Below are 72089 nucleotides of genomic sequence, written 5' to 3'. Positions count from 1 at the left end.
ATACCTTATGGCGAGATGCTCCGCATCAGGCGGATTTGTAGTACTGAACAAAGCTGTCTGATCGCACAGCAAGCGTGTGCGGTCAGATTTAAAGAAAGAGGGTACAGCAACAAAATAATAATGAGGGCCATGAATCGTGCTAACTCACAGCCTAGAGCCTCACTATTAAACATCCCTGTTAATGACCCTAATACAACCACTGTGATAAGTTCCACTGCTGTGCAGAAAGCTAAACAGCAGGATGACAATACAACCAGACTGATTTTAACTTACAGTAACCAGCACCGCACCATCAGAAATATTATCAAACGTAACTGGTCCCTAATTACTAGTGATCCAGTTATAGGTGATCATTTTAAGGGGGCTCCCTTGATTGCCTATAAACGTGCTAGATCTATGGGCAGCTATCTGGTTTCAAGCAGTCCTGAAACCCGTGCAGTGACTCCTTGGATAGACAAGAGCAAAGGGTTCTTGCGCTGTCCTACTTGCAAGGCATGCAAGAATGGAGTCAGTAAGAAGGAATACACTACGCCTTTCAACCAAATACCGACCACCATCAGGTATAAGTTGACTTGTCGTACTGAATACGCTGTGTACGTGTTGGAGTGCCCTTGTGGCCTACGATATGTGGGAAGTACAAGGCCACAAGTTTTCAAACAGATACTCCAACACCTCAGGGCCATCATTAATGGCGATACAGCGTCTCCAGTAGCCAGACACTTTGAGTCCATGCACAATAAGAAGGCTGCTGATCTGTGCTATTTCGTAATAGACACAGTCCCTCCCCAGAGGAGAGGTGGAGACCGTGACCTTTTACTGCGCAGATTAGAAACACGACATATTATCTTACTCGGCACCAAGAGCCCTAATGGTCTTAATGCAGGGGAGGACTGCCACACATATCTGTAAGGAATAAAATCTGTCTCTAGTCCATTTTGCATACTAATATTTTAAAACAATAGTAGCTGCCTCAGACCATATATCACATTTTAATATCACTATTTTCTTCACAATTTATCACAGGGTAGCACATTTGCCTTGGAGTAGGTAATCGATAAAATATATTTTTTGCATTGTATATGTTAGCAGGCAATAATGTGTACATAATAGGATCAGTAATTGCACTATGCAATGAATATTACTATATCATGCACTTCTCACAGGCAGTATAGAATTCTTCAAAGGAAGGGTTTTAAGTAAGCATGGGCGGAAAATCCGTTTCGCTCGCGGATTTTGCGGATTTTCGGTAAATTCGCAATCCGCGAGATTCGCGAATCTCCCGCAAAATCCGCAAATCCGCGAGCAGCGGATTTTGCTCGCAATGCTCGCACTGTTCGCGTGAGTTCGCGGCTTCCCAGTACAACTTCGCGCCCCGCGAATAAGTGCAAAATTGCAGAAATACGATTTTAGCAAAACTGAAACTACTTACCAGGTTCAAAAGTTCAGGCTCATCATTAGTAGCCATTTCCTGTAGTGCTTCCTGAGGGGCCCCTCCAGAGTTCAGTTGCCAGTTGCAACTATTATGTGACCCTGCTCTGAACCTCAGAATAGTTACACATATGCCACAAAGGTCCTGAATTACAGCTAAGGGAGACAAGCAGGAGCCAGGCTGGAAGTTCAAATCCATTAATCAGCCCCTAATTCATTATTGTCAGTTGGGGCAGGGCAGGTGTTGTAACTAATTTTGCAACAATGAAAGCACTTAGCAAGTACAAAAGATCACTAATCAGGAAGCACTAAGGAAGCAGGTGCCAGCTAAAAAAATATTCTGTGACACATTAATCAGCCCCAAATTAATTCAGGTCACTTGAGGCAGGGAAGGTGTGCTTGCGTTGCCACAATAATGTACACTGACTGGACAACCAGAGGGTGCTGTGATGAAACAGAGGGTGGCATGGGTGGGCCAGAGGGTGGCATGAGTAGTCAGAGAGTGGCAGTGGTGACAGAGAGTGGCAGTGATGAAGAAGAGTGTCCCAAACAGGCTGGACACGTAGAAACAACAAGTTCGCGAAACTTGCGACCCGACAGGTAAGTTCGCAATTTGCGAAAGTGTACAAAACCCTCGCGAACTGGCAGAAACCCGCGCAAACACAAAAAAAAAAAAAAATCCGCAAATTCGCGAGAATTCGCGGATTTTGCGGATTGCGAGTTCGCAAATCCGCAAAATTCGCAAACGCGAGATTCGCAAAATTCGCCCATGCTTAGTTTTAAGCTTTTAGCGCAGTGGTTATTTATATTTATTTATTTTAACCGTCTTCTGCCTGTGAGAAACTATAAATTACGTTTACATGTGTGTATATATATATATATATATATATATATATATATGAATTTTGAGATTTTAGTAGTATATATTTAAATGTATTTATTTATTGGATTTTATATTCAAATTTAAATTTGCACAGCATGATTTTGCACATTACTCAGAAATTTTACTAATTGTATTACATTGTGTAAATATATATGAGGTTTTGCCGCACATATGTATACATATACAGCAATGCATTTATGCAGTAATTGTTTGTAATATACGTCTTCTATGTTTATGACGTTATTCTGATTGGCTCCAGGCAATTTATAATGAGCACGCCCGCCTTGCAGCGATTGTCATGTGATCAAGGTGCTGTGTGCACCGAAACGCGTCATGGCGGAGTGGTGATGAGGGATTTACTTAAATAAAACTTACCACATCCACAAAAATCGGGTTTGCCTCGTCTACTTTGCTGCTGCTGCATGCTGCTGCTACGGACGCCCTATGCCGAAAATATATATATATATATATATATATATATATATTCACTGAAAAAACCATAGGTTATAGACCATATATAGTTAGGAATTCGCATTTACAAAACCTTATTTTACTCACACAAAACCATTGAAATTCCATATATAGTTAGTTGCACTAACTATATATCGCGCACCCGCTATCCGCTGCTGATGATGTCACATATTACATCATTCATGACATGGTCAGTGACATAACTGATGACATCACTGATGACATCTCAAATGACATCACTGATGACATCTCAAATGACATCACTGATGACATCACTGATGACATCTCATTTGACATTACTGATCACATCACTGATGATATCATTCATGTGATAATACGATGAACCTCTTCAGACTCTAATATAACCTTAGATACAATCAGTGTAAACAGACACTCACAGACTGTCACTCATCCATGGAGTTACTCACACACCTAGTCAGTCATGCAAAGAATCAATCACACCTCCATTTCCTCAACTATACAGTTATACAAACTTTACTTATTCAAACATATACTAACACATATTTACTCTCTTATACAATCCCTGATACAAGTTCACAATGATCCATACAGCCACTCACACATTCACTGGCTCTTATGCACAGTTATTTATATATGTCAACTCACACATGTACTGTGTTTTACATATGTACTTACTTTGACATGTAGCACTGAGATATCCATTCACTCACCAATACACTCATGCACACAGTCAACCGCCCATACAGCTGTTTCCACATGCACTTTTGAAACCATACATCTAGTGAATCAACTGCTCACACATCTATGCACAGTCATACACCTCCCAGCCACCCACACACACACTCAGTCTCCAATACAAATACTTGGGCAACCAATCAATAACCCATATAGTTACTCATATAGCTACTTATCAACACATGCAACAGTTTACAGAACAACAGACATAATGATGCACAAATTAAGACAGTTTAGTCACTAACCCATGCACTCAGTGAGACACATTTAATCACTCACTCATACAGTCAGTCATGCACCTACTAAATCCTTCATCCAGACACTTATACATCCACTCATTCTTCAATATGTAAGACATATTTTAACTTTACAGAAACATACAGTCACTGGATGTTGTCATCAGTGATGTCATCAGTGATGTCATTTGAGATGTCATCAGTGATGTCATCAGTGATGTCACTGACCATGTCATGAATGATGTAATATGTGACATCATCAGCAGTGGATTGGGGGTGCGCGATATATAGTTAGTGCAACTAACTATATATGGAATTTCAATGGTTTTGTGTGAGTAAAATAAGGTTTTGTAAATGCGAATTCCTAACTATATATGGTCTATAACCTATGGTTTTTTCAGTGAATTTTCAAGGTTTTGTAAATGCTAATTCCTAACTATATATGGTCTATAACCTATGGTTTTTTCAGTGAATTTTCAAGGTTTTGTAAATGCTAATTCCTAACTATATATGGTCTATAACCTATGGTTTTTTCAGTGAATATATATATATACATACATATATAAACATATATCATCTGTATATCTATATAAATACAAACATAAATGCATGCATACATATACTTATATGCATACATAACTATAACCTGTCTGTAACCTATGGTTTTTTCAGTGAATTTCAAAGATTTTTAAAATGCTAATTTGTAAATATATTTTCAATATTTTTTCTAACTACATTTTTTTAATCTTTTTATTTTTAGATGTTATTTTTTAAATTACATTACACATTTTTTTATTGATTTTTTTACATAAAAGTATTTTTTTCATTATAATATATTGTTCATATTATACTTAAATTATTTTTATTTATTTTTTCTTTTTTTATGGAGTTGCGCACTGTTATCCTATGGGTAGAAATTCACTTAGCAGGTAAATAGTGTTATCGTTACCTTTTCTTACTCAGTGGTGAATCCTGGATACATCACTGCTGCATCTCCTCTAAATGATTGAAAGAATGCAAATTAACAAAGATGCGCGGAAGGCCATGTTTAAAAAAAATATATATATCGCTAGAATGCGTGGATCATACGCGCACCCCGCAATTTTTCCCCAAAAAAGACAAAAAAAGTAGGGGCCCTGGGAGACCTTGTGGGATCCCCTGAGGAGACCAAGAGGATCAGGGTGTGTCTACCCCCCCCTTTTCACGTTTTAAACACACATTTCACACGCTTCTTCAGCCTCCCTTGTACCGAGACATAAAATGGCTGCCAACAGTTTCTAGTTTCGAATGTTGACAACCACTTGACAGCCAATTAGCCTTCAGCGTGTGATCGGAAGGTTGTGCTTATGGTACGATGACAATAAGTGGAGTATACGTATTCACTTCTTTTATGGGTAGTGGGCCACGTGGCACCCCTCCCGTGCCCATTCAGGGGCATGGCTAATTATATATTAATATTTTATGGAGGAGGGCTGCAAAGCCCCCCTCCTGAAGCCACTACAAGACCACGGGGACATCCGAACTCCATCTATCTATGTACCCCGTAGGAGTTGCCACATGCATGTTTGTGGTAGCGCATACGTGTTAATGTTACGCATGTGCACAATACGTCCGACCGTCTGGCTATGTACCCCTAACGTATTTAATTTTATTTGCGCATGCTCAATTCCAACATGCCCAATCACAGCTCTCACACCCAGTGACATCATGCTCGACCAATCATCCTTCTGCAAAGCATTTATAAGCTACCAACCTTCTTGAGCTTTTCCTATTCCGCAGCCACAGCCATTGAGTGTTCATATCCACTTCTTCGCAGGTGAGCACTTTTTTAGGAGTAATTAAATTCATTAATCTGAACAATCTTTAACCCGTTCTGCGCTGATGACGGAAGCGCTCCGTCATCAGCCTCGGTAGCGCTGTGCTGATGACGGAGCAGTTCCGTCAGGGCCCGCTTGCCGCGCCTGCGCGGCGCGGATTCCGCTTGCCGCGCCTGCGCGGCGCGGATTCCGCGCCTGCGCTGGCCGTTCTATTGAGCGGGCGGGGCCATGACGGAACCGCTCCATCATAAGCACAGCGCTACCGAGGCTGATGACGGAGCGGTTCTGTCACCAGCAGGAGAGCGCCGCACGGCCCCCCCTACCCCCTAGCGCTGCAGGGGAATTGCCGCCGCAGCAAAGGGGTTAAATACCCCGTAAATGCAAATTTATGTTTGATTTGGAAATGCTGTTTTTAAGCATGTTTTCCTGCTTTTTTATATTGTTAAAGTTGACTTTGTAACTTTTGTATCTGTGCAAATCACTTAATCCTGGTGCGTTTGTTTAATTTGCCAAGCGCCACGTGGCCGCTCCTACAGCAGTGTGCTACGTGCTGTTCAAGTGAATGCGATGTAGGTTTTCTCATGCAAGTAGTGCGTCACGTGCTCCATGCATTGCAAAAGTAATGTTTTCGGCAAAGGTGTATTTTAGCACAGTTTCCAGCTCTTATAACTCAAATATTTTGCCTTGGTAGGAGATGTTTCTGGGCAAATAACTTAATCCTGCCGCATACAATTTTTTAGGTAGTGCGTCACGTGCTACTTCCTCCCCATGCACTGCACATGTAATTGATTGGTCAATGTTGTATTTTAGCACACTCTCCATGTTTTTAAATAACCTTAAACTTCATTTGCCCCCTGTTCTATCTCATTATACAGATATCTCAACCATGAGAAGTACTGGTCGCCACAAGCTGTCCTGCCCGTACACTATACCACGTGGTGGTGAACAACTCGACACACCAGATCCACTGACTGCTCTCCATATGTTATCAGACGAAAATTGCAATATAAATAAAGTGAGTGACCAATCTCGTCCTAACATTTGTATAATGCAATGCTATTTCCTATTTTGCTTGCCAAATATAACCTCTGATAATTGCTTTTCATCCCCAGTCCTATTGAGAACAAATGTTTTGATGTACATTTAAATTAATCTTGGACATATGTACAACATATACATTTTTAACTCTTTTTTCAGTTTGCAGAATGTTTGTTGCCGAGGTTGAAGAAAACTATATCCTCTTGTTCCAGCTTATTACACCGATGTCTCAAATATGGCATTTACTAGTTGTCCGAAGCCATGCACATTCACAAATTTTTAATGGAGAACGTTAAGGTAAATACTCACAATACGACTACTCGACGAAGTTAAAAAGTAACGGCTATAAGTACTTGAGGGGTTTTCGGTGGCAGATAATCTCAAATTCACACTTCTACGAATGAGTCTGATACGGGTGGATCTCTGTATGACTAATGGATGATTAGGTTTTAGGATGGCATACAGAGCTCCCAACCTTCTTACTTTTTTTCTTAAAGGGTTCCAAATTGGCGACGAATATTAGGCTGTGCAGTAGAGGCTGACGATGTTGCTCCACTGGTACTTGGGGCTCCTCATGAAGCAGGAGGAACCTCTTTCAATCTCCTTAACTCTTCCCTTGCAAAGTTGACCGGATTCTTAGTCTGCACGTGCTTCCGCATACTTGCAGTTCCACACCAGTCCTCTTTATTGAGGTCTCCTCTTGAAAGCAGAAACTCTGATAATTGCTTTTCATCCCCAATCCTAATGAGAGAAAATGTTTTGATGCACATTTACAATTAATCTTGGACATATGTACAACATATACATTTTTAACTCTTTTTTCAGTTTGCAGAATGTTTGTTGCGGAGGTTGAAGAAAACGATATTCTCCTGTTCCAGCTGATTAAACCGACGTCTCAAATATGGCATTTACTAGTTGTCTGAAGCCATGCAGATTCACAAATTTTTAACTGACAACGTTATGTAAATACTCTCAATATGAGTAGTCAACGAAGTTAAAAAGTAACAGATATAAGTACTTGAGGGGTTTTTCGTGTCAGATAATGTCCAATTCACACTTCTACGAATGAGTCTGATACAGGGTGGATCTGTGTATAACTAATGGATGATTAGGTATTAGGATGGCATACAAGGCTCCAAACTCTTACTTTTTCTCTTAAAGGGTTCCAAATTGGGGACGGATATTAGGCTGTGCAGTAGAGGTTGACGATGTTGCTCGACTGGTACTTGGGCCTCCTCATGAAGCAGGAGGAGCCTCTCTCAATCTCCTTAACTCTTCCCTTGCAAAGTTGACCGTATTCTTAGTCTGCAAGTGCTTCCGCATACTTGCAGTTCCACACCAGTCCTCTTTATTGGGGTCTCCTCTTGAAAGCATTCTTGGATATGCAGCAAGTAACTTTTCTTGCATTCACCTTTTTAAGACTTGTGAAAATTAATTTCAAAACATGCATAAAATTCAGTGTCACTATGCATTGTGTCAAATGCTTTATTAAAAATATGCAGGAAATATTCCATTTAATTGTTGTTAACGTCTTCACAAAAGAATTTGAAAGGAGAAAGTAGGAGATGAATAACAGAGGTAGGACGTAATATCTAAAACTGCAAAAATTTATAAAAATGGAGGACCAAAGTCTGCATGTACAATGCCAGTGGAAACGTTTCAGGCACACTGGAAACATTAAAAAATATATATATATCGTCAAGTGTTACTTTAACTTGAAATGTTTGACCTCATTTAGTCACATCAATCTAATTTTAAACACTAATTTTCTTTTTTGTTTTGCAGATTAACTACAATACTTTTTTGGGACTCCATATTATATGTTGTTTAATATATTGTTTATTTAGTTATAGTTATAGTTATTTATTGTATTGTTATCCTTTAGTTATAGCTCCGGTTATTGTTTTAATAAAAGTTAATTAAAAAAGTATATACGTCTGGGTTTTTTTGTGAGGGTAGCAGTCATCAATAGAAATGATATTTATAATTTGAAGTATCATTCTGAGGCTAACTCATTAGCAACATAGGGGCCGATTAGGATGGTGGATGGAAAGCGTCTGGACCACCAGTCTCGCAGGAAATGACCGTCCGACCGCACCGTGGGGAAACCGGCGGTGCTATTAGGATTCTCCTCCAGAAAAACCCGACCGCGGTGGACGGATGGCTCCAAAGACCACCGACCTCGGACGGAACCATAGAAAAACTGAACACCGCGGACAGAGTGGCCGCGATAACAGGCCCAATCGCCGACTGTGCAGCGGAGTCCATCCGTTGGCTGGCTGTGGTGTTGCGTGGGTTGCGTGTGCATGATGCGGGGGTGATTGTGCTGAGGTGGGACTGGTGTGGGTGCACTTGTGTGAGTTCCTGTCCCCACCAGGGTATCTGGTGTGTAAAGGTACCAGTGTTAATGCATACTGTGGCATGGTATGTGTGTATTGCCTGCTTGCGTACCTGCGGCGGCGTCCACAACGCTGTATGACTTGCTGGTAGTGAAGTAGGCACAGGGCCGGGAAGGCGTGTAGGGCTGGGTCATGGCGGTCGGGTCCGTGCGGTGGGTCTCGTGGCAATGCTTTCCCTCTCCGTTGTGGTGCTTCCGCCGTCTATGAGATGGAGGTGTTTCCGCTGCGGTGTTCTGGTTTGTTTGCGACATTGCAATATTGCGGACGGTCAGGACGTCATTCCTCACGGCGGTGAGCCTGGATTGGCTCCGTCCGCCGTGGTGTCTGGTGTGTTCCCGCGGTGTTTCCCTGCCTAATATGGCGGACGAAAGGCCCGCTGCTGGCGGACAATGAGGTGCATTTTCCGCCGCCTCCAGCCCAGCAGTCATGCATCCATCCCCCATCCTAATTGGCCCCATAGTGTGGTGAACTTTCAACCTCTGTGCTCACGTAAGTGTTCCATGAACTGTTACTATGGTGACAGGCAGAAAGCCATTTGGGGGTAGGGTTAAAAGTTACTGGCTGTGCAAAAACCGTTATATTTACCCAGGATCTTCTACATCACAGAAAGGAAAGCAAAGGAAAACAAAACACTGTGTACCAGATTTACAACCCTCTTGCACCACTTTTGTGTCCAACCCACCCCCCTACAACATTGCAAATATGTGGGCTTCAACGACCCCCCTCAAGCCCCAGGAACATCCACCCCCTGAAATTTGTATATTACTGGACGCAAACTGCATGGCCTATGTTTATAATTATTCACATGCCACCTTCCATGAAGCACCGCTAGGATACAGGAGGCCTTCAGCTCCAGGAGCCACAGCTTCAACCTGATTGAGACCCGTGATAAAAGCTGAAAGATCAGAATCAGCCTAAATATCCCGAACCCGCTGTTTTGAGTGAAAATCCCGAAACTGCGCCGAGTCCAGAACCGCTCCAATAAACAGGAGCTTCTGAGAGGGGCAGAGGTGTGTCTTTGGCACGTTGATGGACAACCACAGCAGGTGCAAGGGGTCGACCGTAGCCTGGAGGTGGGAGACAACTGTCTGGGGCGAGCCCGCCTTCAACAACCAGTCATCGACATAAGGGAAGATAGGAACACCTGATCTGCGTAGATAAGTGAATAAACATGTGAATAATCTTTCTACTGTCCTACGCGACTATACAATATTGTCCATATACCACTTCCTCATGAACTTTAGACTCCGCATCGGTACTTACTTGTGATTACTAAAATCTCTCAATAAACACAAGGGCTCTTTCTAGAACCACCCAATATCAATACACATAAGGTTGATATATATCTCAACAATACATGCTTCGTTTTTTCAGTGACCAAATGCACAGATCATACGCGCATATCGCAACTTTTTTTGTGAAAAAAATGTCTTACTTTTTTTGCCCTATGGGTCCCTATGTCACCCCCTGAGCAGGCCTAGGGGGTCAAGGTATGTCTAACCTGCCCCTGTTCACATTTTCCCAACATATTTCACAGACTTCTTTTTTACCCTCGCTTCTACCGAGGCACAAAATGGCTGCCAACAGTTCCTGGCTTCGAATGTTTACAACCGCTTGACAGTCAATTAGAATTCAGCATGTGATCGGAATGGTGCACTTATCCAATGATGCCAATCCTCGCACAATCCGGGGATCCTCTGCGCCCATAGATATATAACTGTAATTTTCAAAGAAACTACTGAAGAGATTGACACCAGATATGCCAAAGGCAAAAGTCGGAACTGAAGACTACCTCTCTGCCAAGTTTGGTGTCATTCCGTTCAGCCGTTCGAGCTGTAGCTGTGGCTAAAGGTCCTATAGGATATTGCATGGGGAAAACACGTTTTGGGACCCCCCTTTTTTCTCAGCCCTGCTACACCAATCACCCCCAGACTTTCAGAGAAGGAGCGGAACTGAGCTGGCCAAAAGCTTGGAAAATTTCAAGAAGATTCATCAATCAACGCCAAAGTTAATGGCAATAGAATGTTGCGGTTTTCCTATGGATAATAGGTCCTAACTATAACTACCTGCTGGCGACCTCCAGTAGGTAATATAATTTTGTTCCTTTACTTAAATAATCACAATGTCATCTGTTTTGAAAGATACATATCATGTACAGCTTTGTTCCCCGCCTCGCCGCAGCCCTTATGTCAATAAAGCAGTTACGTCGCTTTCTTAACCTCTTGGCTGCTAATGACAAGGGTAACTCGTCATGCACTTTTCATTGATTTCAATGGAAATTAGATGAGAAGTAAAATATTGCCTTAGCAGCCAAGAGGTTAATATAATTTACAATGTGTCATCTTCTATAGCCACCTGTTTTTCTAGTCTCTCTTGAGAGAAATCTAGTAGGGGGAATCGAGTTTCTCTCTCTGTGATGCCAGGTAACTAAGGTAGCTAAATTGATGTTCCTTTGTTTTATCTTTTCAAAAACAACAGGTGTCTACTTTCTGTTCAAAGAAAAACTTTTCCAGGACTCTGACACTTCCTATAGTTTGGGTGGAGGTAGAATGTTGCTGCGTTACTAGTGCAGCTGGTTGGGTATTTTCCCGCCTTCGTTATCCCTATAGTCCTTTCCTGGCACACCTCATTCCAGAAGTGCTGCTACAGGTTGTGGTTCCGGTGGCTGGTTTTCTTCCTGAAGCTGGGAGAAAGGGGGTGGTGTGACCCAAAGGTCAGGTTGCCAAGCAGTGCTGCTAAATAGAAGTCAGAGAGCAAAATGTGCAGTCACTCGCGGCAGGGCTCAGCTGAGGTACGATCCTCCCTGTATAATAATCAGTTTAAGGGAAGGACTAGATCAATCAATGCTCACATATTTTTTGTGGCCTAATGTGGATCTGGCACTAATATTATTCTTGTCAGTAGCATTGAAAAACTAACATAAAAACCCATGGAAGGGCAGAAATAAGGGCATCGTACCAGGATGAGCTCTGGTTCCCTGACCAGGCATATCACGGATATCAGTGCACATACTAAAAAGTGAAAGAACTCCAGGAACTGGTGCCAAGATTTCCATTCACCTTCCTCAGGCATTATACTATGCAGACCGAGTCAGTCATGTGACCACTACAAAAAAGGATTTTGATACTGTGAAGGAGGTGTTTAACCACCTTTGTTGTTCGACTGCTGTCACCGATGGCTGAGCTATGCACCAATGTTTTCGACCTCTTTTCTATTAAACCTTTTTATATAATGCTTTATTGAAATGTTGATTAGAATTCAGTAATCATTCACAATAATGTAGCATCAGTACATAAAAGCAGCTGCTTGACCCTATGTATACATAATAATGCTTCCGTTTTTTTCCATATACCCATATATCCATTGAAGGTGCTATTCTAAACATCTCTCTTATCAAGCTATTATGCAAGCTAAGATTGATCCAGTCCCTCCTTTTTATACATTTAGCACACTTGCAATGCCCCAGTACTTCATCCACTCTCGATATTTTTGGGTGTGTTTCCAGGTACCCAAAGGAAAGATATATGGTATTTTCTGTGCCCTGCAGTGACCCATGCCCAACACCTTCCCTCCAAGCTAGAGGGGTCTTCATAGCACCAATTTATGGTGACTTAATTTTAGGCCACCATGCATTAGTGCATCTGTCATGACTCCATGGAATGTGTGAAATTCTTAGTTTGGGATATTCGTCTATTTGCCACCTGATCACCTCTATTATTATGTGCTTTATCGCCGTCCAGAATGGGTTGATCTATGAACAACTCTATTTAATGTGTGTAAAGTCTTTCTTTTATACCCTGCATCTCAATCAAACAGGGGAGTTAATGCTGCCAAACAGCCACAGCCTGTAAGGTGAAAGAAATACTCGGGTTAATGTTTAAGATGGATCATGGAAAACTGGAAGGCTATGGTCCCTTCTCCTGGGGCAAATCTCATGTTTTCCCATTCTTCTGTTACTGTCCCCCGTCAATCTTCCAGACACATTGAAGGGTGTCAAAGGTAACATGGGTGTTTACAACCAGAGAGCAATCCACAGTACATATCTTCTTCTGCGGTATGTCCCCATCAACAGTTTGCCTGATAGGGATCGAAGTTTTCTATTAAATTTGATCTCATTAGACAGTCCTTGGGTTCTGGCATGCCCAATTTGCTTCTATACAAAAAGTTATCATGCTGTTTCTAACGAAAGAAAGGGATTGGTACAGTCAGTGATGCAGATGAATTATGGCAGGGTAGTCAGAAGGTCACCCTGGGAATCCATTTTGTTGGATTTAATGCCCTCACACACCCTTTCAGGTGTCATGCTTCATCATTTGGGCCTGCTCCTCATTGGGTCGGCGGTGCAATACCCAACGGGCAACACCTCTTAGAGGGGCTCTTTAGCGGAGATCTTTTTCCAACTGCCGTATGGATGAAGTGCGGGTATGGGGCAAGAACTAAGTGGTAGACGTGGATGTGGTGGGTTAAAATAAAGCTAGTGATACCGGGAATACTTTATTCAGAAGGGCCACTGCCTTAGTTAAAAATGATTAACCTGGATGAGAGTAATGGAAAATAATGTTTCCAACTCTTGTCCAAGGATTATTGTAGTCCGGTCAACATGTTTCTCGCTATAGTGAGTTTGTGTAGCGATTCTTCAGGAACAAAAATGACTAACTAGCAGGTATCTAATGGTGAAAGAAACTGTCTACACTAATTTATCTAGAGTGTGGTGTGTGTATGCTCGTATGGCTACCACACTGATGGGTGGAGGGGATAACAATATTATATTACCCTTCTTCAAGTTGTGATTGTCAGTACCTGTCAGGAGAAGAGGCAAAAGCATATCACAAACACGTTGATTGAAAAATGCATCATTGACTGTGATATTTGTGTGCTTTGCATGCCTGTGGGAGTCAGGCGTGTCACAACACCATTGCACAAGTGTATCAGGCACTCTCAGATCTGGAAATTCAGTGAGAGTGACATGTGAAAGATTAAAAACAATAGATTAGAAAATACCAATATGGTATTCCTCATCTACGGCTATTCAAAACTCACCTAGCGTTAAAAACAATCAGACAACGACAGTGTCCAGCGGGTAAAGCTTCAGGGAGATCTTCCACCATAAGGCTATATATAGGGAAATATCTTAATGACTTCTAATTATACACATTGACTGGATAATGATTACAATCTGGTGTCAAAAGGGTATTCATCAGACCTGTGTCAGAGTTAAACATTTAGGCTTTATAATTGGACATAACTAAAAATAAAAACATAATAAATGTTACAGCATATTAAGACTGAAAAGTCGGTAGTAACTATGCCCTTGGTTCTCATGATGTATGTTAGCCACTCGTGTGAGGTTATGGTATTGTGAGACTGGAGCCTCTATATAGTACCAGGGGACTGAAGGGATAGTATATGGCTTATGCCCACTCTCATGCCTCAATATGAGGATGTGTTTATCAAAAAAGTTGGGTCTTGTGTTGCAGAATCTGGGATGGGAAGCTGTATAGGTATATGCAATCGTAATACCGGTGTAAAATAACATTGCAATCGTAACACCGGTGTGAAAATAACATTGCAGGCGACCGCACTTAGGTTCCTCTGCACATGGTCATTTAGACGGTGTCAAGGTAATGAAAGAAGCCGCTATTCATCGCGGTTGATAGGGTAGGTTACTCTCTTGTTTATAAGGGTGGGCAGCTCCGTGTTACTAAGGGTATCCATGCCAGTGCTGATCTCTCAGCATAAACATGTGGCTTGCAAGTTGTGTGGGGCAGATGCAAGGGCTGGAACCCTTCGATCGAGCCTGCTTTGGGAGAGTCTTGTATAGCCTAAGCGTGTGTACAAACAAGTCGGTTAGAGTCACTGGCATTAGGTTAAATGTCCTACTGGCTCAAACTGGACAGTGCGATTATGAAGCCTCGGGTGAGCTGATTGGTTAGTAGCTCGTCTGATTATGGTGCGGGGAGCATTTTGTTATGGTCTCGATACCGAAAGCTTGTCTGAGTGTAGTGCGGGGAGCACCTTGTTATGGTCTCGATACTGGAAGCTTAGTGATATAGTTTCCACAGGCTCTACTCGCTCATTCGGTTTGCAGAGCCCTTCGTGTCCCTGCTAAAAACAATGTCCGCGGTTTATACCGGACCAAAACAGACAGTGGTGACAAAACGTTATGACGTTATTCCGTAACATTCGTAACCTGGTTTAACTGTATTAGAGAAAGCGCTGAGTCTAACCCTCCATAAGGCGATAGCCAAACGTAAATGTTCGGCTCCACTTACTTGGTATTTCCTGAGCTTCGCTTTTAGCACCTATCCATCGCCGCTCGAACCGGGTGGATGGAGTGGGTGCTACGAGTTCCGGTTTTATGAATTGTGCAACACACACCTGATTGGTTTACTGCGGTGGGGGCCATCTTGTAATGTCAAACACGGCGAGAAGTGCGTAGTATACAGGTTCAAAGACCTTGTGATTTATATTCACGCAAATTCAATAATTATGGCTCAAATTCAGTTATTTTAATATGAATCCCCTTAATTCTCCATAATGAATTTAATGACAACGTTGGAGAATAAAGAAATAATAATAATAATAATATTTATTTAATATGGTGATCAATGTTGGGGGTCTAGTATTGCAATATTAGTATTCCAAGATAGGAAGGCTTGTTTTATCAAGGGCTGTTTAGGGCAGAGCTACCACATATAGAAATGCATGTAATTGATGTTAATATGCAGTATTGCTTTGGCCATATTAGAAGGGTAGATTCATGTAGTGATTGTCCTATGCGTGCCATGTACCGGAGGTGATAGTTATCACCACGCTTTCTCTTACTAAATCTGGTCTTTCATTATATTTAGGGGTGACGTCAGTTTGTGTATTGCAGTAGATAACAATCCAGTGAATTAGTTAGAGGCTGGTCCAAGGTATGTCTTCATTAAGACCATTACTGTCACAAGATAGTCTATGAATTCAACGCTGTTCTTTGTAGAACAGCCCTTCTTTGGATATATGTTGACATGCTTCTAAGATAAGCCATTGGAGGGAGTCTGGGGTATGGTTTGTTTCCAGGAAGTGCTTGCACATCTTAGTGTTGCTTTTCTTGCATCTGAAGTTACTGCGGTGTTCAGATATTCTGGTCTTTATATTGCGTGTCGTCATGCCTATGTAGTATAAGTTACACGGGCATATTATCAAGTAGATACAGTTTGTGCTGTTACAGTTTGTGTGGCCTCTCATTTCCCATTTAAAAGATTCAGATAGGGTGCCACTTTTGTATTTCTTAGTGAATGGGCATGCCGCACAACTGCCACAAGGGTAGTGCCCAGTCACTGGTGGCTAGTTCCATTGTGTAACTTGTCGATTTGGTTCATTTCTGGTCTTGGGTCTAGTGTGCATCACGATGTTTTTTATATTTTTTGACCTTTTGAAGGCAAACCTTGGTTGATCTATATTTAAGGCGCCAGTATTAAGTATGGACCAATGGCGTTTCACTATTTTTCTTATCTGGTTAGACTTTGGTGTGAACGTTGTCACAGATGTCATTGGTTGAGCAGCTGGGGGAATCTTTTCTCTTGGTTCTATCAGACTCTCCCTGTTATTGTTCTGCACTCCCTTCATACTTCTTTTTATGTCTCTGGTTGGATACCCTCTTTCTCTCAGATTCCTAGACAATATAGCAGACTCCATTTTGTAATTACCCATAGTGCTACAATTGCGTTGTATTCTAAGAAATTGCCCAAACAGTAGGTTGGATCGTAGGGCTTTAGGGTGATGACTGGTATAATGTAACAGACTGTTCCGGTCTGTGCTTTTCTTAAAAAGGGTAGTACTAAGGGATCCCCCTTCGATACTTATTTTCAAGTCAAGGAATGCTATCTGACTGTTAGAGGCCGTGATAGTAAAGGTTAGGTAAGGATTGATGTTGTTAATCCACCCAAAGAACTCTGTATATGAGTCTTTGTTTCCTGACCAAAAAATCAGGATATCGTCTATGTAACGTCTCCATAGCTTAATATTATCATAGTAAGGGTTTGTCAATGAGGATATGTGGCTCTCTTCAAAACTGGCCATATACAGGCATGCTATACTGGTGGCTACCTTGCTCCCCATGCAAGTTCCCTGTATCTGATGGTAATAGGTACCTTTGAATTCGAAGAAGTTCTCAGTGAGGACTTTTTCAGCGCACTCCATGATAAAAGGAATGGGTGTTGCAGACGTCCATTCGGTTTTTTCGAGTGCCGCCTCCATAACACCTAGGGAGGCCCTCTGGGGGATGTTGGTATAGAGGGCCTCAACATCTAGGGTTATTAGAAAATCTATGGATTGTGCCTCACCATAGTCTTGCAACAGGCGCAGCAGGTCTGTTGTGTCCTGGATATAAGGGGGTATTTGCTTCACCAGGCGCTGTAGAAAATGGTCGCAAAATTTGGACAGAGGTTCTAGCACTGAGTCTATACCGGAGACAATGGGTCGACCCGGGACTGGAGTTACCCCTTTGTGTATTTTGGGCAACGTATAAAAATACGGCACCCTAGGGTTTTTATTCACTAGGAAATCTGCCTCCTTTTTACTCAACCAGCCTTGACATTCTGCTGACTCAACCATACTCTTGATGGACAGTGTGAGACGTTCTGTTGGATTCTGTGTGACCGCCTTATAGTGTCTTGTGTTGTCGAGTTGCCTTAGACACTCTGTCTCGTAATCCACTGTGTCCATTATTACAGTCGCACCCCCTTTGTCAGCTTGTTTGATAGTTAAAGAGGGGTTGTTGGCTAGTGTGTCCAAAATGTTTTTTTCTTCCTTGGAAATATTGCTATATTTCGAGGGGTTAGGTAAGTTGTTAATATCTCTTAGAACAGCTTGTTCAAAAGCGAGAACTTCACTTGGTGTCACACCGCTGTGGGGGGTGAAAGTGGAGGCGTTGTGTAGGCCAGAGTCATCCTGGGGTTCATGTGGTTTTCCATCAAAGAAAGCGTGCAGTCTTATCTTCCTGAAGAATTTTTGCAATTCGACAGTTTTTTAACAGTCATTCCTTGACTTGAAAATAAGTATCGAAGGGGGATCCCTTAGTACTACCCTGTTTAAGAAAAGCACAGACCGAAACAGTCTGTTACATTATACCAGTCATCACACTAAAGCCCTACGATCCAACCTACCGTTTGGGCAATTTCTTAGAATACAACGCTATTGTAGCACTATGGCTAATTACAAAACAGAGTCTGCTATATTGTCTAGGAATCTGAGAAACAGAGGGTATCCAACCAGAGACATAAAAAGAATTATGAAGAGAGCGCAGAACAATAACAGGGAGAGTCTGATAGAACCAAGAGAAAAGAATCACCCAGCTGCTCAACCAATGACATGTGTGACGACGTTCACACCAAAGTCTAACCAGATAAGAAAAATAGTGAAACGCCATTGGTCCATACTTAATACTGGCACCTTTAAATATAGATCAACCAAGGTTCGCCTTCAAAAGGTCAAAAAATATAAAAAACATCTTGATCCACACTAGACCCAAGACCAGAAATGAACCAAACCGACAAGTTACACTATGGAACTTGCCACCAGTGACTGGGCACTACCCTTGTGGCAGTTGTGCGGCATGCCCATTCACTAAGAAATACAAAAGTATCACCCTATCTGAATCTTTTAAGTGGGAAATAAGAGGCCACACAAACTGTAACAGCACAAACTGTATCTACTTGATAATATGCCCGTGTAACTTATACTACATAGGCATGACGACACGCAATATAAAGACCAGAATATCTGAACACCGCAGTAATTCAGATGCAAGAAAAGCAACACTAAGATGTGCAAGCACTTCCTGGAAACAAACCATACCCCAGACTCCCTCCAATGGCTTATCTTAGAAGCATGTCAACATATATCCAAAGAAGGGCTGTTCTACAAAGAACAGCGTTGGATTCATAGACTATCTTGTGACAGTAATGGTCTTAATGAAGACATACCTTGGACCAGCCTCAAACTAATTCACTGGATTGTTATCTACTGCAATACACAAACTGACGTCACCCCTAAATATAATGAAAGACAAGATTTAGTAAGAGAAAGCGTGGTGATAACTATCACCTCTGGTACATGGCACGCATATGACAATCACTACATGAATCTACCCTTCCAATATGGCCGAAGCAATACTGCATATTAACACCAATTACATGCGTTTCTATATGTGGAACTCTGCCCTAAATAGCCCTTGATAAAACAAGCCTTCCTATCTTGGAATACTAATATGGCAATACTAGACACCCAACATTGATCACCATATTAAATAAATATTATTATTATTATTATTATTTCTTTATTCTCCAACGTTGTCATTAAATTCATTATGGAGAATTTAGGGGATTCATATTAAAATAACTGAATTTGAGCCATCCTTTATTGAATTTGCGTGATTATAAAATACAAGGTCTTTGAACCTTTATACTACGCATTCTCGCGGTGTTTGACATTACAAGATGGCCCCCACCGCAGTAAACCAATCAGGTGTGTGTTGCACAATTCATAAAACCGGAACTCGTAGCACCCACTCCATCCACCCGTTTCGAGCGGCGATGGGTAGGTGCTAAAAGCGAAGCTCAGGAAATACCAAGTAAGTGGAGCCGAACATTTACGTTTGGCCGTCGCCTTATGGAGGGTTAGACTCAGCGCTTTCTCTAATACAGTTAAACCAGGTTACGAATGTTACGGAATAACGTCATAACGTTTTGTCACCACTGTCTGTTTTGGTCCGGTATAAACCACGGACATTGTATTTAGCAGGGACACGAAGGGCTCTCCAAACGGAATGAGCGAGTAGAGCCTGTGGAATTTATATCACTAAGCTTCCGGTATCGAGACCATAACAAGGTGCTCTCCGCACTACACTCAGACAAGCTTTCGGTATCGAGACCATAACAAAATGCTCCCCGCACCATAATCAGACGAGCTACTAACCAATCAGCTCACCCGAGGCTTCATAATCGCACTGTCCCGTTTGAGCCAGTAGGACATTTAACCTAATGCCAGTGACTCTAATCGACTGGCTGCACACACGCTTAGGCTATACAAGACTCTCCCAAAGCAGGCTCGATCGAAGGGTTCCAGCCCTTGCATCTGCCCCACACAACTTGCAAGCCACATGTTTATGCTGAGAGATCAGCACTGACACGGATACCCTTAGTAACACGGAGCTGCCCACCCTTATAAACAAGAGAGTAGCCTACCCTATCAACCGCGATGAATAGCGGCTTCTTTCATTACCTTGACACCGTCTAAATGACCACGTGCAGAGGAACCTTAGTGCGGTCACCTGCAATGTTATTTTCACACCGGTGTTACGATTGCAATGTTATTTTACACCGGTATTACGATTGCATATACCTATACAGCTTCCCATCCCAGATTCTGCCACACAAGACCCAACTTTTTTGATAAACACATCCTCATATTGAGGCATGAGAGTGGGCATAAGCCATATACTATCCCTTCAGTCCCCTGGTACTATATAGAGGCTCCAGTCTCACAATACCATAACCTCACACGAGTGGCTAACATACATTATGAGAACCAAGGGCATAGTTACTACCGACTTTTCAGTCTTAATATGCTGTAACATTTATTATGTTTTTATTTTTAGTTATGTCCAATTATAAAGCCTAAATGTTTAACTCTGACACAGGTCTGATGAATACCCTTTCGACACCAGATTGTAATCATTATCCAATCAATGTGTATAATTAGAAGTTATTAAGATGTTTCCCTATATATAGCCTTATGGTGGAAGATCTCCCTGAAGCTTTACCTGCTGGACACTGTCGTTGTCTGATTGTTTTTAACACTAGGTGAGTTTTGAATAGCCGTAGATGAGGAATACCATATTGGCATTTTCTAATCTATTGTTTTTAATCTTTCACATGTCATTCTCACTGAATTTCCACATCTGAGAGTGCCTGATACACTTGTGCAATGGTGTTGTGACACGCCTGACTCCCACTGGCATGCAAAGCGCACAAGTATTACAGTCAATGATGCATTTTTCTATCAACGTGTTTGTGATATGCTTTTGCCTCTTCTCCTGACAGGTACTGACAATCACAAGTTGAAGAAGGGTAATATAATATTGTTATCCCCTCCACCCATCAGTGTGGTAGCCATACGAGCATACACACACCACACTCTATATAAATTAGTGTAGACAGTTTCTTTCACGATTAGATACCTGCTAGTTAGTAATTTTTGGTCCTGAAGAATCGCTAGACAAACTCACTATAGCGAGAAACATGTTGACCGGACTACAATAATCCTTGGATAAGAGTTGGAAACATTATTTTCCATTACTCTCCTCCAGGTTAATCATTTTTAACTAAGGCAGTGGCCCTTCTGAATAAAGTATTCCCGGTACCACTAGCTTTATTTTAACCCACCACATCCACGTCTACCACTTAGTTCTGGTCCCATACCCGCACTTCATCCATACGGCAGTTGGAAAAAGATCACCGCTAAAGAGCCCCTCTATGAGGTGTTGCCCGTTGGGTATTGCACCGCCGACCCAACGAGGAGCAGGCCCAAATGATGAAGCATGACACCTGAAAGGGTGTGTGAGGGCATTAAATCCAACAAAATGGATTCCCAGGGTGACCTTCTGACTACCCTGCCATAATTCATCTGCATCACTGACTGTACCAATCCCTTTCTTTCGTTAGGAACAGCACAATAACTTTTTGTATAGACGTATCGTTTGGGCACGTCATGACTGGACCTTCTGCTCTGCCTAGAACAGTAATAGCCCTTCACTCCTCGTCCTTGATACCAAATGCCCAATTTGCTATCATCCAAAGTTCTAAAGGGATTATGGAAATCAATAATTTAACTATCCAGCTCTCCTTCAAGATGTGGTTCCCTGGCATTTGTACTATGCTGGTGGTTGTCAGCTAAGTCTTTCTTCATATCTTTTGCTCTTCTAGTGGACCTAGTTGCTCTGGTCTTGAAGCCATATGCAACGAATCCTTAGTTTTGCTTGTGTGACATCTCTATTAGGACTCCTTTTTTAGAACCCGCCTTGTGCCAAAGCATAAACACCCATACATCACTGTCCAGTATCATTATTATTTTAAAGAAATAAATAAACATCTAAATGTCCCACTTTTAGGATTGCAATCAGTAATGGTATTAGTTTAGACTTTGACGACCACTTAATTCTGTTACTTTCAGGTGGCTTTTTGGCACAGTCAGTCATTGTATACTTCTAGACGAGCTTTTTTTTTTGTTATGGGCGAGATGTTCAGCATTTGCATGGTCTTCCTCTTTTACACTAGGCCACTCCCAAGCAATATCAATATAACCTTTGTGTTCGTCTTTTAAGCTTCTTGCTTGTTTGTTCCCACTGGGATTTTATCTAAATCCTCATTTATTTAATGTTTATGCTGCCTTCCTCACTAATCTCAATAGTTGTGGACTCAGCACTTTTAAGGGTTATTTGTCATCTATATATATAAAAACGAAAGTATGTCTGTTTGTCCTTTATGCATTACTACACCATTCATCCGTTCGCCATGAAACTTTGGGAAGTACACTCCTGCAAAGGTTTCTGGCAAAAAAAAAAAGTGTTAAAAGTTGTTGAGTACACTCCCGCGAAGGTTTCTGGCACAAAAAAAAGGTGCTAAATATCGCCCCCGGCCCCCCAGGGCCCTCATAATCTTTCCAATACATAACGGTTACAGTTTACGGTGCAACTCAGTTTTGCAATGACCATCAACAAAGCACAAGGACAATCGCTGCAAGTGTGTGGACTAGATTTGGAGAATCCGTGCTTCTCACATGGACAACTGTATGTGGCCAGCTCACGTGTCGGAAAACCTTCTGATTTATTTGTGTACGCACCACACGGGAAAACAAAAAAAAACGGGTATCCACAAGCACTCGTATAAATAAACAGAATTAAAGCAACACTTTAAAATGTTTACCATATTAAAATGAATATGTTTCAATAAAAATGACACAATGTAAATTGAATGTTATCATAACAAGTTTCCTTAAATTTTCTTTCTTCTGAGATCGCAGCAACGCGCGACGGGTAAGCTAGTATAAAATAAATGTACAGAATTGTAGCTTAATTTAGACAAAAATGACAATGATATGCTGAATGATGGCTGGCAGCCAAGAGGTTTCCCAGACTGGCGTTTATAATTTAGTTTTCATGCAGATCTTTTTTTTGCCTAACTTAACAAAGTGGCACCCACTTGCTTTTTTTCATTTAAAAACTTACGAAAATGATTCTTCTTTTTCCAAAAGGAGGCTGGACGATGAAAGTTCAGGCTATCTTCTCTTAGCCCCTGGATTATAGAGCTCTCAAAATATACCTATTACATAAATGGTACATTGTGCACAATGCAGTGGATGACTTCCTTTTGGCACTCAACCACTGCTCCTTATTCAATGCCACTTAAAAAGCAGGCAGTACTTTCAGCCAAGCTGTGCCTGTTTTATCCAAAGTGTTTAAACACCGTACTCCAGCGTGATCCTTATGCTTGACTTCTGCTGGCCTAGTATCTTGGCATAAAATATGAAAAATGTGAATGGCTGACAGCGCTTTTTCTAATTCACTGCTAAATGTAGGTATCCTCTTTCTCTGTGAACCGAAAACAATCACATTTTACTTCATAAAGACCTAATTCCCTGCCTGATTTCTCTAGTGTTGTAGGATTATGCTGGGTTGACTAGAACAGTACTGAGCGTCAGGAAACCCTGCTGTGGTAATAAGGACATTTTTGCTATTAATTCCACTGCTTCCATGTCATTTCTATTATGCAGATTCCTCCTCGTACGTCTGCATCTTTCTGCTCTTCTTCCTCCCCATCCTCTCACTCCAGACCCAGAGCTACTGCAGCTTTTTACTGTTTGCAGTTGCTCTGTAATGATTCATTCAGAGATGACTGCGAAATTGACTTAAGGGCGGAATAGGCAAAGAAGGAGGTTTTGGAGGAAGTTGTAGCAGTTTGGGAATGCACTTTGCTGCCAGGAAGATGACCTCACCTTATGCTCATCTTGTGCCATCATGAATATTTGAGATCATACTTCTCCTTATGCTTGCATCTCCACACAGCTATGCCCGTTCAGCTTAAATGAACAGACCCAGGAAAAGAATGTGGGTCAAAATTGTATAGTGGATTTTGACAATGAGTTTTCCGGTGCCCTTAAAATTGACTCATTGCTGGAATGAAAAAGGCTCCGTGGCAGCCAGCACTGTTGAGGACATATTTGAAACACATATCAACGAGGTTACTGATTCATCTGCATGTTGTAGAGTCAGTTGCAGCATCTTCACACTTCAGTCTTTCGCTTAACGGCAAGGCAAAACTGACAGCGAACATTCCATCGGATCTTATCGTATTCTACTATTTACAACCCTAGCGCCTCCACCCATTAGAGCGCAGCATGGATAGAGCCACTTTATCCAATAAACAAAGTAGAGGCCTCAGAAAAAATAGGGAATGTGGAACAACACAGGGAGAAGATAAGTCTGTGCACCTAACTGGACTCCACTGCACACTGGCAACTGGAAACCATCACTGACCTTTGGCGTGTCAGGTGCCTGTTGGGTGGTGTTCGGCTCCGCAGTTCCCACAGGGCCCTCCTGTCTGTGCCTTTCTGCTGGTGTGGGTCCGGTTCTGGCTCCAGTGATTGGCCTCAACTCTTTCTTCCTTGACCTGGGCAGGCTGGGGAGTGTATGCTATGGCGGCACTCCGTTTGAGGGTGGCTTCCATCTCATCCGCTCGGGCGTTTGACAGCTTGTGTTATTTGGATAGTACAAGAATATCATCTAATCACATTCCGGGTTAGCGGAGGATTAGCCGTATGAGTAACACTGATCGGCACCCCTGGATGATCTGGACCCTTATCTCCTCTCTTTGATCCGTAAACATACATGAGCTTGCTAGCTGCCTTAGACATGCATAGAACATGTCCACTGACTCAGTTTCGGACTGCTTAGCCTGCCGTAACTTGACCCGCTCAAAATCTGGGTTGAGCTGAGCGTCAAAGTGTCCGACCAGCGCTGCCACTGCAGCCTCATAGCCATTCTCATCCCCTGTATTTGGGAGTGTTTCAAAGAGGTCGTAGAGTTCACGCCCCCATAGTATATCAGTAGCAACCTTTTTACCACCCCATCTGTCTCACTTGCGCCCCTGAAATAGTGTTTGATGCACCCTATCCAGGCTTTCCAGCCTGGGGCTGCCGACGCAGGGTCGGTAAGTTTGCTGAACAGAAGAAGTGGGGTCACTGCGGTGTGATTGTGGAATTGGGGTGGTGCTGCAGCACCCACCTGAGGATCACCAGCACCTGCTTGAGAGCCAACTTCTCCTGTTTGGTGTTGGGCGCTTATGGTTGCTTGTCTTGCAGTAGGCGCAGTGACAGTTGGCTCACTTCTCGAGGGCTCACCTTTGTTTTGTCCCTTGCGAACTCAGGGCCAGATGTAGGAGACCGAATTCCGGTCGGCAATGGCCGATTTCGGCCGTTACCGACCGGTATTTGGGTTTTGTAATGTAGGGGGCCTTTGATTTACAGAATCAGTAAATTTACTGATTCAGTAAATTTACAGAGTCGGTAAAATACTGAATCGGTAAATTTACAGATTCTGTAAATAAATATGTAGGTGGCACAGTAAACAGTGCCACACGCCCCTAAGGATTCGTTATTTACCATGTAATACTATTGCATGGTAAATAACGAATTCCTGTGTACATGCACATCTGTGCATGTACACCTGTGCCATGTGGCACACAGACATGCCCTAAGGGCATGTATGTGTGTCACATGGCACACAAGCCAGAAACAGGGGTGCAACAGGGTGTCAAAGTGAAACCCTGTCCCCCTTGGCAATTTGGTATTTTTACCGATTCGGTAATTACCGAATCGGTATTTGCCATTGATTCCTATGGGCTTCATTCTGGGCATCCTACAAGGTTTAAGGTATTATTAGGTTCACTAACAGTCAATTTTACCTTCAGACCAAGTCAGTTTTTGTTAGATCAGTCTAAAGCAGCTTCTTGATTGGGTAGTTGTCTGGCACACCTTTTGATTGTTCAATTGCAATGGTACATCGAGAGGACTCCAGTGTGAATGATTAGTAATGTTTTTTTAACAAGATTTAGAGAATGTTTGAGAACACTGATTGGGTATTCTGTTCAGAAGAAGACATTTTTAGAATTCAGGAAAGGCTTCAAGGCCCATAGGAATCAAAGGCAAATACCAATTCGGTAATTACCGAATCGGTAAATACCGAATCCTACCGATTCGGTATTTGTTACCGAATAATTACCTACACCAGATTTACAGATTCATGAATACCGAAAATTCGGTATTTATGAATCGGTAAATCTGATTTACCTACATCTAGCCCTCAGTGCGTTGTGATGTGTATCAGACACCCTTATGAGCTTTGCTGTCTTCTCCCCTTGTTGTTTTCTTCCTCTGTTATATGTATATTTTTTTTGTGTGTACTTGGAGCCAGCTTATTGTGCACATTGATGTTCTTCTCTTTCTTATTTTTTTCTTTGGTGTTCTAAGAGTCCCAGAATTAACTGAACACACACACTGTGGCTCACTGTGTGACGGAAAGACCCCGAACAGTCTTTCCCAGTTTATTTATCTCCTCAGGGTGATCTCCTCAGGATGAGCCCACCCTGAGGAATGGTGCAGTGAAAATAAAGTAATGGAGAGCCCGGATGGCTCTCTAGAATTACCTCACGGAAGCCTGGTGAGATATGAAGACCTGGCGCGACGAGTATGAGGCAATTAGGTCCTGTGTAATGATTGCTGTGGAGCACAATGAACTTAATCAATAAGAGGTGGTGAGGCATCAAGACAGCAACAGATTAAAGGAGTTTGCAGATCAGAACACCCGTCATGAAACTCGGATGCATCCGACAAGGTTTAAGGAATTATTAGGTTCACTAACAGTCAATTTTACCTTCAGACCAAGTCAGTTTTTGTGAGATCAGTCTAAAGCAGCTTCTTGATTGGGTAGTTGTCTGGCACACCTTTTGATTGTTCAATTGCAATGGTACATCGAGAGGACTCCAGTGTGAATGATTAGTAATGTTTTTTTAACAAGATTTAGAGAATGTTTGAGAACACTGATTGGGTATTCTGTTCAGAAGAAGACATTTTTAGAATTCAGGAAAGGCTCTTCTGATATTTTGTTCGATGCCTCTTGATTCTGATAGTTTGCTGCAGCAACTGTTTGGGTAAACAGATCCAGATGACTCTGTTTTGTAGAGGTCTGAAGATTGAGTTAAAGATTAACTTATCAGAGTTTTCAAGCCTGATACTTTAGATGACCCGATTGAACAAACACTCCTTTTTGAACATCATCTGTTGAGGGGGAATAGGAGAGACGGAAATAAAATGTTTTGAGTATAGAAAATCAGTCTTGATTCAACAAAGCTGAAAATTCCCTTTCGGCTCCTTCATCCTCTTAGGAACTGATTGGAATTGTTTCAGTTTGAATACCTTATTCCAACACCAAGAAAGAACGCATTCGAAGATCGGGACTTTGGGCTGTCCTCCTTTTGGGCATTTTGTCCGAGACTGTTCTCTGTGGCCAGTAAGGTACTTGAGATATACGCAAAGCCATCTTTTTATAAGAGAGAAAGGGGCTGGTAGTGAAATGAAATGAAATGAAATTAAAAGAGGATTTATAAAGCGCGATTGCTGTCCTGGGGAGTCCAAGCGCTAAAGAAAGTGGTGCTAACCGCTGAACCAGTCGTCGCAGAGAACTAGTTGTATATGTTAAAAAGAAAAGTTTTTAGTTGCTTACGAAAGGAAAGCAAATTAGGGTTAGCCCTGAGCTGAAGTGGGAGTTGATTCCACAGTTTGGCGGAATTGTAAGAAAACAGCCTACCACCTGCTCTAGTTCTCTTAACTCGGGGGGTTGTGGCCAAAAAGGCCTGACTTGAATGGAGTTGTTTACTGGGGTGGTAAGGTATGATCAGCCCATGGCTGATTGCCAGGCCCGACTGCCAATAGGCCTGGTGGGAGATGCACATTGCTTTGAAGGATATTCTTCCTGCACCGGCAGCCAATGTAGGCTCCTAAGCCCAGGCTTTGCTGACACTGTGGGGCAGCTGAAGCAGCGTGCGGGCAGCGCAATTCTGAATAATCTGCAGTTTCCGCAGTGTGTAGTCAGGCGCACCTAGGTACAGGGCATTACTAAAGTCCAATCGAAACTGGATCAGACATTGGATGACTATCTGTTTGGCTTCCCCAGGTAAAAGTGGAAGAACTTTTTTTAACAGTCTGAGAAGACCAAACAAATTGCTGATAGCTTGGTTGCCTGGGTGTTAAAAGTCAGGGATTTGTCCAACCATACCCCTAGACTTTTTATATTGTCTTTAGGTGTAGGTGGTGTACCCAGGCTGGGGGGCCATAGAAAGTTCATGTTAGGTAGGGCAGCTGGGCCAAGGAGCATCAGGTAGTAAATATCTCCCTTACATTATTCATTCCAAAGATCCTCATAACAGGATCAAAGAATGTGCCTGGATTTAGTCCATGGTACTGAGTTGGTACTATTGGATCTCTGTGCCGCCTTAGATACATTATCTCATACTATCTTGATACAAAGATTACGTACAATGAGCATTCGAGGGGGAGGGCTGGAATGGCTTATCTCCTTTTTATCAAACCGTATCCAGGCAGTGACAGCATCATCTTTTTTAATTTTAAGCCTTACTCTGCTTAAGTTTTATAGCTCTCCTTTAACAAGATTAATACAGAGCTTTGGCCTTTCCCTTAAGTCATATGGGGATAACCTCAAATTGTAGTCACTGTGATCGCTGACAAAGAAGCTGCAAATTATTTTCGTACATATACGGTCTTGGTGACCCACAGGATGTGCAAAAATGCCCCAAAATGTAATGGGGGCAAGACAAAACTTTTTAGTTCTGGTCTACTTTCAATTATCTGTCATTCAAATTAGAGGCCTGCATAGTTGGGATGCCTTCCTGTGTCAGAAGGATCCTTCAAAAATGTGTGTTTCATAATAGACAACAAATAAACTTGCAAAAGCAGGTGACTAAGCGTGAGCGGAAAATCCGTTCCGCTCGCGGATTTCGCGGATTTTCGGTAAATCCGCAATCCGCGAACTCCCGCGAATTTACCGAAAATCCGCCAATCCGCGAGCGGCGGATTTGGGGGGCAAAAGTTCATGCCTTCAACTATTTTAGGATGGCGCCGGCAAGCTGCCAGCGCCATCCTAAAATAGTTACTAAGTTAGCTTCAGTTAGCTTCAACAGGAAGCACTAATAGATAAAATAAAGCAGGCATCTATTAGTGCTTCCTGATGAAGCTAATTTAGTAACTATTTTAGGATGGCGCTGGCAGCTTGCCTGCACCATCCTAAAATAGTTACGGGATGATGGATGGGATGGACAGCTCACTCAAGGGACCCCTGCGCCCTTCGAGGCGATTGCATACTAACCCACACATGGTCGCTGGAACTAGTAAAAGCTCAAATTCAGTGACTCATTCATCAGCCCAAAAACAATTGTGAGCGTCATCGAGGCTGGGCAGGTGTGCCTTTTTCCCAAATCTACCGTCGAAAATCAGCTGTGATGCTGGATAGAGGCCTTTGCATCCCCCCATTTAAAAAATGTCTGCAAAATCCGTGAATCCGCAAATTCGCGGATTTTGCGGATCCGCGAATACGCAAATCCGCAAATTTGCGGATCGTGGATCCGCGAAATCCACCCATGCTTACTGGTGACTGCAGTTTCAGGCTCATCCTTTTTTCACTTTAGAATGCTTGATAAAGTACTTCCAATGTTGTTAAGACAGTTGTTCAAGCTTGTGGTCCAGCCTAGCATTCTCTCTCACCTGTAGACTACTGACATTCACTAAAGGGTGTTCTTCCATTCAGAACTATAACCCAATTGCAAAGAGTCCAGAATAGGGTTGATGAAATCCTAACCTGATTGAAACACCATGAACTATATCTTAGGCACAGAGAGCCATGTACCGGCTTTCAGTGGAAAAGTTAGTGCAGCTCAAGACTGCAGTGTGTACAGAGAGCCTTCTATCAGCAAGATCCAGAGAACTTTTTCTCTAATCTCCAAAAATCTAATCCCCAAAGACTGTTAAAATCAGTTGATGCTCTACTACCTTGTGTTCTCCAAATCAACTATAAGTGTAGGGGTGGGAGAGCCTTACCTTTCTTCCCCTTACATATTAAATTAGCATTACCTTGAACCTACATGCCGGACCAAGCCACTAGACATTCCGCAAGAGCCTAGAATCCTAGCTGTTGAAATAAGGTTATCATTCTCAATCAGCACCAGAACACCCTTCTTAGAATATTTGATACACTCTATAATTATGTCATCATTATTATTGCCATTTGGCATTTGCAAATACAACAGCAGTGTTCCAGTAATTTATCAATAATGTTTCTCAGACACCATGGAATATGTTTGTTGTAATTTAGTTGGACAATATTTTGATCTACTTAAACAATCTGGAGGAACATTGACTTCACATAGATTCAGTCCTTCATAGGCATTAGGAACACCATATTTTCGGTAAACCAGAAAAGTGTGCGTTTGAAACATCTCACATTGATTTTTTAGGATATGCCCTGTACCCAAATGGGAACTGCCTTTGACCCCAAGATCTTGGCCGTGATCCTGTACTGGCCTTCTTCAAGAACCATCAAAGAGACCCAGTTATTTTTTGTCTAGCCAATTTGTATAAGCAGTTAAATGGTGGGGTTGCCCAAAAGACCTTTTATTAGAAGGAAAGTTTGCAGCTACGATTTTGGTGGAATGAGACAGTTGAAAGTGACTTTCAAGAGGTGAGGAAGGTGTTCACTCAAGCCCAAATTCTAAGACATCCAAATTCAGAGACAGGATTCATAGTCAAAACTGATGTGTCTGATAAGGCAATGGAAGCAGATTTCTTACAATTCCAAACCGGTGATGGATTAGAACACCCAATATTTTAGCTATCCCATGTTTTAATTAAGCCTGGGCATAGTTCGCGTAGCCGCACTCCGCGGAGCTACGCGAAGATGCACTTGCACTCCGCGAACTACGCATAGCTCCGCGAGCATGCGTAGTAGCTTGCTTGACCCGTTCGCGAGCCATTTTTCGTCTTCGGGAGCGCCGTGGAACTCTGGAACCTGCTCGACACCACATCTCCAGACGTCGCCTTCCTCACGGAAACATGGATGAACGCCTCCTCAGCGCCCGACATCGCCGTCGCCATCCCGGACGGATACAAGATCACCCGGAGAGACCGCGTCAACGAGACAGGAGGAGGCATCGCCATCGTCCACAAGAACACCATCCGCATCACGACCAACTCAGACGACACCCTCACAGCCGCTTAACATCTTCACTTCCAGATACACACCGACCCCAAGACCACACTCAGAGGCACCCTCATCTACAGACCCCCAGGACCTCGCACACAATTCAGCGAAGACATCGCAGACTTCATCAGCCCACACGCCCTCGCCTCCGCTGACTACATCCTCCTAGGGGACCTCAACTTCCACCTGGAGAACAGCAACGACAACACCACCACCACCCTGCTGGACAACCTCGCCAACCTCGGACTCATGCAACTGGTGAACACCCCCACCCACTACGCCAGACACACGCTTGACCCAGTCTTCTCCTCCAGAAAGTACATCTCCTTCAGCCACTCCACCGGACTCCACTGGACAGACCACAGCTGCGTCCACTTCAGCTTCAGAAAGACCACGACTCACCACCACCCGCAACAGGTTCCCCGCAGGAACTGGAACAAGATCACCACCGACCAGCTCACCACTTCACTGAGCCAGAACCCTCCCGCCAGCTCAACGGACCCCAACCAAGCAGCCAACAACCTCACACAGTGGATCACCAATTGCGCTCGCCCAACCAGCCTCGACCACTCGCAGTCCGGCTTCCGCGCCAACCACAGCACCGAGACCGCCCTCATTGCAGCCACTGACGACATCCGAGCCCTGCTCGACAACTGGGAAACAGCGGCCCTCATCCTCCTGGACCTCTCCGCAGCATTCGATACGGTCTGCCACCGCACCCTAGTGCAGCGCCTCAGCAACATCGGAATCCAAGAGAAGGCACTGGAGTGGATCATCTCGTTCCTCACCGGAAGAACCCAGAGAGTCCGCCTCCCCCCGTACAGATCCAAGGCCACCGAAGTCATATGCGGCGTACCACAAGGATCATCACTCAGCCCCACCCTCTTCAACGTCTACATGAGCCCCCTCGCAGCCATCGTACCCCAACACAACCTCAACATCATCTCCTACGCCGACGACACCCAGCTGATCCTCTCCCTCACTAACAACCCAGGAACCGCCAGAACCAACCTACATGAAGGGATGAAAGACGTAGTCGAGTGGAGGAGGAACAGCCGCCTGAAACTGAACTCAGACAAGACGGAAGTCCTCATCCTTGGATCATCACCCTCCGCCTGGGACGACTCCTGGTGGCCCCCTGCCCTGGGCAGCGCACCCAAACCAACGGACCACGCACGCAATCTGGGCTTCATCCTGGATTCCTCCCTCTCGATGACCAGACAAGTCAATGCCGTCTCATCATCATGCTTCAACATCCTACGCATGCTCCGAAAGATCTTCCGATGGCTCGCCACCGAAACCAGGAAGACGGTCACACAGGCACTCGTCACCAGCCGACTGGACTACGGAAACACCCTCTATACCGGAACCACAGCCAAACTCCAGAAAAGACTCTAACACATCCAGAACGCCTCCGCACGACTCATCTTGGACATCCCCCGACACAGTCACATCTCCGGACACCTGAGAGACCTTCACTGGCTCCCCGTCAGCAAGAGAATCACGTTCCAACTCCTCACCCACGCACACAAGGCCCTCCACGACCTGGGCCCCAGGTACCTCAACAACCGCCTGACCTTCTACACTCCCACCCACCAGCTACGATCGACCAGCCACGCCCTCGCCGCCGTGCCACGCATCCGAAGATCCACCATGGGAGGAAGATCCTTCTCCTACCTGGCAGCCAAGACTTGGAACTCCCTCCCCATCCACCTCCGCCTGACCAAAGACCACCTCTGCTTCAGGAAGCAACTCAAGACATGGCTGTTCGAGCAGTAGCGGACCCCCCTCCCCCAAGCGCCTTGAGACCCTCTGGGTGAGTAGCGCGCTATACAAATATCCTGATTGATTGATTGATTGCCTGCATGCTCGGGATGTGTAGCGCGCGAAGTTACCCATGAGGTTTGTCCCGCCCGCTCGCGTCCCCTTATTTCCGGTCACTACTAACGTGTTCGCGAGTTATTCTGTGCCAGATTGCAGTTTCTGCGTGTTCGGCAACTCGATCTTACCGACAAGCATCCTCGCGCACGCGAAAATGCTATTGAGCGCGCGAGAACTACGCTACGCAGCAGTTTGCGGAGTATTTGACAACTTCGCGTTCTCCGCGGAGCGCGGAGTTGCCGAAACTCCGCAAACTCCGCGAACGGAGCGTAGTTCTTCGCCCAGGGTTAGTTTTAATCTATCTGAGCAGCAATATGCTATCATTACTTGCCTTGAAATATGACTGTGAGGAATGGAGACATCTTTTAATGGGGGTTGGGGAGGGGGCTCATTTTCAATTCAAAATAAGAACTGATCACCAAAACTTACAGTTTCAACAAAGTATGCAGTGACATATTTTTTCCTACATTTTGATTTCTATGTCACTTGCACTCCTGGAACTTAAAATATTGTTGTTGACGCACTATAAAGTTATCAGTCACTTAAAAAGACACTAATAAACTGCCTTCCATGTGGACCTGGCAAACTTTTGCAAGAGTAAACAGAGTAAATTTTGTAATATTGTGTCATGCAAAATTACAGAAAATTACAAGATAACCTGAATTGGAGAAATTGTTCAATTGTGTTAAGCTGCTATATTTCTTAGTGCAAAATGTATCCGCTGGTTAATTTTGGCCGCAAGCGAGCATTTTGGGCTAAGCTTAGGCGCAAATTCAGGTTTACTCTCCAAGTGTCATTCCACATAATCTCATGTAATTTTGCATTAATTTTCTGTAATTACGCTACAACAAATTACGTGAGTTACGCCCACCCCGATTCCCAATACAAGTTCTCAAACAAATATCTAATTCCTACCTTCCTTCCTAACCAAGGTGATAAATGACCCTTCCTCACAAGGAGCATTATAGTAGGCCAAACCTCCCCCTCCGAAGAAAAACAATTCTGACCCAGAAGACCTGAGCAATTTCTGTGCGGTATCCAACCCTGCATTTCTCGTTAGTTATGGCAAGTTGTGGAGAAAGCTGTAGGAAAAACAGTTGTAACTCTTCACTGAGGTAAACAACCTGTTTGATTTTCAGGATTACGGATTCAGAAATGGCTGTAGCACTGAACTGGTGATACTAAAAATAACCAACAATGCTCTTGCCATGTTATAATGCCTGCTTGTTGTCCTGGACGATGTCAACCATTCCTCTCTTGTAATATTCCTGAATAAACGAATTGATTTAGAGGACCCAGTCCTATCATAGTTTGCATCATTTTCACCACCTATAAAGCAACCCTTTTGCCGCCACCTTCAAAAATCTCTTTGACAAATACTTCCAACTACAACTAGTCACCATCTGAGTAGAATCCACTACAGAAGAAGAAGCCATGTAGAATACAATGACGCATCTTAGAACTCTGTTTATACCCCCCTCAAACTAATGATACCCCTTTGTCCTTCATCCTACCTACTCTAGCTTAATCAGGGCCATGGAATTATGTGGCGGGAGGGAAAAATTATGCAGCCGAGTAAAGTAAATTATACAGAAAGTAAAGGCAAATTATGCAGGGTAATTCTGCACATTTTGTGATAGCAATAGTTCATTATTTTGTCATTTTTACACTTACTAACACTGTCTGGGCATTGGGTGCACCTCATTAGTACATGTTTAACGTCCAAATATACCAATAAGCAACAGAAAGGTGACCAGTCAAACTTTGCTAAGGGCCTTTCACCGTGCAGCAGTGGCCCGGCTTTAGGATGGTGCTATGGATGTGGCCACACTAGACGCTGACCTGGAGTTGGGGCTCTGAACTCAGGGGAATGCTGTGCTTAGCATTAAATTACAATGTAAAAGCACCTGCTGCAGAGTTCCTTGTTCATTTAGCTTTCAGGCAGAAATAAAAATGTCAAGACAACTCTTGTGATTAATGCTGCTGCTAGAGAGAAATATATCAGGTTTGTCTAGAGACCGGTCTTCAAACTTTTTGATGCTGAGACCCCCTGTATCAAACTTTTTTTAGGTGTAAGGACCCCCTCCTGACAAAAATGTCTAGAACTTGGTACTGCTCATCATTGACAACTATTGACACCCATAAACGTCCCCAATTCCCATAGCAAATAATTTTTATGGTGGGAAAAAAATATTAAACAGGGTTTATCAAACGAAAGATCACTGAGCATGGGGGCGTGGTCAAAGGTGTGGCTTAAAACAAAAGACCTCATTTATGAGGAATTGGCCTAGGGCAGCGCCCAAAGTCTTCTTGTTGCGCTGCACCTGCCAATGTGAAAGGGAGGCCATGCACCTTATTTATGAAATATGGTGGATTCCTGTCTTTTCCCACTGCATTGGCGCACAAATTGTTGTCTAGCGCCAATGTAGCATATAAAGGGGTCCCAGTTACAACTTTTGTTTACACCAAAGACAATTGCAAATTTAAACAAAAATAGGACTGTTAATTTTTGAGAGATGTTATTTATTCATATCCTCAAGCATAAATAAATTATGTATACATTTGTTGAAATATTTATACATTTAAATGCCCAAAGAGAGGCGTGGGTGAAAGGGGTATAGGGAGGGGGAAGCAAGTGCTTGGTGAGGATCAGGGTAGTGTAAAGAGGAATAGACTGAAGTCACATGTGGTCACATTGGTACATTTAACAAGTTGACAGCACATGGGTATGTTGGTATCGCCATTACACAATTTAATACATATATATTCCTATCCCAATATTTGAAAACACAGTCAAGAATGTTCTGTTGAGCTTGGGTAGGATATGTAAAAGGATTAAGTCAACATTTCGACCCCTGGTGGTGTAGGTTCACTTGCACCTGTGGGGTCTTCATCAGGATAGGAGTAGTAGTGAACAAGCTGGGGGGTGGGGGGTCAGGAAAGGGCACCAAAAATGCCACTGTCAATAGTGTGGCAACATGAAGAAAGGGAAAGTAAATGGGCCCTTAGGCTCTGGTTATCAAAGAGAACAAAAACCTGGAGGTCTAGGTATTCAAAGGACCTCGTGAGTGGAAATTAGAGTGAATCATAGCTGTGAGAACGGCCCGTTCCGTGCGTTAATCGTGGACATGGCGGTAGCAGCTCGCAGGCTCGCATCATTGATAGGCAGGATTTTTTTGTGCAGGAAGGTCCCCCAAGAGGGGTTTTTCTCTTTCTTTATGAGCTGCAGAATGTAGCACACATGGAAAGAAGAAAAAATACAAGGAGACATGAACACATTTCTCCTCATTAAGCCTGCTGTGGGGGTGCGTAAAGTTTTGGCGCTGCCCCAGGTTTACATCGTTTTGTAAATCTTGAGCAGTGTCAAAATCCATGGGTGTTGCTTGGGAACACTCACCGCAATATGCATGGAACTCCTACTTCACATAGTGTAAGGCAAGGCAGCGACTTGCACTGCTTTGTCTTACTCTATAGGTATGAGGCCACTCAGGGTGACTTTGCGTCGCCTCATAGATACGATTGTGATGCTTGTGCCACCGGAGCTTAAAAAAAAATTATGCTCCAGCAGCTCAAGCCTTTCATAAATCAGCCCCAAAATATTTTGCTAGATTTTTAGGTCTTTCACCATCAGGTAGCTCCATATAAAATAATGGGAAGCTGTTAGATCTGGGAGTCTCTAGTTGACAGAGGTAGGTACCAATATCGAAATAGGGACCCTTGCTTCGAGTCAGGATAAGGGGGATGCACTCTTTAGGTAACCCCGGCTCACCCCCTTGGTAGCTTGGCACAAGCAGACAGGCTTATCAAAGGCAATGTGTCAAGTATTTGTACCAACACTCACAGTAACACAGTGAAAACACCACAAAAGGACTCCAAACCAGTTTAGAAAAATTAAGTATCTTTATCTAAGCTACACAAGACCAAAACCAATCATAATAACAATTTATACAGAGAGCATATGCACTTTTAGCACTGATCAGTAGTGGTAAAATGCCCAGAGTCCTATAGCCAACAACCATGGGTCAGGAAAAATAAAGGAGGAAGAAGCAAAACGTTTGGGGATAACCCTCCAAAAAGGGCCATTTCTAACAGTAGCTTAAATGAAAAATAAATTTTAAAAAGTTGTTACTCTATAGTAAATACGCTGTAGTACATTAAGAAACCTCTATCAGTTCATGTTACAAAAAAGGGGGTTTTACCCATGCAGTCGCGGGGACCTGGGCGCTATGTGGTATGTGTAAAAGAGGGGTCCCCGCAAGGAGAACGTGTTATGTACAACACACACTAACACTGAATAACACAACCATTAATCAGGGGACATTAATCAAAAAAGACTAGTTACAGGTATTGTCCTTTATTTTACAATGCCAGATTACAATCATTATAGAAAAACATTCACCTCTAATAAGTAGCCGAGTACCTGCTTCGCGGAGTTTGCAGAGATGAGTACCTGTTTACAACGGCCTCCTCGAGTACCTGATTCGGTCAACGCGGAAATCTTTTAACTGTTGGAACAATGGCTTTCTCCCGTTTCCTTTAATTGTTGGAATAATGGCTCCAGCGCTTGACTCGAGTGCCTAATTAACCACCGCGGAAGTGTTCATGATACACGGAATGGTTACTTCGTTCATATTTCCATAGTACGACTCCACCCTAATAATGGAAGATTTGGTCCTTGATTTTTAATCACCCCAGAGTTATCCATAACGTTGCTTTCTATACCAGTTACAACGTCTCAAGTGCCAAGTTGAACAGCTCTTTTCACCCGTGTGTCCAATATAGATTTGCCCCTCCCAATTCCTGTCCCCCCTCCTGTACACGTCCTGATGAAGACCCCGTTTAAGGATCTAACGTAGCCTACGGCTAGGGGTCGAAACGTCGACGGCTCTTTCTCTTCACCTTGGACCTCCGGCACATGCCCCTGATTATTCTGACCTGTGTATGTGACCGTTGAATGTCCGTAATTTAACAGTTTTCTAATGGATGCCTTAAAAGTTTAGGCCTTCTGTATCAGATTTGTTTTGATTTTCATTTGCAGACTGTTACAATTTGCATCTTTTCATGACTGTGTTTATTTTTCTTGACTTTACACCGCCCTGAGCACATTCTTCTTCCCCCCCCCCTTTACTCCCTTCCCCAACTGGGGCTACTTATTAGAGGTGAATGTTTTACTATAATGATTGTAATCTGGTATTGTAAAATAAAGGACAATACCTGTAACTAGTCTTTTTTGATTAATGTCCCCTGATTAATGGTTGTGTTATTCAGTGTTAGTGTGTGTTGTACATAACACGTTCTCCTTGCGGGGACCCCTCTTTTACACATACCCTATCTATTAGTTCATGTACTGCAGAGGTCTGTGTGTAACTAGAGAGCCACAGAATTACATTTGGTTGCTGTAGTGGTGAATAGTGGTTTGTGGATTTCGCAGAGGCCGCCGCACCCTCCCGCAGGGGGGGAGGCTAGAAGGCCGGCGCCATAACCCACGTGGTGCCCCAACCAGTGGTGAAACTGGTTCCGGGCGCCCCAAAGCGCCCGGAGATCAGCGGAAGCAGGCAGCGCACCTGCCTGCCCGGCCGGAAGTAACCTTTGTCCTGGGCGCCCCTAAGAGGCGCCCAATGGCACCCCCCGCCTCATTCAAATCCCCCAATCAGGGGAGACACCAAAGCCCCCCTAAGGAGAGTCAGGGGGATTTAAGTCGCCGACTCCCCCAGCTCGGCCACAACTTCTTCTTGGAGCTGGGAGAGCGGCGCGACAAGAAGATCTGCAGAGTCGGACGGCGGAGCTCCAAAACTTCTGGAACACTAGGACTTCGAGGGAGAAGAATCGACGCGCCGAAGCCCTCTCCCCGCACCATCGTACCAGCCGCCCCGCGGTGCGCAGCGTGCCACTACGGGGCTGAAGTTGCGACGAGGCTCACCAAAGAAATTCCGCGGCGGAGTCACGCAGCCGAAGCAAAGCGGGACTGCGTAGCATGACCCCTTCCGTCTTCATCGGAAACCACGCATTGGGCGGAGCGGAGAAACCGTCTCCGGCTACGCTAGGAGCCATGGCGGAGGGCCAGCCTGGGGAAGTGGTCGAGTTGCTGAAAAGGATCCGAGAGGTCACGGCCATCCACGGGAGCGAGTGGCTCCAACAGCACATCGTCAGCGGGAAAGAAAACAGACCGGTCGACCAGGCGGAGGAGGGAGCAGGCCCATCGGATCCCAAAAGGCGCAAAAAGGCACCGATAAGGAAGTCCTCCAGGAAGAACACCCCGAGGAAAGAGCGCCAAAAACCCCCCCCTCCGCGACGCGATGATGGTGATCAGAGCGAAGCATCGGCCAGCACGAATGGTGAGCATATCAGCGAGATAGTGAAGGAATGCTTAAAATCACTGGCGCCAGCACTGCTTAACAGTATGGGACAGGGGGTAGCAAGCGGGCCCAGGGAGCAGCGCGCAGATGAGGCGGCAAGCATATCTTGGCACATGGTCGACCCAAGTTGGGCGCGCCAGAATAGGGGGCAGGAGCACGTTGTTCTGCCGGCACAGGGCAAGCAAATGTCTCCAGTCATGGGTGGGGGTTACGGACCCGCGTCAGGGAGCCCAGCGCTGGGAGGCATAACCTCCGATCCATACAGCAGGCCATCCCCCGGCCCGGCATCTTTGACAGCAAAGGCCACAGGCCTAGCATGCCTTATCCCACAAGCTGTTAAGGAAAGAATATGGCGGAAGGAATTTATCGATATATTCTCTCTGCTCGAAATTCAACTCGAGGGTCTAGACCTCACCACCTGTGACAGGAAAGAGGAGGATAGGAGAGAGAGGCGCGGCAGCAAAAAAATGCGCAATTTTGAAAATTGGTTGGATGCCTTCAGAATAATGGCCTGCATTATTGTAGAGAAATTCCCCCACTGTGCGGCAGACCTTTGGCTTTATGAGGCTAATATTGACCTGGCACATAGGCAGTTCCCAGGGGAAGCGTGGCTGGAATACGACAAGGGTTTTAGGCTCAAAATGCAGAGGCATCCGGAGATAGAATGGAACGAGGAGGATGTATCTGTGTTCATCCATAAAATGCTCACAGCGAAGGAGGTAAAATCTTGGGCGGGCAAGTATGACCATTCCTTTCGTAGTTCCCACCAGAAGGGCAGGAGCGGAGCTTACCAGAAGCAGAGCGCAGGGAGATCCCATTCCCCGAACAAAGCCAAGGCCATTTGTTGGAGATACGACGCAGGGGATTGCTCGTGGGGCTCGTCATGTAAATTCCAACACACTTGCTCGAGCTGTGGGGGCAAGCACGCGGCAGTGGCGTGCAGGGGAGGCAAGCGCGAATCCAAAGGGGACAAGAAAGAGAAAAGCAAAAAGCACTAGCCCCGGGCCTAGTAGGCGAGGTGACCTGGTAGACATTCAAGATTGCCAGCTGGCCAGGTCTCCTATCAACAGACAACAGCTGCGCAGGTTGGCGAATAAGTACCCGAACAGGGCGGATGCCAGGGTGCTGGTAGAAGGTTTTGACAAAGGGTTTGTCATTCATTCAAAGGAATCTTACCACTCGAAGGGGCAAGAAACCTAAAGTCGGCGATGCAACACCCACACGTGGTATGCACCAAGCTGGCGAAAGAGAAAGCCCTGGGTAGGATTGAGGGTCCACTACCGACGGAACTACGCGGAGGCATAGTGGTCTCCCCACTAGGGGTGGTCCTCAAGAAAGAGCATGGTCAGTTTAGATTGATACACCACCTTTCATTCCCCGAGGGGACATCAGTGAATGATGGAATTCCCCCGGAAGCCTGCTCAGTAGGTTATGCGACAGTGGATGACGCAATAGATTTAGTAAAAGCGGCGAGGAAGGGAGCCCTCATGGCCAAGGCGGACATTGAGTCGGCGTTCCGCTTGCTGCCCGTCCACCCATCCAGTTTTCACTTGCTGGGTTTTCAGTGGGAGGGTGACCTGTTTGTCGACAAGGCGATGCCCATGGGCTGCGCCATATCGTGCGCATACTTTGAGCAATTCGCAACCTTTTTGGAGTGGGCCCTTCATGATAACCACCAAGAAGGCGGCAAACTACACTACCTCGACGATTTCCTGTTCACAGGTCCAGCGGGATCCCCCACGTGCAGCGACACTCTGTCAGCATTTGAAAGGCTAGCCAGGACCTTAGGGGTCCCCCTGGCAGCAGATAAGACAACAGGCCCTACCACGAGACTAACTTTTCTAGGGATAGAACTGGATTCCGTGGCAGGGACAGCCAGGCTGCCCCCGGAAAAGGTAAAAGAATTCAGGGAGGATGTTTGCAGGTTGTGCAGGCGAAACAAGGCCACCCTCCGGGACATACAGGGGGTGATAGGCAAGCTGAACTTCGCGGCCAGGGTCATACCTGCGGCCAGGGTCTTCTCCAGGCGCCTGACACAGCTAACAGCGGGAGTCACACACAGACATTACCGCATTCGGTTGGGTGCAGGGGTGAAGCAGGACCTCCAGATGTGGGACGAGTTCCTGTAGGAATTTAACGGAGTATTGATCTGGAGAGAGGGTTGGGTGACTGCCAGGCAGATAGCCCTATCCACAGATGCAGCAGGGAGCATGGGGTTTGGGGCCATCCTTGGAAATCAATAGTGCGCGAGCCAGTGGCCAGACAAATGGCACGCTCAGGGGGACACCAGGAACATCACGTTCCTGGAGCTTTTCCCAATAATAGTGGCATTGACCATCTGGAAGCAGGAATTGAAGAACATGACACTGTGGTCAGATAACAAGGGGGTGGTGCAAGCCATTAACTGGGGCGCAGCGCGATGCCCAGATACATTGAGGCTAATGAGGCAGTTCATTAAATTGCAGCTGGAAGGGAATCTGGAGCTGAAAGCACGCCACGTCCCAGGGGCAGAGAACATGGCAGCGGACACATTGTCCCGGTCACAGATAGAGCGATTCAGAGACCTGGTCCCTGGGGAGGACCGAGATATGACCCCCTTCCCAACATACCTGTGGGACCTGGGGGGGTAGACCTATCCAGACTGGTGGGCCATTCACTAACCCCTGAAGCCACCAGAAGATACAAGAGATGCACAAGTACTGTAATGAGCGTGGGCGGCATAAGCACACTAGAGGACAAATTAGGAACACGGACAGCCGTTGAGAAGTTTGTGCAGTGGGCATTCAATGCCAATAAATCACGGTCATGGGCACAGGCACACCTGTCAGCCATTGCCCATTTTGCCAGGCTTCATACGGGAGATGACCCCACGGCCTCCCCATATCTCAAGGCGGCCCTGAAAGGGTGGAGGAGAGTAGAAGGGAAAAAGACAGATGTAAGGCGCCCTATTGATTTTGGTAAGCTGGGCCTCCTCCTGAGAGCTTTAGATGGAATCATCTCAGACAGATACGAGCTCCTACTATTTAGAGCCGCATTCACCACAGCCTTCTTTGGCGCCTTCCGCATAAGCGAACTAGTGGCGCCCAACAAGATGGACCCGGCACAGCGATGCCTCCAGGCCAGGGACATTAAACCCTTGGCAAGAGCGGTAGAGATTACTTTAAGACAGTCTAAGACAGACCAGGCACGAAAAGGGGTAACAATTAGGTTGCACTGCATCCCTGAGATGGGGCTCTGCGCAGTGTGTTGCTTGTTCAAATACATGATAACCCGCCCAGTGGGCGACAGCCCTTTGTTCAGGCATCGCGACGGGAGGAACCTGAGCAGGTTCCAATTCACAGCTGTGATGCGCCAAGGTCTCAGAAAAGCGGGCTTCCACCCAGCAGCCTTCGCCCCACACTCCTTCAGGATCGGGGCAGCAACCACGGCATCGCAGCATGGCATGCCGGAGGATCGGATACGGGCTGTGGGCAGATGGCGATCCAGGACCTACAAATCGTACATACGGCCACACCTGATATAAAAAAGAAAAAAAAAAAAAGGAAAAAGAAAGGGGAAAGAAAGGTTCCCAAAAAAAAAAAAAGAAAAAGGGGGAGTCGCCTTGGGATGCCGCGCGGCAGGGTGCGGTGGCAATGCCCACTTTCCGCCGACACGCCGATACTCCGGTGCGCAGAAGGCCACCGGAGCTCAAATACCTACATCAAAAAAAAATAAAAAAAGGAAGAAAAAGGAAAGAATGACAAAGTATGATTAACTGCATCAAAAGAAGACAAACCCGGGTGCGCAGCGGGCCACCTTAACAGAACCCCCTTTCTCTTGACAGGAGGATGCCCGCGGCTGGTTTGGGTGGTGGGACATTCTTTCGTGTCCAGGATGGAGTCATGGTGGCGACGGTCGGGGCACAAAGCGGCAGCCAGACCCAAAGCGACGTGCATCCGGTGGGTGGGACAACCAGGGATGAGATGGGAGCAGCTGCTGCCAACCCTGGACAGCCTACTGGCAGATTCGGCGTGGCATCCCGACGAGCTGATCATCCACCTTGGCGGCAACGACCTGACGAAGCTGTGGCGCAAAGCATTGGGACAGGCCATCCAGAAGGATCTCACGACGACAACATCGTGGTTGGGTCCCACGACGGTGATCTGGTCGGAAATGATCAGCAGAAAACATTGGAGAGGCGCTGACTCACACAAAGCGGTGGATAACGCCAGGAGGAAGCTGAACATCGCAATGCACAAGTTCTGTGTCACGAACGGCATGGACTCAATCCGCCACGGCCTCATTCACCCAGGACGTCCAGAGCTGTACGGCCAGGACGGGGTGCACCTTTCCGAAAGAGGGATGCGAGTCTTTTGGGACAACCTGTGGGGTGCATTGGCGATGGCAGGCTGTAAGTAAGTATATAAAAAAAAAATTAAAAAAACAGGATGGGGGAGCCGCAGAAAGACGTAAGCCTGCGGCGTGGCGGAAATCCTACAATGGTTGGTAAGGATACACACCGGTGGGCGGTGTGTAGGAAGAGGGCCACACACTTTTCAATGCCGCACGGCAGGGTGACGTGGCCGCAGCAAGGAGGGGAGTACCAAGAGGAGACGGCACTCGCGGCCCAGACCCAGCCGGACGGCAGGGCACAAATGGTAGCGAGCTGGGGACCTAACTCCAGTTTGAAAAAGCTCCCCTCCACGACACGCAGACGGCGTGGGCAACCAACCAATGGGACAACAAGGATTCACAAGGAACTGGTTGCAAAGTGCCATTTACGAACTGAAGGAAACTGACACCTGTTGCTCACAAGACGGCGTCATGTGTCTATTAATATTCATGTATGATTGATGAGGACAGTTCGTAAATGAAGAAATTGCATAACCAGTATTTGTTTGTAATATTGAAAAATTGAATATTGTAATTTTAATATTGCAATTTTAATATTAATAAACTGCGGCCAACAACGACCACTACTTTAACCGGCATTGTTGGCTGACATGATTGCAGGAGGTACAAGTGGGAAGCAGGGCGGGCGGGGTGGAACGACGGGGTGAGTTACGATTTGGCAAAACACGGAATGGGCACGTTCGGGGGTTATCGCAGAGGCCGCCGCACCCTCCCGCAGGGGGGGGGAGGCTATAAGGCCGGCGCCATAACCCACGTGGTGCCCCAACCAGTGGTGAAACTGGTTCCGGGCGCCCCAAAGCGCCCGGAGACCAGCGGAAGCGGGCAGCGCACCTGCCTGCCGGGCCGGAAGTAACCTTTGGCCTGGGCGCCCCTAAGAGGCGCCCAATGGCACCCCCCCCCCCGCCTCATTCAAATCCCCCAATCAGGGGAGACACCGAAGCCCCCCTAAGGAGAGTCAGGGGGATTTAAGTCGCCGACTCCCCCAGCTCGGCCACAACTTCTTCGTGGAGCTGGGAGAGCGGCGCGACAAGAAGATCTGCAGACCCACCCACCCACACCTAAGGAACAGCGAAGTCGCAGGGCTGGACAAGGGCACAGGTGTCTTGCGGAAATCCTACAATGGTTGGTAAGGATACACACCGGCGGGCGGTGTGTAGGAAGAGGGCCACACACTTTTCAATGCCGCACGGCAGGGTGACGTGGCCGCAGCAAGGAGGGGAGTACCAAGAGGAGACGGCACTCGCGGCCCAGACCCAGCCGGACGGCAGGGCGCAAATGGTAGCGAGCTGGGGACCTAACTCCAGTTTGAAAAAGCTCCCCTCCACGACACGCAGGCGGCGTGGGCAACCAACCAATGGGACAACAAGGATTCACAAGGAACTGGTTGCAAAGTGCCATTTACGAACTGAAGGATACTGACACCTGTTGCTCACAAGACGGTGTCATGTGTCTATTAATATTCATGTATGATTGATGAGGACAGTTCGTAAATGAAGAAATTGCATAACCAGTATTTGTTTGTAATATTGAAAAATTGAATATTGTAATTTTAATATTGCAATTTTAATATTATTAAACTGCGGCCAACAACGACCACTACTTTAACCGGCATTGTTGGCTGACATGATTGCAGGAGGTACAAGTGGGAAGCAGGGCGGGGGGCTGGAACGACGGGGTGAGTTACGATTTGGCAAAACACGGAATGGGCACGTTCGGGGGTTATTCAGTGCTACAAGGTCACAGCCTGTGACAGAAAGCACTGTGAAAATGTAAGTCAATAATTTATTCTTGCCTTACACACATTATAAGGTAGACTGCTACAAACTGTGCAAATAGTTTTAGATACAACGGAGCTTCCAAAATGTAGATTTTAGTAATAATAGAATTTGCATTTTTTGCACATCTGTCCCTTTAACACCTCCTCATAGGTACCAAACGATTAAAAACATGCACTTCACAGCCCAGTTGTCAACTCTTCTTACTACCACTAAAAAATAAATAAATACAAGTATTTGCCATCACAACACAATTAAAGCCAGAAACACTCCCAAGCACCATTTACATTTGCAGATTAACTCAAAACGCACACTTGCATTTCATTCAGGCAAGCAGGACCCCTTGCAGGAAGGTTTCACCTATCTGCCCAGCCTCTTCCATTCATAGAACAGGAGACTCAATTACCTTCAGCTGGAGCATTTTAACGACCGGAATGAAGCATTCCAGTTTTCAAAATTAAGAGCACATGTTTTAGATTCCAGGCAGAAGTGAGGCCTGGAAAAGTGCTGCCCCCTTCCCAGGACTCCACAGCCCCCCTGGAGGTCGCACCCCACAGATTGAAGACCTCTAGTCTAGAGGCAGTTTTGACTAGCCATAAAGTAATGCAGGGGTTAATATGCCTGCTGCAAAGAAGAGATCTGCCTTTTATGTTAAAAGCTAAGTGCATTAGTAAAGCCAGACACTACCAGTGCTTAAAATACATGAAATGTATGTAAGAGAGGGGCTATGGAGAGATGAGGGACACTTTTGCTGGGTGATAGTGCGGGAATCTGAGAAGGAGGTCATGTGAGGATGCCAAAAAAGACTGTCACACCCGGTGCCACCAACGCTGTTGCCCGCCCTTGTGCAGTAACACATGTCGCTGCATTTTGTGTATCTTTTGAACCGTTTGAGCAAGAATGTTTTTTTTTATCTGCAAATTATGTAGTAAATTATCGGTTATGTGGCAAATGAGGCAAATCCATAACTGTGCAAAATAACTGCAGCGCACAATCACATAATTCCAGTGGCCTTGAGCTTAACGATCCCGAAAAGACAGACCCAAATCTCCTCCTCCATACCTCTCATTTTTTATTCTCATTGCATAAATATATCCTTTTTGTGTAATAAGTTAACTTTTTTAAACTTATCTTTTGCATGATAACAAACTTAAACGCATTCCCCATCTATGAACACGTCGAACCACATGCCCTTTTGTCTAAAACGGAAACTTCTTTTACCTGAATTGCAGTAAAGTACTTTGATACCCATGTGGGTCTTGTTCATAAACATGAAAATAAAGAAATAAACGAGCCTTCTATGACACTAGCGAGAAAAGAAGCAGGTGATTAGCGAAAGCTTCTATCCATCTTTTAGTAACAAAAAATAGAATACACGTTTCCAAAGACGGCCCCAGCGCTCACTGTCCATACACGGGATCTCTGTAGCAACCTATAGAACTAACTAGAAGCAAAAATACAATCTCAGTGCTGAAACAAAACACAATTTTTCTATCCCCTCGGTAAGTTTCAAATGCACTAAAATACATTTCTTTAAATCTCGCAGATGTCCCTGAAAATAATTATTAAAAGGTAAAAAAGAGCCCGGTTTACCAGCAAAGTGTTATTTTGTGGCTGGCATCGAACACAGGCTCCATCCATGCACAGGCGCACATCTAGCTATGCAACTCTTGAATCCAGACAACTTCTGCGACGGCTCCGTTTTGATGGAATCTGTCATCGATAAAGGAGAGCTCGGGCTTCTGTAAACCAATTAAAATGTTTCGCCTCAGGAGATAAATAAAAGCACATGATAGAGCCAAAGCAGAGTGGAGAGTGGTAATCAGTACAGTAGTTCAGTATTGAACAATATTGAACACTGTAACAATAACACATAATAAATCATGTTGAAAGGTACATTGGATGCATTTTTTTCAAGGACACACACAGTATACTCTTGAGGACCGAAAGGAGGGCTGCGTTATTTTTATTATCCATTTTAGAAAGTATTGAAAATACCCTTAAAAGTAAACTTTATCCTCCCTCAATGCAGAAAATATTCCCCATAGTAATTCTGAAAGAATTGCACAGGAGCTTAGCTCAGATGCAAGTTGGAAATAGCAAGGAGATATTTCAAATTCTATCCGCAGAAGACCCAATTTGAATCGCTGGCTGAGGTCAGGCGCAGCTGGGAAGACAAAGCGGATGCACTTGTCTACTTAATCAGCGTGGGATAAACCATTAGCAGTGCCTGGCCATGAACAAGCACGGCCCAATATGTAGTAACAAGTAATGGATTTTGTTTCGAAAACTTACCTGCAGGTGATGGCTGATATTTGCAATTGAGAAAGAGGGCAAATTAATTGCCAGTAATTTGTACTCTAGTTGAAACATGAAATCGAAAACACAAAAAAATATATATATATAAGGACAGGATGTTTTGAGGTTATATTTTTCCTGGACCGGTACGAGGACTTTTGGAGCACGGGGCAGACAGGGAATGTGTCAGGTTCCCCTAATTAGCAGACAACGTAAAAATGACAGAAAATTACATCAGAGAAAGTGCCATCAAAATTGACTACAGTTAAGAGACTTCGCAAGAAGCAACTTTCTTGGTGCATCAGTAAAACAAAAACATAAATATTAACACTAATAAACTAAGCACATATATTTTACATTTTAATTAGCTGGAAATGCATTATATTAGTCATACTGGATGAAAGGATTTGGCCTATGTCTCTGCAAAACCTATAAATTCAATCAAATGTTATCAATTTGTTTCCAGATGAGTGCATTCAATACATATATGTGTATGCAGTATTTATATCGCACAAACCAAGCCAAAAGTCTGCTAAGCACTTTACAGGGTCAAAGACATAGCCAATATGTGATAGGAGGAGTAGATGGTTTGTAGATCGTGAATGCATCATGCATCATCGGTTTTATACAATGTTGAGTATTGACTGTTTTCTAAATTGGAGCTGACTTCGGGATGGGTGTATGGAGATGGGAATACCATTTCAGATCATTTGGTCATGGATGGGAAAGGCCTTTTTCTTGTTTTTTCTCTTTTTAGCACACCTTCTTCGTTCTGAAGGTATTCTTGCTGTAGTGTGTAGAGAACCCCTGGAGATGGCAAAATTGTCTTTCAATAAGGTAGGGGTGTCAGTCGTATAATGCAAACCCAGCCAAAAGCAGCAGAGCACTGTGCAGGGTCAATGACAAGCATAATGTCAAAGATTGATGTGTAAGGTAGCTGGTTTGTGGACTGCTAAATCATTGTGATACCTTTGCAAATAATGCAGCTGAGATTGAAGATAGTGTGGGCTGGTAAAGGGGATGGGTGGAGTTCCATTGCTGTGTTATTTATTTATTTATTTATTTAAGATTTTTGTAGAGCGCGTAGTCACCCTTGAGTATCCCAGCGCTATGCCTAGTAAGACAAGAGGAAAAGGAGTACAGCGAATTGCAGAGAATTCAGGGGAAAAGAAGGGTTTTCAGCGATTTTCTGAAGTGAAGGAGGTTGGGTTCTGTTCTCAGTTTCAGAGGTAGCGCGTTCCAGTGCTTCGCTGCGTGCACAGAAAAGCGACAACCTCCTGCACGGGCTTTTTTCACTCTGGGGACTACAATGAGGTTCTCGTGGTCTGATCGGAGTGCTCTGGTAGGTCTATAGGGGGTAATACAACTTTTAAGGATTGGAGGGCCTTCATTAGGGAGAAGTTTATGTGCCAGGCAAAGGGCCTTGAATACCACTCTTTCTCTGACAGGAAGCCAGTGCAGTTGTCATATTCCTTCATGCCCTAGTGAGGTGTTCTGAAGCATCAAAAAGGCCCAGAAGTGGGCCTGTGAGGAATAAACTTAAAAAGTGGTTTCCCAGATATCCAGTACAAGATAGGGCATGTGTAAAAAAGATATGAAAGAAAATAAAACAATTAAAAATAACAGGAGTACTTTTAAAGATATCACTCTACCCACTGAAACCCCCCAGAAACTACCAGAATACAATATTATGTAGACTAAAAAGGTTTAATGTCATGTGCTATGAGCCATGGCTACAACACCCCTATCATTGTCCTCTGAAGCCTTTAAATATTTCAATGCTACCACTAATAATTAGCATATACTTACATGGTTCTAGAGTGCATTTCATTTTGTAAATTAGCATGATGCAGATTTAGCTAACAGATTTGACCTGCATCTCCTCTAATTTTATTTCTCCTAATTTTGAACAAAACCTGGAAAGCACACATTTAAATGCAATTAAATAATGCTGAGAGCCAGGCCCACTAACCGGTCCATTTCCTTGGGTCTCAAAATGCTGCACTATGTCTGCAAGGTCCATGGGAGAGAGGCTAGCCCTACAGGGTTTTGTCTGGTCAGTATTTTTCCGTCATGGATAGTATTTTCATGTCTAAAACATCATCAGCTAAATACAATCTCTCATATTGGAAGTACACAAAATGGTGTAAGCAGAGGTCTTTAAATTGGGGCAAGTCTCCCCTTATGGACCTCAATTTATCATAGAGGACATCAGCCTCGCCAGTGGCTGAGATTAATTCAAGCATCTATCCTTCACTTCTTTCCATACTTTAGTGAGTTGCCCTAAGTAGGACGGGTATGCGAAAATGTGGCTCCCATGCATATTTTGTCACAGGAAACAAGTTATATCTGGCTGATAATTCCTAACTAGGGTGACACCTGTCCTTGTTTTCTTGTGTTCTGGGTCAGAGAGGACTTAGCCTGGTAGTTCGGTCTGGACAGCTCCCATTGGAGCAGGTTCAAGACTGTTTTGCATATGACAGGGTCCAAACTGAGGTGGCATGGTGTACAAAACAAAAATGAAGTGAGAGGCAGACTGAATAATACAGATGCTGTGATTAATGCGAGTATTCCATCCATCACTTTCTGCATACCTTTTATTGTGGACAGTAACATACAGCCATAATTTGTGTATTTTGGAGCCATAACCCCTTGAGGCCGCGGTCACACTGCATTTGCTGCACCATTGATAGCTATGCCCTTCAGAGGGGCCTATTGCCCTGTGCCTCACTGCTCTGGATCAGTGCTGCAAGGCCCACAACAACAGGCTTCCCCTCCCATGGGCTATTCAGCACTGGACCATGGCTGATAGGCCTAGGGTAGGATGGACCTTTTCTGACCTTTGCAGCTCTGGATCATGGTTGTTCTATCTATTGGAGAAGGGACCAGTGTCATAGTAATGTAGCCATGGGCCCTGATGCAAGAAAATTATGCCGAATATTAAAATGCAGCCATAATCTGGGTGCATTGGGTCTAGAACAACCATGAGTCCAGGTGCCGCTGCACTACATATAGCTACACCCCTGAGAGAGGCCTCCAATGAACCTTACAGCCATACTCCTTCTCTGCTAAGCTCATGTACTGGAGCCTACTCCCCTGAGTGTCCAACCACAGCAGGCTGCAAAGCCCGGGGGAGGGAGGGCCTCTAACAGGCATCACAGCTCTAGGAACATGGCTGCAATGCCAATTGAAGAGAGGCACGTAGCACAACAATGGGGTCATGAGCGGTGGTGCAAAGTAAAAGTGCTCGCTCACTCTTGTCCACTGGCTGCACAGTAAAATAAAGACATCCTTTAGGAAAAGTCAGCACTTAATAACCCAGGGCCCAGTGCCACTGCATCTGCTGCACTACTGATGCCTATGCCCCTGACCAAGGGCGATGCCCCTGTAGAAAGGGAAAGAGTTAGGCCCCTTTCATTTGTATGCAACGTGAAATCACAGGAAATTACATCACCGGACATGGACCTTGACATCGGCCTATGCACAGAGCTATGGTACAGAGCTGTGAGACATTTTCAATGGGGCTCAGGGGATGGGACGGCATGAGAGAGCCCACTAACCCATGGACCTCATAGCACATAAGCAAGGCAGCAAGGCCCGAGTGAGAGGAGCCCTCCCTTTGTCCTGGCAATGCTACACCATGGCTACTGGCCATAGGGGAGGGTCCTCCTATCCCCTAGGCCTCACAACCATGGCCTAGTGCTGCGAGGCCCGGGAGAGAATACCCAGGATGAGGGAGCCCTCTACTATTGGCCTCACAACAATAGCGTAGCACTGCAAGCCTAGGGAAGGGATGTTCCCTCCCATGGACCACCAGAACATGATCCACAGCTGTGAGGCCCATGGGAGAGATTTCCCATCCTCTGGCCTCACAGCTATGATGTACTGCTGCACAGCCCAATGGATATGACTCCACTGCCCTGGGCTTCATTCACATGCATGGTCTGGTTCTGCAAGACAACAGAAAAGTGCTGACCCCTTAAGCTTGGAGAGGGTCCCTAAACCGCAATCAAAATGTTCCATATCAAAAATGAATTGTTCAAGTTGTATTGAGGTAATTATTAACATTCTTTTTATTTTATTTTACTTTCTTTCCATGAATTACATCCTTGTTTACATGGTACTACTCAGTTTATTTTTCTTCCAAACTCATGTATTCGTAAGCTAAATTTCCCAATGCATTTCGGGCTATGCCCTTCGTCAGGGGGTAAATCCTGCGAAATTAGAAAGAAACTAACTCAATTTGATGCAATACATGTTACATTGCCATAACTCAACCAGATTATGAAAAAAGTGATTGCTGGTATGTGTTAGTAATCTGCGATTTGAAAAGATCCTATATATTATAACTGGTACAAGCGTGCTCATGATCATCAATCTGAAAAAAATTTTGGCTGGTAAAACCATCAGGGTTTTATCAAAACTAGAGCCCGATAAGTAAAAAACGAGCCAGGCCATCCCTAAATGTGTCTTCATGCATTCATTGCTCATTCAAGTAATTATAGCACCTCTTGAGGTAAATTGAAAACGTGATGGTATATATTGTATACCGCAAATATACCTTACGATTCACAGAAACTTCGCATAGCACAGGTTTGGTTGCCTTTAAAGAACAACGTGCAAAAATTGGTATCATCAACTGGTTGCAGTGAAAGAATTTAAGAGTACACTATCACCCTGTGGCTGAAAATGTACCCGATAAGGTCGAAGTGTGACAGACATGATTCTCGCTGTGTAAAAATGTAACTTACTCCGTTATGTGCAGGACTGGATATAAATCCCTTCTTCACCCGGAAATGAAAAGCTACATGTTACGAGTGAGTCGACTAAACTTCGAAAAAGATGGTAACAGGATGAAAAGTTTAACATGCCTGTCAGACTTGGCCCTTTTTGCAGGGTCATCCCTGAACTTTTTGCCTTCCTCCTGTATTTTGTCTGACCTGTTTTTGTTAGTTTTATGGCTCTGGGCACTTTATCACTGCTGATCAGTGCTAAAGTACACATGCTCTCCCTATTCTAAATTAATGTATGAATTAGTGATTCCATGATTGGCTGGTTTGGTTTACCTGTCAGACCCTAGTACAGTGCAACAGGAGTGCCCAGGGCTGGTAATCCAAATGCTGCTAGTGAGCTGACAGCACTGGTAGTGCCACCCACAGGAGCAGCCTATAAAAGTGTGTCTAAGTCCTGCCATTGCAGAGCCTGTGTGCAGTCTGGTACTGCCATGCTGACTGGGCAAGTGCACCCACTGGTCAGTCCCTAAACCTTCCCTTTTCCTCTTATCAAACACCCCTATGGTAGGCCCAAGGGCAGGATTCATTGTAAGTATAAGGTAGAACATGCCCTGGTGTGTGTGGCATGTCCTAATAGTGAATTACAGCCATTTTCATTTTCACTTTTGCAAGGCTACCAGTTCTCCATAGGCCAGAATGGGCAGTTAGATTATTACATTTTATAATACTAACTGACTCAGGGAACATGGTAGAAATTCGAGTTTAGTATGCCTGAACTCAGAATGATAAAATACATCTTTTAGTAAAGTTGGTTTTACCATTCTGTGTTTGAAAATACCACTTTTAGAAAGTAGGTATTTTCTTGTCTAACTATCCAAACCTGCCTCTGCTAGAATGTGTATTCCTTGTCTGGAGTTTGAGTGACAGGGGCTGGGGGATTCCAGGAGACAGGGTGTGTCAGCCCAGTGGTGAATAGAGTGATCTGCATCGAGATGTGAGGGAGGAGTTGCACCTGGGACCTGAATAGGGCTCTGTCTTCCCTCCACAATGCTGACTCCACCCCCTGTGGTGCTCTGATGTCTCTGCCCTGCAATGTGAAAGAAGAGAAGGAGTCATGTCAACAGAGTGCTCCAGGGCTGTGCCTTCCCTCTGACGTAAATAATTAATTTACTCTCTTAATTTCTATGCAGGTAAGTACTTAATCAATAATAACTCAATCAGAAGGAAAGAAAACAGAGTCCGTGGTGTTAGAGTTTCTAAGGGTTTTATTCCTCATAAAGGAATCAGGATATCATGTTCTGACCACCACAGGGGTGTCAGAAGGGATAGATGAGCGCGCTGTCGTTTATTGACAATACATAGCTTATATACTTGATTTACATCATAATGTTCAATGTAAGAGGCGTAACAGCTGAGAGAAGACAAGATAACAGTATACACGTGGTACCAATACATCATCAAGAGGCGTAAACTAGGCGTGAACTAGAGGTGTGTGCTAGAAACGTCACTGATAGGTGACGCAAGTGGGTGGCACCAAGGGGTGGTGCTAACAGAATGTTGCAATGTCAGCAGAAATCGGAAGCTTGGATGCGCACGCAGCTGCATGACGTGTGATTGACGGGGTGCAGGGGTCTTGACATTTACACTGACGGAGAGAGACAGAAGTCTGGCATGTCAGATCAACTTGTACTTCTGTCATATCTAATATCTGATGTTTAGGAACTATACTATCTGGGCGGAAAGGTCTCCAGGGTAGAAGCTATTCTATGCTAACTGTGGATGCGTGTATGAGCGCCTGAATGTCTACATGTGAAGCGTGGGGGCACGGGGCCTTCCATGGAAGCATGGCAACGGAGACTATGAATTACTTGCATTAAGACAGGTCGGCCTTTTGGCTCTGCAGCTGGAGAGGATGTTTACAGGATCTAGTAGGCAGGAATGTATTCTCGGGGAGCGGAACAGATAACTCGAAGGTTATAGTCAGTCTTGGCAGAAAGCAGGCTTGAGCTGAGCGCGAGGGGCCGCGCTGAATGTAGGACAGAGTTCACGAGTACAAAGGTAGCCTGGGCAGAGTCAGGAGCCACAAAAGAGGTTCAGATGGCAGGAATTCAGGGCCTACTCTGACTAGAGCAGGAAAAAGTGAAAAGTGTACTACAAAAAGACGTTGGCATAGCATACTTAGGAACGGACCATATAATCCATTCATGGTGCATCTGAAAGAGGACAAGTTAACGGTGGACGCAAATGTATTTGCGTCTTCATAGCTGGCACAGGAGGGAAGTTACATGCACTTTAAGCTGGTACATGGAGTCGGTGGGGTACGCGCTAGGGAACACATCCCTGTCAGTAGGCAGGGCACGAACAGGCAGATTGGTGTAAGCTGGCGCTACATCCTCTAGATACGAATTCAGGAATATGTCTTTAGTAGTCTTGTGCATTACTTTAGTTGGAACTAATGGTGTCGGTAAGTTTTTCGGTATCTCTGATTCAGTTTCGGATGGGCCATCTGCTACGAGATACATACCGTTTACAAGATTATTTCTGGCACGGTCTATTTGTTCTGTTTTTACTCGGATCCCTTCAGTAACTAATTCGTTTTCTCGTTCTTTATCTGATTCTTTAAGTCTGTCTTCTCTACGGAGTGCTTTGTCAGCACGCTTACGTGATTCCTTACGCCAAAATTCTATGGCGTCCTTCTGAGATTGTCTAGCTTTCTTTTTCCATAATGCTTCCTCTACCCTCATGATGCACTCGGCATCCCACGTTCCGGTAACAGGCCATCTGTGTCTTTCGTCTAGGTGTTTGGTGTAGTCGGCCCATAAATCTAGATATAATATGGCATCTATGCCATGCTTTTGATACATAAAATTTCCTGGAGTGTCCCTAGGGGGGATAGGAATTTCTTCCTCTAGTAACCCTTTCCTAGTTCCGATCTGTTTTAACTTGCTGAGGAACGGCATCCTGCTCACTTATTACTTGAACGCTAGATCTTTATTCCTTGATACGAGTTGCTAGTTGATACAAGAAATACAATAATACACAATAAAACAGTCACATTCATACCACGACATTAATCACATAAAAACATTAAAGACATAGCTAACTACCCCCTACACTGAATGTACCGCTCAACGGTACGGATACACTGGTGTAACAGTGCAAAAATTCGGAATACTTTATATACTGCTAAACAGTACAGATACACTGCCTAAAAACAGTGCAGACCGGACTTGCGTACCCAAACCCGTCTAGATACGACCCAGCAATGGTACTCACCGGGAAGCACGGAAACAGAAGGCCTCGGAAAACTCGACTGGACTCGACTCGGAACTTCGGAAAACTTCGGAGAACTTTCGGAAAACTTCGGAAACTCCGGAAAACTGGTGGGCCTCTTCACACCTCGGACCTTGCTTCTTTCGGCTGGGCTCTGGTCGGGATCCTCCGCACTCCTCACCGCCTCGTCTGGGCACTGATCGCAGTCTTCGTCACCTCCGTGTGTCAGAGGGGGATGCAGGAAATCCTGCCAGTACACGTGTAGTCCGTCTAACTGATGGCAGGGGACACGGATTGCAACGCACCTTCCGGCGCGTGAGGTGGGGGAGGGGTCCCTATTCGGGCGCCAAAATGACGTAAATAATTAATTTACTCTCTTAATTTCTATGCAGGTAAGTACTTAATCAATAATAACTCAATCAGAAGGAAAGAAAACAGAGTCCGTGGTGTTAGAGTTTCTAAGGGTTTTATTCCTCATAAAGGAATCAGGATATCATGTTCTGACCACCACAGGGGTGTCAGAAGGGATAGATGAGCGCGCTGTCGTTTATTGACAATACATAGCTTATATACTTGATTTACATCATAATGTTCAATGTAAGAGGCGTAACAGCTGAGAGAAGACAAGATAACAGTATACACGTGGTACCAATACATCATCAAGAGGCGTAAACTAGGCGTGAACTAGAGGTGTGTGCTAGAAACGTCACTGATAGGTGACGCAAGTGGGTGGCACCAAGGGGTGGTGCTAACAGAATGTTGCAATGTCAGCAGAAATCGGAAGCTTGGATGCGCACGCAGCTGCATGACGTGTGATTGACGGGGTGCAGGGGTCTTGACATTTACACTGACGGAGAGAGACAGAAGTCTGGCATGTCAGATCAACTTGTACTTCTGTCATATCTAATATCTGATGTTTAGGAACTATACTATCTGGGCGGAAAGGTCTCCAGGGTAGAAGCTATTCTATGCTAACTGTGGATGCGTGTATGAGCGCCTGAATGTCTACATGTGAAGCGTGGGGGCACGGGGCCTTCCATGGAAGCATGGCAACGGAGACTATGAATTACTTGCATTAAGACAGGTCGGCCTTTTGGCTCTGCAGCTGGAGAGGATGTTTACAGGATCTAGTAGGCAGGAATGTATTCTCGGGGAGCGGAACAGATAACTCGAAGGTTATAGTCAGTCTTGGCAGAAAGCAGGCTTGAGCTGAGCGCGAGGGGCCGCGCTGAATGTAGGACAGAGTTCACGAGTACAAAGGTAGCCTGGGCAGAGTCAGGAGCCACAAAAGAGGTTCAGATGGCAGGAATTCAGGGCCTACTCTGACTAGAGCAGGAAAAAGTGAAAAGTGTACTACAAAAAGACGTTGGCATAGCATACTTAGGAACGGACCATATAATCCATTCATGGTGCATCTGAAAGAGGACAAGTTAACGGTGGACGCAAATGTATTTGCGTCTTCATAGCTGGCACAGGAGGGAAGTTACATGCACTTTAAGCTGGTACATGGAGTCGGTGGGGTACGCGCTAGGGAACACATCATGGCCAAAATTTAATTTTCCTCACCTCCACAAAGCTGGCTCCACCTCCTGTTGGGCGTCTGATGTTTCTGCCCTGTGAAAGGAAACAGAGTGCTCCAGGACTGACCAGAACTGGTTTGGATTAGGCAAAGGCCCCTCTGCCCTCAGAGGACAAAGGAGTTTGGGATATAAATAGTGAGACCCTGATCCCAGGAATTTAGATCACTTTTGGACAAGAAGAAGAAACCTTTGCTGAGGAGAGGAACCAGAAGAAACTGAGGAGAGACTATCCCTAAGCTGAAGTTCTGCTTGGGGGATTGGCCTGCAGTAGTTGCCAGAGGGCAAAATAAAGGAGAAAGAATTTTGTGTGCACTTTATTCAACTTGTAAAGGATCTCCAAGGGCTTGAGAGAAGAGCTTGCCTCCTACTAAAGTCTTAGGGACGAAAATTGCAAAAAACACAGTTGATGGACAGAATGCAGAACAATGTCTTACATTCACCCCAGTACAAAGATCTGGGCCTGAATCCATCGTTTTTTTGCACTCCACACCACCCTTGGTCAGACAATGGCTATATGCAAATCAGCCTTGACCCTGTGCCTCATGGGAACAGTCCAGCCCGAACTACCAAGCCATGTCTTTCCTAGACCGGAATCAAGCATCCAAGGACCAGTTTCTGGCTGTCAGCCTTCTTCAGCCTGGATAGCTTGACTCCAGTGATGGGGAGAGCCTGGGACTCACGTCTGAGCATACCCAGCCCACTCGGGGTGAAAATTGCAAAAAACACAGTTGATGGACAGAATGCAGAACAATGTCTTACATTCACCCCAGTACAAAGATCTGGGCCTGAATAAATCGTTTTTTTGCACTCCACACCACCCTAGGTCAGACAATGGCTATATGCAAATCAGCCTTGACCTGGTGCCTCATGGGAACAGTCCAGCCCGAACTACCAAACCATGTCTTTTCTAGACCGGAATCAAGCATCCAAGGACCGGTTTCTGGCTATCACTTTGCCACTGGATTCAAGCAAGCCGGGTTGAAGACGGCTGGAATGCCAGAAACCGGTCCTCGGAAGCTTGTTCCAGTCCAGGGAAGACATGGCTTGGCATTTCGGGCTGGACTGTTCCCATGAGGCACAGGGTCAGACTGATTTGCATATAGCCTTGTCTGAACTGGAGTGGCAGAGTGGGCTAAAGAACTGTGATGGATTAAACCCAGATCTTTTGACTGGGTGTGCATGTTTGATTGACTCAGATGCTCCATCCATCACCACCCCCTTTTGTACCGCTTTTGGCCGCCATAAGTGTGGCAGGGTATGCTCAGACGTGAGTCCCTTGCTCACTTTGCCACTGGATTCAAGCAAGCCGGGCTGAAGACGGCTGGAATGCCAGAAACCCGTCCTCGGAAGCTTGTTTCCGGTCCAGGGAAGACATGGCTTGGCAGTTCGGGCTGGACTGCTCCCATGAGGCACAGGGTCAGACTGATTTGCATATACCCATGTCTGAACTGGGGTGGCAGAGTGGGCTAAAGAACGGTGATGGATTAAACCCAGATCTTTTGACTGGGTGTGAGTGTTTGATTGATTCAGATGCTCCGTCCATCACCACCCCCTTTTGTACCGCTTTTGGCCGCCATAAGTGTGGCAGGGTATACTCAGACGTGAGTCCCTTGCTCAATTTGCCACTGGATTCAAGCAAGCCGGGCTGAAGACGGCTGGAATGCCAGAAACCGGTCCTTGGAAGCTTGTTTCCGGTCCAGGGAAGACATGGCTTGGCAGTTCGGGCTGGACTGTTCCCATGAGGCACAGGGTCAGACTGATTTGCATACAGCCATGTCTGAACTGGGGTGGCAGAGTGGGCTAAAGAACAGTGATGGATTAAACCCAGATCTTTTGACAGGGTGTGAGTGTTTGATTGATTCAGATGCTCCGTCCATCACCACCCCCTTTTGTACCGCTTTTGGCCACCATAAGTGTGGCAGGGCATGCTCAGACGTGAGTCCCTTGCTCACTTTGCCACTTTATTCAAGCACGCCGGGCTGAAGACGGTTGGAATGCCAAAAACCGGTCCTCGGAAGCTTGTTTCTGGTCCAGGGAAGACATGGCTTGGCAGTTCGGGCTGGACAGTTCCCATGAGGCACTGGGTCAGACTGATTTGCATATAGCCATGTCTGAACTGGGGTGGCAAAGTGGGCTAAAGAACGGTGATGGATTAAACCCAGATCTTTTGCCTGGGTGTGAGTGTTTGATTGATTCAGATGCTCCGTCTATCACCACCCCCTTTTGTACCACTTTGGGCCCCCATAAGTGTAGCAGGGTATGCTCAGACGTGAGACCCTTGCTTACTTTGCCACTGGATTCAAGCAAGCTGGGCTGAAGACGGCTGGAATGCCAGAAACCGGTCCTCGGAAGCGTGTTTCCGGTCCAGGGAAGACATGGCTTGGCAGTTCGGGCTGAACTGTTCCCATGAGGCACAGGGTCAGACTGATTTGCATATAGCCATGTCTGAACTGGGGTGGCAGAGTAGGCTAAAGAACGGTGATGGATTAAACCTAGATCTTTTGACTGGGTGTGAGTGTTTGATTGATTCAGATGCTCTGTCCATCGCCACCCCCTTTTGTACCGCTTTTGGCCGCCATAAGTGTGACAGGGTATGCTCAGACGTGAGTCCCTAGCTCACTTTGCCTCTGGATTCAAGCAAGCCGGGCTGAAGACGGCTGGAACGCCAGAAACCGGTCCTCGGAAGCTTGTTTCCGGTCCATGGAAGACATGGCTTGGCAGTTCGGACTGGACTGTTCCCATGAGGCACAGGGTCAGACTGATTTGCATATAGCCATGTCTGAACTGGAGTGGCAGAGTGGGCTAAAGAACGGTGATGGATTAAACCCAGATCTTTTGACTGGGTGTGAGTGTTTGATTGATTCAGATGCTCCGTCCATCACCACCCCCTTTTGTACCGAAAGTCTCAGGAACAACAGACTTCAACCCCAGCTCCCCAAGAGTTATTTGGAAGTGCCTGCTGCTGTTTTTGGCATTCTGAGGTACTGCGTGTTGCAAGGAGCTGGAAGCGTTTCGCAACGAAGAAGAAGCGTGTCGCAGCTGCTGCCGTCGCGCGTGGATGTCGCTGCAGTGCTATCGCATTGCACCGCATCAAGAGAAGCGCCTCGCATCCAAGGAAAAGCGTGCTGCCGTCTGAGCCGCTGTCGTCACATCACGGAGCAAGGGTGTCGCAGCTGTAGCTGTCCCATCAAGCGGAAGCGTCTCGCATCATCGGAGAAGAGTGACGCCGCCAAAGCCGCTGCTGTCGCATCACAGAACAAGGGTGTCACCGCTGCAGCTGACGCATCGAGTCGAGACTTCTCGCAACATCAGAGAAGCGAGCCACATCAAGAAGAAAACAACGTCTTTATTTCTTTGCACCAAAATTTCATTGTGGCGTTGCTCGTTGCTCGTTGCTTCGCTCCGGAAACGCAGTAAGGAATCAACGCATCACCATCCTTGCAACACCTTCGTTGCCCTGCGTGTCACATCTTAAGGTACATTGACTCAAAGTGTTGCATTTTAAGATCTAAAGAGAACTAAGCTTTTTCTACCATTTTAAGTACAGTATTGTGGATTTTTGTCATTTGTGGTCTTGTGTTAAATCTATATAAAGAATACTTATTTTTAATATACAGCTGTGTAGTGTCCATCCGTAGTGTTGTCACCGGATTACTGTATGTGTTCACAAATGCTTTACACACTGCCTCTGAGATAAGCCTGTCTGCTCATGCCAAGCTATCAAAAGGGTGAGCAGGGGTTATTTTAGGAGTGTACCCTCTTACCCTGACTAGAGGCAAGGGTCACCATTTGTCACAGGTACCTACCTGTGCCAACCAGAGACCCCAAATCTAACATTGGTGGTCAGCGGTGAGGATTCTGGACTTGCATTTGTGACTCATGTACAGTGATTGGTGAACACTACTAGTGAGTGCAGACCAAAACGCGACCACATACTTTTTGGTAGATTTCTTTTGGGGATTTTCTGTTTTTGAGAACTGCCAAGTTTAACCATGATGGAGAGAGCAGAACCCATACCCCCTGTTGATTTTGATTGCGAAGAGGAGAAACTAGAAAGCTACAAAGTAAAACAGCTGAAGCACTTCTGCAAGAAATGTAACGTTTCCATTATTGGGCTCACCGAGATGGAGGAGTTCTACAAGTCCCTGGTGCCTGGGTGGAAGCAAGGAATACCCATAAGAATGAGGAAAGGGGTGAGAATGCAGATGTACAGCTAGAAGGGCCACTGGGTCCAGGAGGGAGGGAGCACCTTTCACCGCAGGTAGCAGTGTTTCTGCCAAGAGGAGCTGGAGGACAGAGAGAGATGCAAGAGGCATGAGAGGGAGCTGACAAAGCTCAAGTTAAAGGGGCAGGTGGAATTTGAATTGCAAACTAGGAAGTTATTCCTGCAAGAAAAGAAATTGCAGTTTGAGCATGAGTTGAGAATGAGAGAGCTTGAGTTAGATCTCGAGAGGCTTGAGGCCATGAGTGTCTCAGCCCAGAAAAATTGAAATGTGTGTAGCTCAGAAAGCGAGCATTGCTGAGTTGAAGGTGTAATCCAGCTCAGATGGTGGCAGTAAAATTGAGTTATCTGGCGCTGCGTGAGCAGTACATACACCCAGAGATGTGGCGCCTGACTTAGAGGGGGCATAACATAGATCACTGACATAATATAGAATACAAAAATATAGACTTACCAAAATATTCTTGACAAAATATAGAATGCAAAAATATCGAATTCCTATCTACAAACAGGTAAGTACAAAAATATCGAATCAAATACATTGTTGTAAAAAATATAGTTAGTCAAAATATTGAATTTTTTTAAATGTCGTAAAAGTAATTTAACATTAATAAAATAATACATATAATTAACTAAAACATACTTAAAAATACTTTTTAATACATATATATATTAACGTAATATTAATAAAAAATATACAATATTTTTACCGTAGTGCAACAGTAGGGAAAGCGTTGGATAGCGTAGGGGTAAAAATTACTATTACCACTCCAGTGAGTGCAACAGTAGGGAAAGCGTTGTATAGCGGGACGGTAAAAATTACTATTCCCACTCCAGAGAGTGCAACAGTAGGGAAAGCGTTGGATAGCGTAAGGGTAAAAATTACTATTCCCACTCAAAAGAGTGCAACAGTAGGGAAAGCGTTGGATAGCATATGGGTAAAAATTACTATTCCCACTCCAGTGAGTGCAACAGTAGGGAAAGCTTTGGCTAGTGGGAGGGTAAAAATGACTATTCCCACTCCAAAGAATGCAACTGTAGGGAAAGCGTTGGAAACCGTAGGGATAAAAATTACTGTTCCCACTCCAGAGAGTGCAACAATAGGGAAAGCGTTGGATAGCGAAGGGGTAAAAATTACTATTCCCACTCCAGAGAGTGCAACAGTAGGGAAAGCGTTGGATAGCGGGAGGGTAAAAAATACTATTTCCACTCCAGAGAGTGCAACAGTAGGGAAAGTAATGATTTAATATATTAATAAAAATAAATTAAATATCAATACCAATAAAACATTATTTAAAATGAATTACCAATTTAATATGATGTAATAATTAATTAATTAGAAATACAAATACATATTAGTTCTTAAAAATTAATTACCCATTCATAATTAATTAACAAATACGTTTTTTTCAATAACAAAAACGAATTAATATTTTTTTTAAATTAATAACAGTATATTAATTATCAATAAACAAAAGTATTTTTTATATGTAATTAATTACAGTTAAATTACTTCCAACCCTATTCCCCTATAAACCCACAACCCGCTACAGAAAATACATTAATAAAATTATCATAATTAACAAACCATTAATTATTACAAATGAATTACCAATTAATAAACATTAATTACCAATTAAAACGTAATTAACAATAAATTAAATATAAATACCAATAAAAAAATGTATTTAATTTATTACAATTAAATTACTTCCCAACCTATTCCCCTATAAACCCACAACCTACTACGGAAAATATATTAGGAAAATTAACATAATTATCAATTAATAAAAATGAATTACCAATAAATACACATTAATTACCAATTAAAATGTAATTAACAATAAATTCAAAATGAATACCACTAAATAAATACAAATATTTAATTAATTACAATTAAATTACTTCCCACCCAATTCTCCTATAAACCCACAACCCGCTAAAGAACTAAAAAGCTAAATTAAATAAAAAATAATTAATAATTGCTAAAAATGAATATTTAATTTAATATAATTAAATTACTTCCCACCCTATTCCCCTATAAACCCACAACCCGCTACAGAATTAAATTACGCAAAAATTAAATATCATAAAATTCATTACTTAAAATAAATTAAACATACATTACAAAAATAACATACACTTTTCACACATATACTAACATACAAAACACTTTAAAAAATGTGATACTATAAAAAATTAGATATATTTGAATGCCTATATTATATACTTCGATTATTTTGACTTCTATATTTTGACAATCGATATTATATTACTTACCTTCAATTAGATATTTTTAACCACTATATTGTGTCCATTTGATATTTTGTCCATTCAATATTTTTACTTCGATATTATGGCCATTCTATAATTTGTTTTCGATATTATGCCTAGTTAGCGGTTAACATACACCAGGAGGTTCAAAGACATGAGGTAACTCCAGTAGTGCGCAGTGTCCCTGAGGAGAATAGGGTAACTGGCACAGGGGTTCATTGTCCTAGTGGTGGGAGGGACACTCTACTGACTCTAGATGAGAGGTCCAGGTAGAGGGGTTCCCCCAAAGTTGAAGTCCTGGTATGTAGGTGTGAAGACCGCCCTGAAGAGTAAGGGTTGAGTGACAGAGACAGACAGATACTGTCTTGCCAATCTCAAGAGAGTGGTGTGGAGTATGTGTGTGAGGCACTGGATGGTGAGGGGCAAGGATAGTTTAATGTACCCTTGTGGGGGGCTGTGTGACCCAATTGTGGGAGAGCATATTGTAAGTCCCTGTTTTCCAGAGCTATGGCAACGCCTGTTGGAGAGTGAGTTCTCTGACCCCAGGGAGCTTGCATGGGAGGAAGACCTTTTGCTGGATTCCAGAGGGTCTGGAGAGGCATTGGGGAGTGACCCTGAGGGGAGTGGCTCAGGCATCATCCGACCCAGAGTGGTGGAAGTGGTTCAGAGTAGCCCAGCTAGGTCCCGTTGCAGTGGGAGGGGTGTAGGGTCTCAAGTCCTGTCTCAGTCGAGAAGGAATGAGTGTGGGGTTCTACCCCTGTTTTTAATCTGCATGAGGACCTAGAAGCTGGCTTCATTTCGGACCAGATTGCAGTCGCCCCCCTAACGTTCTGGCTGAGAATTTGGGCCCAACCGTCCCCTAACTTAAACCAGTTGATCATCCAAGACTGCATTTCGCTAGACAAGTGACTAGATATACCTTGAATACGTTACATTAGGTCTCGGATGGATTGTCTGGGCTGTCCTGACCTTTGTTTGAGCCCTAGAGCTTTGGATAAGCCAGCCATTAGAGAGGTGAAGATGCAGTTTTTGGATAGATCAATGTTGACAAGGGAGGAAAGGGTACTAGTAAAACCCACAGTGAGAAGTTTTGTCACTTTGAGCTAAGTTAGACAGCTTCAGCCGTATTTGTCTTATATAAATAAAACTTTTCATTTATTTGCTTTAATTAGATTTAAGCATAATATGTTTCCCTGGCTACCAGCTTTCCTGAAAGGGTTTTTTAAAGAAGGATCGTTGAGTCCCTGTCCTTGTGACAACTTCTCTGAACAGAATACCCTTCACATGATATTTTTCTGTGATTTTTATGTGTTATTACGTAGAAAATGTATCATCCCCCTTCTAAAAGGCCAAAACTTTGAACAAGTTAGGCCAGTTCTGGCGTACTTGCAATTGTTGCCATCACCTGTGGTGTGTTTTGGGGTCGCAAGCTATATAATAGGTGTAATCAGGTATAGGAATAGGCTCATGGAACTGTAGAGTGGACTGTGTTTTAAATTAGGTTATTTATTTATTATCATGTATCTTTTAATAAACTCCTATGTAATTAGCCAATTCTTGATTAGCTTAGATATATATGTTATATATTTATTTAACTCCCGAGGACATGAGTAGGAGTGTCTAACATATATGGTTTATCAAATATATTGTCACAGCGTAAGAATTATGTATCAATGCACTGTTTTGAATTTTAATGCTCTGTGTCATGCACTTTGATGGTTTTAATCTAAAAGAATAAAGTTATATTTTGACTTTGAGTGTGGGGCTGCGTGTCCCAAGGTGCCCGAAATCCAGTCTCAGGGCCTGGATGGTTCTGTAAGGAAACACCAGGTGGGGAGCCTAGGCTGTCCTGATGGGCCGCCCATTCAGGGGGATCTCCGAGTGTCAGGTGAACTGGGAGTGTCTGTAAGCAGGCCTCCATCAGTTCTGGTGTCTGGTAGTGCCGCTCCTAAGTGGAGGTTGCAGAAGTCCAGATTGAGGGGTGAGAAGGGGAAAGAGTCCCCAGTGGAAAAAACAGTGGGTCAGGGGCCAGCCAGAAGGGCCTTAGTGACACCACTTCTGTCCTGGGGGATCTTCATGCGCTGTCAGGTGGACAGGGGTCAGGAGATCTGCACCAGACTATCACACAATACATGAGTTATGTGTTACCTTCAGGGGGCGCATGCATGCTCCCAAGAAAGTCCTGGTGCGCCAGGCAAGTGTTCAACTGCAGGGGTTGGTCCCTGGGTTGGGAAGCTAGGTTCAGGTGTTGACTGACCTGGAGGAGGGACACTGTAATCAGTGTCCTGACCAATGTAGCTTCTAGGGGTACAACTCCAGGTGGGAGGGTACAGCATTCTGGAAGGGGGTGCAGAGGAAGGGAGTCCTCGCCTCTGACCCTGGTTCAACTGGAGGGTTTAGACCCTAGGTTGGAGTGCCAGATTCAGGGTGTCCCCCCTGACCTGGTAGCCCAGTTGCAGGATAGAACGCCTGATTTGGTGGGCAAATTGTGCAGGACACCTGCTACAGGCACCCTGACAATTCTGGAAGAGGCTACCGCTGCAGGTGGGAGGGTACACAGCCCCAGGGAAGAGGGCCAGGTGTGGGAGAGGCCACCCCAGTCTCTGGTCCAGCAACCGTGTACAGGCCTGGGGCTGGTAGGTCAGTGTCAGGATGTCATACCTGACCTGACAGGAGGGAGAGTGGACAAAGGGTGCCATGCACCTGGGGTTACTGCCCCCCGCTCTCGGACACCACAGAGGTTTGAGAGCCCTGAGAGGCATAAGGCCTGGGTCTCATCACTAACTCCGGTCAGTGGCCACTGTGGCTTGCTGTCTGTCTGTTGGGACACACCTGTGAACAAGCTAAGGTTAGGTACTGCACAGATGGTGTTCACAGAGGAGGAGAAGAGTTCCACATGGTTTAGCTTGGTGGGCTCTGAGAGTATGGACAGAGGACTTGAAATGGGTTCAGATTGGCGTAGAACTGGAATATGCCCCTGCTGTTGTGGGCCAGGTCCATGTTCTATCGCCCAAATCAGGAAAGCCCATCAAGGTAGTGATTGGTCTACCCTGCGTTTTGGCTGGAAGGGGGTTGTGTTGGACTTGGCCCTTTTTGCAGGGTCATCTCTGAACTTTTTGCCTTCCTCCTGTATTTTGTTTGACCTGTTTTCGTTGGTTTTATGACTCTGGGCACTTTACCACTGCTGATCAGTGCTAACGTGCATATGCTCTATTATAAATTAATGTATGAATTAGTGATTCCATGATTGGCTGGTTTGGTTTACCTGTCAGACCCTAGTACAGTGCACCAGGAGTGTCTAGGGCTGGTAATCCAAATGTTGCTAGTGGGCTTGCAGCACTGGTTGTGCCACCCACAGGAGCAGCCTGTAAAAGTGTGTCTAAGGCCTGCCATTGTAGAGCCTGTGTGCAGACTGGTACTGCCATGCTTACTGGGCAAGTGCACCCAATTGCCAGTCCCTAAACCTTCCCTTTTCTTCATAACAGACTATGGTAGGCCCAAGGGCAGGGTGCATTTTATAAGGTAGGACATGCCCTGGTTTCTGTGGCATGTCCTAATAGTGAACTACAGCCATTTTCCTGTTTCACTATTGCAAGGCTACCTGTTCTCCATAGGCCAGAATGGGCAGTTAGATTATTACATTTTATAATACTCACTGACTCAGGGAATATGGTAGAAATTCGAGTTTAGTATGCCTGAACTCAGAATGATAAAATACATATTATAGTGATGTTGGTTTTAACAGTCTGTGTTTGAAAATACCACTTTTAAAAAGTAGGTATTTTCTTGTCTAACTATCCAAGCCTGCCTCTGCTAGGTTGTGTATTCCTTGTCTGGAGTTTGAGTGACAGGGGCTGGGGGATTCCAGGAGACAGGGTGGGTTAGCCTAGTGGTGAATAGAGAGATCTGCATCTAGCTGGGAGGGAGGAGTTGCACCTGGGACCTGAATAGGGCTGTGTCTTCCCTCCACAATGCTGGCTCCACCCCCGTGGTGCGTCTGATGTCTCTACCATCTCTGCCCTGCACTGTGAAAGGAGAGAAGGAGTCATGTCAACAGAGTGCTCCAGGGCTGTGCCTTCCCCCCACAATGCTGGCTCCAACTCCTGTGGGGCGTCGGATGTTTCTGCCCTGCACTGTGAAAGGAAAGAAGAAGTCATGTAGACAGAGTGCTCCAGGACTGACCAGAACTGGTTTGGATTAGGCAAAGGCCCCTGTGCCCTCAGAGGACAAAGGATTTTGGGGTATAAATAGTAGGACCCTGATCCCAAGAATTTAGATCACTTTTGGAAAACAAGAAGAAACTTTTGTTGAGGAGAGGAACTAGAAGAAACTGAGGAGAGTCAGTCAGTCAAATACTCTTTATTCGATTTTTGTTAAAATCATAAAAGGACAAAATACAATACAAATAAAATTTTTAAAACATCAATTGATCTGGTTACTGAATTATAACATGTTAATTTCATTTTTCCATAAAATTACAATGGTTAAAATTATTACAATAATTTAAAATTTTCAGTTAAAACCGAGTTTAGATTAAAATAAGGCTGTCTTAGGTATTCTTTTCTTCCTTGATCTAAATGCAGCTGTTAGATAACATGCAACGCTAAAAATAGTATGGGTATCAGCTAGCAATTGAAGGAAAATTAGAGCTGGCCTTACTTGGATGAAACCAGCAGCCCTTAAAACAGGAAGTAAGTATTTTGCCCTCTCCCTAGTGTAGAGACCACAGAAAAATGAGGAGAGTCTATCCCTAAGCTGAAGTGCTACTTTGGGGATTGGCCTGCAGTGGTTGCCTGACTGCCAAAGAAAGGAGAAAGGACTTTGTGTGCAATTTATTCAACTTTTAAAGGATCTCCAAGGGCTTGAGAGAAGAGCTTGCCTCCTGCTTAAGTCTAAGGGACAACAGACTTCAACCCCCAGCTCCCCAAGAGTTCTTTGGAAGTGCCTGTTGCTGTTTTGGGCATTCTGAGGGACTGCGTGTCCCAAGGAGCTGGACGTGTCTTGAAACAAAGAAAAAGCGTGTCGCCATCGCAGGCGTTGCCTTCTCATTGTGGATGTAGCCGCTGTAGCTGTTGCATTGCACCGCATCAAGAGAAGCGCCACGGAGAAGCGTGCCGCCGTCGGAGCAGCTGTCGTCGCATCACAGAACAAGGGTGTCGCCACTGCAGCTATCGCATCGAGCGGAAATGTCTCGCATCATCGGAGAAGAGTGTCGCCGCCAAAGCCACTGTCGTCGCATCAAGGAACAAGGGTGTCGCCGCTGCAGCTGACGCATTAAGTCGAGACTTCTCGCAACATCGGCGAAGTGTGCCGCATCAAGAAAACAACATCTTTATTTCTTTGCACCATCATTTCATTGCATCGCGGTGTTGGTCGCCACATCACCCTGGAAACGCAGTAAGGAATCACCGCATCACCATCCTTGCAACACTTTCGTTGCACTGCGTGTCGCATCTTAAGATACATTGACTCAAAGTGTCGCATTTTAAGATCTAAAGAGAACTAAGCTAATTCTACCATTTTAAGTACAGTATTGTGGATTTATTTTTGTTGTTTGTGGTCTTGTGTTAAATCCATATAAAGAATACTTATTTTTAATAAATAACTGTCTGGTGTCCATCTGTAGTATTGTCACCGGATTACTGTATGTGTTCACAAATGCTTTACACACTGCCTCTGAGATACGCCTGTCTGCTCATGCCAAGCTACCAAGGGGGTGAGCAGGGGTTATTTTAGGAGTGTACCCCCTTACCCTGACTAGACGCAAGGTTACCTTTTTCTCACAGGTACCTACCTGTGCCAACTAGAGACCCCCAAATCTAAAAATGCCGTATAGAGTAACGAATTTTAAAAAGTTTGAAAACGTGCACTGATAATGTAAATAATGGTAATATATGAGAAGAGTGCGGTTTGGGGACGCTCCCCAGGCCTAATGGGTCAGCGCATTTTCTGTTGATTAACTATACCTCTTACTCAGGAGGACCTACCAACCGACATCATTAAAAAAGTTCAACTAACCACCAAGTTTACCCGGAGGTGCGTGAGTCTCACAACTATTTGGATTACCTGCATTATTATAATCAGAGTAACAGACCAAACACCCCAGATTATCATGTCGTATGAAGAGATATTTAATCTTACGGATAATAGAGCAGAAACATTTTGTTTTACAAATGATGAAAGTCAATGAGTCTATTCATTAATAGAAGAAACCGAGAGTACCATTACCAGTACGGGATCAATACAATCCAATATCAAACAGTTACTATATTTCCCCCCCAAAAAATTAATTAACATCTACACACGAGTACATTGTTAAAAGACCAAACAACACTACGTAATCCAAGAGGACTAAGGATATCCTTAAAATCAACACTGTCAAAAACAACACCAGGTTCACCGAAAAGTGGTACACCATACTGAACAAATGCTCATTAAACTTAATATTATTGATTGTTGAAGAATTATTGAAACAATTAGAAGATCTAAGCATAGAAGTTAATCAACTTAAAGAGGAACTAACCGAAAAAATGGTGAAATAAAATTTATAGTTACTATAACTCAAATCTGCAATCATTTTCAATACTGGCAATGCCGATTGCTCCTGTGTGCGTAGTAGCACACTTGCGCCTCAAAATCTAATTTAATTATTGAGGGCGCATATACACTGCAGATATATATGTCTAACACACCCAGGCCGTATGTTGCTGCAGACAGGATTGCATATGCATGTTTAAAAACTGATAATGACATCAATTGAAAGACATAAGTAGTAAATAAACTACAGAGCCCACAATGCACTATAATAGTGAATGAGTGCAAGGCTATAAACAGCAAAATAGAGAAGGGACAAATGTGAAAGACTACCGTGAAAAGTAACGTTGGTTCGAAACGCACAGGAGAGTTTTTCTTGTGATCTGCAATAAATCACATCTTGGAAACCGAGAGGTGTGCCGTGATCCCAGTTTTTGTGCAAATACTTAAACGAGACATTGTCCTGGTCTCGAAATGGGCACCAACTGTAAAGTGCTCCCTCCCATTCAGGACTCTTTGTGAAAAAGTAACTAACGGAAGGGAGGAGAGCCCAGCATTCAATCCGCCGAACCTGAGCTCCAAGATACCGAAACATCAAGGGATGTTGGAGAAGTGTCTCCAAGCCTTCAGAGATGCATCAAACAAACTTTTGAACAGGTTCAAAGCACGAAGACCACAGCAGAAACATAGCAAAGACAAACAACAGACCGCACCTGACACACTTGGTTGAGCGCCGGCGTGTGGAGTCGGAGGAAATCAGTACTTCCGGGAGTCTCCCAGGTGAGAGAGCATGTGTGTTTATATGACTGTTTGCTAAAAAGATCACAAAAGGTCGAAAAATGCTGCAGTAAGGATATTTATGTGCAAAAAAATAGTACGAGACAGCGCGCATGCAAAAGGACAACGTTGCCCTTTGTGAAAATCCAATCCTCCCCCGGCTTCATTGCAAAAGGATCATGTTGAGGGTAAAGGTCAAAGAAATTACCCTGCTCAAAGAATAGAAACCCTTGTGTCCTAACATTATCCTGATCTATTATTGAAATATTAGACTGGTAACAGGAGCCAAGAACAACACAAACTTGTGGGAAATTAAACGACCATTTATACGTAATCAACAATAAATGAATATGGAGGAAAGAGCTGCAAAAAGACTCTCGAAGGCGGAAAACATGTTCCAAAGGGGAGCAACGACCTCCAAATAAGCCAATGGGGGCGCAACATCAGCAAGGCCTCAAATCACGACCTTTCAAGCAATTATTCACACAATTAGAAAAACTAATGCGCAAGGAAATATCAAGAGGATGGGAAATCATCACCCTTGAAAAATATGTTGAGTGTGGAATGGTGCCAAGAGGATTAAGGATATTTACTTTGCCTAATCATCCAGATACCAAGCCTGAAATGCTTGAAGAATGG

This window comes from Lissotriton vulgaris, chromosome 10, assembly GCF_964263255.1.
Source record: "Lissotriton vulgaris chromosome 10, aLisVul1.2, whole genome shotgun sequence".
Classification (NCBI taxonomy): domain Eukaryota; kingdom Metazoa; phylum Chordata; class Amphibia; order Caudata; family Salamandridae; genus Lissotriton; species Lissotriton vulgaris.
This window is presented reverse-complemented; position numbering follows the sequence as displayed.